At 39.8% G+C, this 72,089-nt stretch overlaps 2 protein-coding genes across 2 annotated transcripts in view; both read right to left on the reverse strand.

Annotated features, from left to right (window-relative positions):
- si:ch211-250m6.7 (patched domain-containing protein 3) overlaps window positions 1-4,166 on the reverse strand; it is a 14,999-nt gene extending 10,833 nt beyond the window's left edge. Inside the window, 1 exon segment of the mRNA XM_059971444.1 lies at window positions 3,959-4,166. Within this exon segment, the coding sequence (XP_059827427.1) occupies window positions 3,959-4,166 (208 nt within the window).
- Window positions 4,167-25,232: 21,066 nt separating this feature from the next.
- On the reverse strand, window positions 25,233-45,443 carry LOC132395145 (uncharacterized). The gene is given in 9 exon segments (XM_059971445.1): window positions 25,233-25,324; window positions 25,327-29,034; window positions 29,037-30,523; window positions 30,634-30,814; window positions 33,943-34,159; window positions 35,904-35,967; window positions 36,596-36,610; window positions 36,612-36,738; window positions 45,386-45,443. Coding segments are annotated over 9 exon segments (5,949 nt in total).
- Between the last annotated feature and the right edge of the window lie 26,646 nt (window positions 45,444-72,089).

The raw sequence follows: 72,089 nt of genomic DNA on the forward strand, positions 1-72,089 counted from the left end.
TTTATTTCAAGGGGAATTGAGTACAAGAGCAAGGATGTCCTGTTGCATTTGTACAGGGCCCTGGTGAGACCATATCTGGAATATTGTGTACAGTTTTGGTCTCCAGGTTTAAGGAAGGACATTCTGGAAATTGAGGAAGTGCAGCGTAGATTCACTAGATTGATTCCTGGGGTGGCAGGGCTGTCTTACGCAGAGAGATTGGAGAGATTTGGCTTGTACACACTGGAATTGAGGAGATTGAGAGGGGATCTGATTGAAACGTTTAAGATAATTAAAGGATTTGATAGGATTGAGGCAGGAAATATGTTCCAGATGTTGGGAGAGTCTAGTACCAGAGGGCATGGATTGAGAATAAGAGGTCAGTTATTTAAAACAGAGTTGAGGAAGAGCTTCTTCTCCCAGAGAGTTGTGGAGGTGTGGAATGCACTGCCTCGGAAGACAGTGGAGGCCAATTCTCTGGATGCTTTCAAGAAGGAGCTAGATAGATATCTGATGTATAGGGGAATCAAGGGATATGGGGACAAGGCAGGGACTGGGTATTGATAGTGAATGATCAGCCATGATCTCAGAATGGTGATGCAGACTCGAGGGGCCGAATGGTCTACTTCTGCACCTATTGTCTATTGTCTATTTCAGTTGAATGCAAGAGCCTTGGTAGTGGAGAGAATGGGGCATAAAGGTCCAATTGAATCTCATACAAACCATCTCAACGTATCCTCTGAGTGAAGCAGGTGTCTAAGAAGTCACCTGTCCAATATCAATTGCCACCACTCAGTTTCTTCACATAACGAGCGCACAATGTACTAATCCTAATCCATTTACCTTTGGAATGGGAGAGGAAAACAGAGCACCCGGAGGAAACTCACACAGTTACAGGAGAACGTACAAACTCCTTATAGACAGAGGGAAGAATTGATCACTGATCACTGGTGCTATGAGGCAATTTGCATCCGATGAACGTGAAGGATGACTGTTACAACATTTTTCTGATCTTTCCTCTGCAATACATGTTTCATTATGTTGGTTTGTCAGTTCATCACTATTCATTTTGACCAAGATGCCAATGGTGGAACTGGCTTTTCGGATCTCTAATTCCAAAGTAATGCCACTTATCAGTACTTCAGTTGCATCAAAAAAGAGCTCTATTGAAATTTTAATATGCTTCTTAAAATTTAAGATATTCAGACAGCTGCCCCTGTATCTTTAATATGTCGTAGAATAACATAACAGTGCTTTAGCATGACTATCATGAATGTTTCTTTGGTAACAATATGCAGTGTTTCCTACACTGTTTCACAGGAGCCTGCATGACTTTGTGTTTATGAGTTGCTCACTTATTTTCTGGAATGCCCAGACAGTAATGCTCAAGGGAGAATACTAAGTTTAACAGCCCAGCCACAGGAAAATCAGGAAAACTGCTTCCTACCTCATCCTGGTAAATGGAGAATCTACAAAAGCCTATGTTTACAAAGATGTGAATGGGGACTCTTTGGCATGTAATGTGAAGAAAATTTGGGACAATTTCATTTCCAAATATATTTCATGAATTAATTTAGGAAAAGCAAACGAGAAACACAAATTTATAACTAATAATTGCATATAATTGATTTCAATTATGTTTTCTCGTAAGGGTTAAAATTCTTTGCTTTCTGAATTCCATAATGAAGGTCTATAAGTGCAGCTTTGAGGTTTTCCTTTTTACTTCTGGAAAGTCTGTGTCAGCAGGTTCTCAGAAGTAATAAGGAAAACTGTGTGTAGTCCGCTCATCAAGGCTCATATGCAAACTCTGATAACATCCACATTACTCAGCTGTGAGAAAGCCACCTTTCGTAAAGAATATATATCTAGGTTCAGTATGATTTGATGTTTAACAATCGTGAGCATTGGGAATTCTGATTAAAGGAACGTCGACTTGAGCAAATGTTGTGCAAGTACTGCTTATACACAACAATCTATCAACAAGAAATAACAGATCTCACACTGTACGAAATTATAAAAAAGTATATTTACCATCTTCAGATTTGTCAAACAGTTAATAGAATAAAAAGTAAAGGGATAAAAATAAAATGGCCCATTACACTTATACCAGTCTAAAGGTACGAACAAACATTGGAGCTCATGTCATATTGCAATGGTCATTACTCACGGTGCTGAATTCTCACAATCAATCACAGGCAGAACTTCACTTCATGGATTCCTTCACCTCACAATCACTCCTTGCATGAGGGTCTCCCCTTTAGATCGAACTCTCTAGCCGTCTTCTCCCATCAAAAGATCATGAACTCGACCACTGTCCATGACAAATCTCTCCCTGCCCAGCTCTCTCTAGAGCCGTCTCCTGACCTCACCACCTGATTGGCTGACACAACATTCCCAAGTTGAGCAACATGGCTCCGTATCTTTAGTCAAAACCAAAACATTCCACCAGCAGGACACACTGCTTTTACAGAAACTGCTAAAATGAAATTCTTACAGTATAACAGCATAAAAAAGGCATTACATTTTTTCCCATAAAATAAATGAAGGTAAAATTTTGGTTGCCGCCACTTCCGTTGTACTCTTTGTACTCTTGGGTACAGACGTGCAGAGTATTCAAGGAGCAGTGGCCATTGCGAGAGGACCCTGTACTGTTGCAGATCTTGCCAAATTCAACAATAAGGTGTAAAAATGTGTCCAGTTCTGGCTGGGCCATGCATAGACTGTCCGTGAACATGATAAGAAGTAGCTTGGTACTTGATATAATCATCCCTCAGAAGCTACTGGGTAAACTGTCCTCAACGGGTCTCAACACCTCTCTCTTTAACTGGATCTTGGATTTCCTTACAGAAAGGTGACAGTCAGTCCGTGTTGGCAGCAACATCACCAGCTCCATCAGGCCGAGCATTTGTACCCTACATCTGACCTCATGGCCCTGCAAAGGATTGAAAAGACGATTAAAATCATTGCAGTCTCTCTTCCACCCATCTGAGGTATCTATCAGGAGTGTGCGTACGCAGGGCCCTTAGCATCTCTTACACCTCCTACCATCAGTCAGGAGGTAGCGTAGCATCAGGCAAGGAAGGTTAAAATGGGAAGCAGCTTTTTCACCAGGCCATGAGACTACTGAACTATCCAGGTCTTACCACTTAGGAAGCACCAGTACGGTTATGCTATTTACTTTTTGGCTCATAAACGCACTTTCTGCTAAATGTCAACCTTCAGGAGCACAGTATGTCTTATTATTTGCTATTTTATTTGTGGTAATATTACTTTAGGCTCAGGTACAGCACCCAGATCAAGGTCCAGCTATACCAGAGCTGTGTTCTGTCCACACTCTTGTTCGGGGCAGAATGTGGACAAAGGACAGAGAACAACCTTGCCAAGCTGTCGTCATTCGTCACCATGATCCTCTGGAAGATCCTCCATATTTTCTGGCCAAGATAGGTCTCCAACCATATCCTAATAGTTCAGTGTCACCAAGAAGACATGGCCACAATCAACATGAGGGAATGCTGAAGATGGATTGAGCACATGATGAGAAGAGAGGCCAACTCCATCATCAAGACAGCACTTCATTGGACCGCTGAAAGGCAAAGGAAATGCGGGAGACCAAAGACTACTTGGTGCTGTTACATGGAAGGAGAAATGATGACCCAAAGCCACACCTGGGCCACAATAGAGAAGATGGCCAAGGACTGATAGAGATGCCCTATCTGCCAGCAGTGGAACATGCCATAAGTAATATTATCATGTGTTGTGTGTGAGTTATATGTACCATGTTGTGCAACTGGGTCCAGAGGAATGTTCCTTGATTAGGTGGAATACCATTCTACTTAAACCTACTTCGAATGATTGCATGATCCTGCTGTACATTAAGAACTTATAGTACTGCAGGTCTACACCATCAGCAACTTGCTCACTGGCAGAGATAATGAAGGAGCTGTGGTAAATGTTGTTGCCTGAGTCGAAAGGGACTTACAGTCAAATAGCAAGTGTCCACCATGATCGCTCTTCTTGTGATTGCGAGACCCCGTTTGGACATTGTTAATCTGGTGTGCTGGAAGTTCGATTCCCTGATTCATTGGATGAGAGCAGGGGCAGATGGAGGGAGCTAGGTGCTCAGTTACAGTGAGGACTAAGCCTGAAGCCATGGTTTTCAGCAGGCTGGAGTGCAGGAATGAAGCCATTGCGCTTCACTAGGTGGCCGTGTGGTGCAGACTCCAGAAGAGGGTCGGAACTGCCGTCACAGGGATACCCGTGGGAGAAAACAAGATCTGTGCATTGCCAACAGCTGATTTTTCTTTTTTGGCTGCGCTCGGTGGAGTCGAGGCCTCAAGTTATGGGGTCACTGCTTTTCAGCCACTGGAGAAAGAGTCGTCTGAGATGGCGCAGTGCAGCTGTGGTGACTGAAGATTTCAGGTGGACTATATACATATATATAGTAGTGTGGTTGTGCATTCACCAATATCTTATATGAGCTTGTGTGTGTGAGGACTGTGCCTCAAAGCTGCAGATTTGCCTAGCAGGGGTTGGGCATGTGGGCGAGGACTGAGCTTCAAGCTGCGATGTCACGTAGTGGGCATTGGGGGCCGGTCGACATATGATATCGGTGGGCTGGGGTTCTGAAATACATGCATATTCTGCCTATTCTGTGGTGCTGTGTTTTTACTGATGTTCTATCAGGGTTTGTTGACTGGTGTGTCCAGGGACTGGGCATCAAGCAACAGCGTTGTGGGGTTGGCTGGCCGCCAGGATCTTATTACGTGACTGTGACCTTGTGTGCGCTTACTGTCTGTGACTGTTGGTAATGTGTCTTTGCACCTTGACCCCATCGTAACACTGTCTCGTTTGGCTGTATTTGTGAGTATTCATGTATGGTTAAGTGATAATTACACTTGAATTGAACTGACGTATTCTGATACACAGCAACAGTGTATTATGCCTTATCAAAAGTTTCCCAGGTATTGTTGTTGTTCAGTCATTAAGTCGATTTAAACTGTTTGTGACCTCACGACCTTCTTGTTGGAAACTGCCTCTCTAAGATCCCCCAAGGTCATACGCATTGTCTGAGTAATATTATCTATCGTAGCCTTTGCGTCCTCTCCTTCCTTTACCTTCCGTTTTACTTAACATGAGTGTCTTCTCCAAGGAATCCTGTCTTCTCATGACGTGGCCAAAATATTTGAGCTTTTGTTTCATAATCAAACCTCCTAGTGGACAGTCTGGCTGTATTTTGTCAAATACTTACTTTTTGGATTTTCTTGCTGTCCAACAAACTCTTACCACTTTCCTCCAGCATCTAAGTTCAAAGGTCTTGATTCTTTTGTATTCAGCCTTACTAGTAGTCCAGCTCTCAAAGCCATACATCATAACTGGAAATACTATAGATTTGACTATATGGATCTTCATTGACAATGTTATGTCTCTGCTCTTCAGTATTTTATCTAAATTTGCCATTGCTGCCCCCCCCCCCAGAAGTAAGTGCCATTTAATTTCTTGACTGCAGTTACCATCAATTGAAACTTTTGAATCGAGGAAGACAAAATCCATCACTGGCCCCACTTCCTTTCCATTTATTACCACTGAGTTAATGAGGTTGGTCTACATAATCTTGGTTTTCTTAATATTCAGCAACAAGCCAGCAGTTGCAATTTCTTCTTTCAATTTGATTAAAAATTTTCTCAGATCCTCCTCACTTTCAGCCATTAGAATAGTATCATCTGAGGGTTTCCGGTGATGTCATCATCGAGAATGGCAGCTTAAGTCACTAGCTCCTCCTGAAAAATGCATATTAAGCCCCGTTAACCCATCAAATATAATAATTTTCAAAAAATATTTGAACTGAAAATAGGGGCGAGAATGGGGAAAAGAAATGGAAATAAAAATAGCGACACAGTGGAGCCTGCATCCAAGAGGAGTGCAGCGAGCGGCTCTCCTACCCGACCATGTGCTAGCGGGGCGGCTGCTGGGCCTCATTTATGCGAAGTGGTGAATATGTTCAAAATCCTGAAAGAGGTAAGGGAGTTTCGGAAAGAAATAGAGCAGCAGCTCCGTGATATTAAGGCAGAACTTGCCAGCGTCAATCAAAAAATAGCGGTGGCAGAGACTTGAATTGACAAGGTGGAAGATCGCGTTCAAAATGTGGAATGGATACTGAGTAAGACAATAAAAGTAATACATCACCAAGAAGGTAAACTGCTTGATCTGGAGGGAAGATCACAGCAGAAAAATATCAGAATCTACAATGTTCCCAAAAGAGCAGAGGGCTCGTCTATGACGGAGTTTGTCAGAAAGTTACTGAGGGACGTGTTGGATCTTCCCCTGGCTATGCAGCTGGAAGTCGAAAGAGCCCACCATGTGTTAGTCCAAAAACCTACCCAGGATAGAAAGCCATGCTCAATAATAATTAAATTCCTTCAGTACAGCACCAAGGTGGAGATTCTACCAAGGGCCTGGGGTAAGAAGAGAGTGTTTTTAGAGGATAAATTTATATATTTCAAACAAGATTACCCACCCCCCCCCCCGCAGTCCTCCAGAAACGCAAAGAATATTCTGAAGTAAAGCGAGTACTAAAGCAAAATAAGATTAGATTTCAAACTCCGTACCCTGTGAAACTTCAAGTGTTTTATGACAATGGGACGCAGTTGTACCAGACAGTGGAAGAGGCAACTACAGACATGAAGGGCAGTATTCGAAATGGGAGATAAAGAGGGCAGATATATTCTGGTAAGGGGGAATATAGGTGGCAATTCAGTTACTCTATTGAATATATACACACCCCCAAGAAGTGATATTGGTTTCTTTCAGAAAATTACTGATATTATGGTAACGCAAACAGAAGGTCTCCTGATATGTGGGGGAGACTTAAATTTACAATTACAACCAAACTTAGACTCTTCCAATAGAAAAAACTATGAAACAAAATCCTTACATAAGAATATTTACATCTTTACACTTTTTGAGGATGTTGGTTTAATTGATATATGGAGGGACTTTTTCCCCATCAGAAGGGATTACACTCATTATTCTGCTCCACATTCTGTATATACAAGAATAGACTATTTCATAACATTTGGAAAAGACAAAGACAAAATAAACACCTGTGGAATTGGGACAATAGATGTAAGTGACCATGCACCTATATATTTATCTGTTGGTTTTGACCTGCAACCAAAGAATACTATTTGGAAACTAAATTCAAGTCTACTCAATGATCCGTACTTTAAGGAACGAATTAAAAAAAGAAATTGGTCTCTACTTAGAATTTAATAATAATGGAGAGGTTTCACCTCCCATTTTATGGGATACTCTGAAGGTGGTCTTAAGAGTGAAAATTATAGCGATATCTTCATATAAGAAAAAAATAAGGAATAAGACATTAGAGGAATTAAAAAATAGGCTGAAGGAACTAGAGAATAAACACAAATTGAATTTGGCACACGATACAGTAGGGGAAATTAAAAGAATTAGGAATTAAATAAATAAATTAGCTATGCAAGAAATCAGGAAAAACTTAATGTTTCTGAAAGAGACATTATGAAAGTGATCGAAATCTATGAAAATACTGGTTTGGAAACTGCAAAAAAAGATAGCAGAAAATACAATTCATAGAATTAGGGAACCAAGAACAAAAATGATTAAAAAATAAGCTAAGTGAAATTCAAGAAGCTTTTGAAGTGTTTTACAAAACTCTATATTCCAAAGTTCCGGGGGGGGGGGGGGGGGAAGCATAACCCAAATTGACACCTTCTTGAATTCTGTAGAGTTACCCACTTTAAGTGAAGAACAAAATAGAAGGATGACTGCTGACATAACTGAAGTTGAATTAAAAGCTGCAATTAGTAGGCTTAAATTAAGCAAGTCACCGGGATCACATGGGTATATGGCAGAGTGGTACAAAGAATTTAAAAATGAGTTAATTCCTGTTTTACTCCCCACACTGAATTGGGCTCTAAAAAAGGCACAAATGCCACCCAGTTGGAAGGAAACGATAATCTCAGCTATACAGAAAGAAGGCAAGGATAAAATGGAATGCGGGTCATTTAGACCAATATCCATTCTTAATGTAGATTATAGGTTATTTACCTCCATCATGGCCAAACGATTAGAGGAGTTTCTACCCATACTGATACGCAATGATCAGATAGGTTTTATACGACAACGCCAGACTCAAGACAATATACAAAGGACACTTCACATTATGGATCATATACAAAAAAATAAAATCGAAGCAGTAGTGATAAGCGTGGATGCTGAAAAAGCATTTGATTCTGTTAATTGGAATTTTCTTTACAGAGTTTTACATAGATTTGGTTTCCAAGACACAATTATTAAAACTATACAGACACTATATGACAATCCTACTGCTAGGATTAAAATCAATGGATATTTAACAAATAGTCTTACCCTAGAAAGGGGCACAAGACAGGGTTGTGCATGGTCACCACTACTCTTCGCGTTATATCTGGAACCAATAGCTCAATACATCAGACAAAATGAAGATATCAGGGGAATTACTGTTCAATGGACAAAGCATAAATTGGCTTGTTATGTGGATGACATTTTGATCTATCTAGGGCAACCAACATACTCTTTACCTAAACTGATCCAATCCTTTGAACAATATGGTCAATTATCAGGAAACAAGATCAACATAGATAAAATTCAATTACTTTCATATTACTATAGCCCACCAACAGAAATTGAAAGTCCATACTCCTGGGCATGGCACACAGAGTCTTTCAAGTATTTGGGCATCATTATGCCAAAAGATTTGGGGAAATTATCAGAATGTAATTATCAGCCTTTATATAAAAAAATTAAGGAAGATGTGGCAAGATGGAACCTGATTCTTTTTTGTCAGTATCAGTTCAAGGATTGAGTCTATTAAAATAAATATACTGCCCAGACTGATATATCTCTTTCAGACCCCACCAAAAGAGATTAATCAAAATCAATTCCATGAATGGAACAAGATGCCATCAAGGTGTATTTGGCAGGGTAAAAGGTCTAGAGTTCATCTCAAAACTTTGCAATTAGCAAAGGAAAAGGGGGGATGGGGCCTACCTTCTCTTAGAGATTATTATCTTGCAGCACAGTTGAGAGCTGTGATATGTTGGTGCAACCCATCATATGACGCTCAATGGAAAAACATTGAGGAGCGGGTACTTCGCATCCCCATACAAGCAATTTTGGCTGATAACAACCTGCAAAGGTACATAAATACTATTGATAACCCATGGGTGAAATTGACTCTTAAAATATGGATAACTACTATAGAAGAATATAATCTAGAGGGAGATGTTGCAATTCTTAAATGGTGTGCATATGACTTGGATTTTACACCAAATAAATTAGATGCTAGATTTAAGGACTGGACAGCTAAAGGAATAACAGTTCTTTGCAACATAATGAAAGAAGGAACACTGTTCAGTTTTGAAATGCTTAAAGAGAAACACTTATTAGAAAAGTAAGATTTTTATTGGCATTTACAGATGCAACAATACGTTAATAAGACGCTTAAAAATATAACCAGGGTAAATACATGCTTGATAGAGCTCTTTAGAAAAGCATATAATTCAGATAATGGTAGTAGAATCATTTCAAGCATATATAAGTGGTTATCAAATCTTAAAACACATTCAACTTCATACATTAAAACAAAATGGGAGAAGGAAAGAGGGATAATTATATCTGAGGAAGAATGGACAACAATATGGAGATATCAATGGAAGTGTACCAGTTCACAGAAATGGAGGGAGTTTGGATGGAAAAACGTGATAAGATATTTTATTACACCCTCTCATATTTTATTATGATAGTAACCTCCCTGTTTGCTGGAGAAATCATGGAAATCAAAATGCAAATCATTATCATATTTTTGGGACTGCCCTGTTATCTAACACTATTGGAGGGGGTTACACAATGCCCTACAAGACATCTTTCAATGTAAAATACCCTTAGAGAGTAAGACCATATATTTTGGATATATACCTCAAGAATGGTTGAAAAGAGATAAATATTTAATGAATATACAGTTGGTGGCTGGTAAAAAGACTCTTACTAGGAAATGGTTATCACAGGAGATCCCAACTTTAAATACATGGATGGAAATTACAATGGACATTTACAAAATGGAGAAGATAACAGCATCTGTTAACCATTAGCTGGAACAATTTGATTCATACTGGGAAAAATGGTTTAACTACATAATGCCTCATAGGCCTGATTTTATTCTCACAAATCAATGAATCTGTTGTAAAAAAAAAGATCACTCCCTACTTGTACATAGTTCTTTCCTTTTGCTTGTTCTTTCTTTCCACTCTTTGCTATAAGTGTATACCTCAGATAAATACTTTGAGGAGATTTGTGATATATATGATTATATGATATATATGTACAATTTCTGAAATACATCTTATGGAAATGTTTGTTTGATGATAAACTTCAATAAAAAATAAGTTACAAAAAAAAGTATCATCTGCATATCTGAGGTTGTTAATAATTCATCCAGCAATTTTGATTCCAGCATTTGAGTCTTGTAGACCAGCACTCTTCATGATGCGTTCAGCATATAGATTAAGCAAGTAGGGTGACAGTGTGCAGCCTTGTCCTACTCCTTTTCCAACTCTGAACCAGCTTATTGCTCTATGTTCAGTTCTAACAGTTGCTTCTATATGTTCATACAAGTTCTACATAAGGCAGATCAGATGTCTAATTATCTCCATTTCTTTAAGGGTTTTCCATAGTTTATTATGGTCCACACTGTCAACGGCTTTAGAGTAATTAATAAAACATAAATAAATACTTTTTTAGAATTCCCTCGATCTCTCCATCATCCAGTAAAGGGTAGAAATTTGGTCTCTGGTGCCTCTGCTTCTTCTCAAACCAGTTTGCACATCTGGAAGTTCTCGTTCCATATGTTGCTGGAGTCTTGCTTGCTTCCCAGATATAGCAATAAAATAAAGTTTATAGATTAGTCTTGAGCTTCCTTGTGATTTGTAAGAGGGTAGAACCCACATCAAATGCAATTCAATAGCTACACCAACAACTCTTATGACCTACTCCCTAAGTTCTATCTCCTATTCCTATGTTAAATTAGTTGATTATTTTTATTTAACTCACTGAGATGAATTTCATTGTTTCTTGATCCATGATTACAGCATGAAGATATTGCTCTTTAAACAATTGGTCAACATCAAACCAGGAATCAAATACCTTCAACTATGTTATTTTGTACCGTTGTGACAGAGATCATGGAAGGATCCCAGGCCAGAGTGATTTTGTCACATAGAATATCAAACATCCATATCATATTTGTGATGTCTTTCAATAATTCTGATATTTGTGTACCTAGAGAGTCAGCCTTCACAGCATTAATTGTGGGCCTCTCTGGTCTCTGTCTTCAAGAAGCTTTTAGGCCATCCATTAAATTACTTAGCTTTAGCAAAGTTGTTTAAATATTGAAAGATATCTTGTCAGTTACATTGTGCTCTCATTGTAAATATGTAACCTAGGGGAACCATTTGCTTACACTCAGAGTAACTGTTTGGCTAGGCATAGATCAAGTATTATCCATAAATTAGTTAATAATGTAAACAATGTTAGAAGAATTTCATATGGTGACAAAAGGGTGTATAGGAGTGAGTTATACAGTTATACAGTTAGATGAGTGGTGTCATAGCACAACCTTTTATGCAACATCAACAAGACCAAAGAGCTGATTGTGGACTTTAGAAAGGGTAGGATGAGGGAAAACAAACCAATCCTCATAGAGAGATTAGGAGTGGAGGGAGTGATCAATTTCAAGTTCCTGGATGTCAATATCTCTGAGGACCTAACTTGGATGCAACATATTGATGTAGTCAAAACAGAGGCAAGATAGTTGTTATACAGTATTTCCTTAAAAGTTTGAGGAGATTTTATTTGTCAACTAAATCACTCAAAACTTCTTCAAACGTACCATGCAGTTCTGACTAACTGCATCGCCATCTGGTATGATGGAGGGGTATAATAGGGCTACTTCCCCTCCGCCAGCCAATTTTTATTGGACATTGAACCCCTGAACACCACCTTACTAATTTTTATTTGCACTATTTATTTTAACTTAACTATTTAATAGACATGCACAGACACTGCAATTCAGTTCTTCTCTGTATTTATTTATCACATATTTCATTGTATTGTTGCTGTAAAGTTAACAAATTTCACGACATATGCTGGTGATATTAAGCCTGATTCTGATCCGGACTCCACAGCTATTGAAATTATATCCTCTTACTTGCTGTTATCTTTGTTCTTAAGAGGATAAAAACAATTTATTTTTAATATGGACAGATTTTACTAAGTTCCTCCTAGGAGAAGGTCTTAAAGCAGGTCTCCTTCAAAATCTATCCATGTCCTGAATAAAGACCTTTTACATTTACCATCTTCAATCTGCAGTGACTAATTTAAGGGGCTGAACAGGTTGTAAATGGTTGAGATCTTTTTTATATATCAGAAATTATGCTTTATTTTTGTCATTCTGATGTCTTTTGAATATATTGCAATAACTTCTCCAATGGAGTTGACAAGGAAACTAAAATACCAACAGGACTATCACACTGTAACAATTCCAAATGGTTGAGTAATAAATCACCTGTTTTATTGATTGAATTATAATTATCTACAGAGTTATGATTTCCTAGATTTTACCATTGTATCAATGACAAAGGTTATCAACACAATTTTGAAATGTTATTTCCTGGAATGAAAATTGCATTCACTGATTATTATAGAGAATTATTCACACTTGGGAGGCTAAAGACTATGGTTCCTTAGTCTTTCAATGACTCAAAATAAATACAACCTTCTTTATTCCAGCCTACTTAATGAGAAATAATTGGTAATTGGTTAATTAAATTGTTTTTATCGTCAAATGTATGAAGGCATAGTATAAAACTTCATTTTGCATTCCATCCATACAGATCAGTTCATCACATCAACAGATTGAGGTAATTACAACTTAAAAACAAGAAGAGAATGTAGGGTATGGAGTTACAGTTACAAAGAAAGTGCAGTTCAGATAGAAAAGTAAAGTGCAGGGGCCAAGATGAGGTAGACTGAGTAATCAAGAATTTATCTTCAGCTCCTTGGTCGTGGCACCTTCATGGCTAGAACAGGATAAGTTATTAATGGTACTTATAACAGGGTACTTGGAGCATTCAGACATCTTCAAATCAACACCATTGATAAATACAGGGCTGCGTACTTTGCCCCACTTCCTGAAATCAATGTTCAGCCTTTTTTTCTACTGACTTTGAAGGATAGGTTGTTGTCTTCACACTATGTCACTAGACTCTCTATCTCATTGCTCTACTCCAGTTCATTGTTATTTGACATTTGGACCACTACGGTGGTGTCATCTGCACCTGGTAAATAGCATTAGAGCAGGATCTTGCCACCCAACTGTAAGCGCATAGGGAGCAAAATAACAGTCTGGGTTGTAGCCTTGAAGGGAATCATTATCCTAACTTTGGATGATGCATCCCAGAATGTCTCTGTGGTGATATCATATGCAATGATGTGTCAGTTCCTGATTGAAGAGCATTGAGAATAGATGGGGTTTTCCAAAATGTAGCATCATGTGGCGGGGGTTAAGATGAGTTTGTTTATTTCTATAAATAGAAGTCCTCTAATTCTTCCAGAATATGATTCTTAATTGTTAACCCATGGTACATTTAAGTAGAAGTAACATAACATGGTGTCAGAAGTGCTTTTGGATATATAATACAGGAGAATGGAGAATCGAAGATAATCGAAAAAAAAGAAGAAAGAAAGATTTGAACGGTAGTTGGTGAAATGGAAGATTTACAACCCCCACAAAAATTGCAGCTGACTGGGAATGTAGCTGATAATCGAAGGATATTCAAGCAACAGTTTGATATATTCATTGGCCATCGGAGCTGATCGAAAAGTGGACAAAACCAAAGTGGCAATCCTACTCCATGTAATCGGAAATGACACAGTAGAGGTATACAATAAATTTGTCTTTGAAGATGGAGATAATTTCAATTTAAAGTTGATAATGGACAGTTTTGAAGTATTTTGTATACCTAAGCATAATTTAATGTATGAGCGATACAAATTCTTCACATGTGCAGTGAGGGCTACTGAAGCAGTTGATCAGTATGTGACTGAGTTAAGAAAGCGTAGTAGAATATGTGAGTTTGGATTGCTCACAGACTCTCTTATTAAAGATAGACTGGTTTGTGGCATTCGGGATAATGCTCTGAGACAAAGGCTTTTGCGTGAGCAAGATTTAAATTTTCAACAAGCTTTCGCACTCTACAAAGCTTTTGAGACCGTAATGTTCCAGGCTGGAGAGCTTTTTGTTGAAAACTGCAATGTAAATGCTGTAAACAAGCACAAATATATCAAGAAATATAATAATACATCAATAAAACCGACAGAGAGCACGACGGCATTTGAAAAAAAGTCGTGATCGCTGTGCACGGGAACACTATCAAATCAGTGTTTCACATATGGCAAAATTTATTCTAACTGTGGTAAGATTAATCTTGTTTCGCACTGTTGTGGAAGTAGAAAGAAGGAAAATGAAATGAAACATATAAATGCAGTGATTGAAGATGAATGTGTAGAATTTTATATTGATGCGCTTTAAAAAAAATGCTGACATGGAGAATATAAAAGCAGTAGCTCCAGTGTCTGTGACGACCAACCAGGAGGCAATTGATGATGTGAAAAAGCAATGTCAGGAGGACGTTTCTTCAATGTAAGCGGTAATGAAAGAGACACAGAGAATATGAGATTCAGTCTAATCACCGTCTAGAGCAGGAATGCTCACAGTGGGCACAGTATAAGCAAGAAGTGAAAGCACAAGTAATGGAATTGAGAAGTTTCATTAAAATGATGAAGTCTCAGTATAAAAAGAGATTACACAGTTAATGAATGACTTAGGTGAAGAAAAGAAGATTCATATTTCTTACAAATGTAAGTGGAAGGAATTAGAAGCATAGAAATGTAGAAATGTAGAAACCTATAGCACAATACAGGCCCTTTGTCCCACAAAGTTGTGACAAACATGTCCCTACCTTAGAAATTACTAGGCTTACCTGTAGTTCTCTATTTTACTAAGTTCCATGCACCTATCTAAAAGCCTCTTAAAATACACTATCGTATCCGCCTCCACCACCATTGCCAACAGCCCATTCCATGCAATCACCACTCTCTGAGTAAAATACTTACCCCTGACATCTCCTCTGTACCTACTCCCCAGCACCTTAAACCTGTGTCTTCTTGTGGCAACCATTTCAGCCCTGGGAAAAAGCCTCTGACTATCCACACGATCAATGCCTCTCATCATCTTGTACACCTCTATCAGGTCACCTCTCATCCTCCATAGCTGCAATGAGAAAAGGCCAAGTTCACTCAACCTATTCTCATAAGGCATGCCCCCTAATCCAGGCAACATACTTATCAATCTCCTCTGCACTCTTTCTATAGTATCTACGTCCTTCCTGTAGTGAGGTGACCAGAACTGAACACAGTACTTCAAGTGGGATCTGACCAATGTCTTACATAGCTGTAACATTATCTCACAGCTCTTGAACTCAATCCCATGGTTGATGAAAGACAACACACCGTATGCCTTCTTAACAACACTATCAACCTACACAGTAGTGTCCTATGACATGGACCCCAAGATCTCTCTGATCCACCATGCTGCCAACAGTCTAACCATTAATACTATATTCTATCTTCAAATTTGACCTAACAAAATGAACCACTTCACACTTACCTGGGTTGAACTCCTCTGCCACTTCTCATCCCAGTTCTCCATCCTATTGATATCCCGCTTTAACGTCTGACAGCCATCCAGACTATCCACAACACCCCCAATCTTTTTGTCATCAGCAAATTTAGTGACCACCTTTCTACTTCTTCATCCAAGTCATTTTTTAAAATCACGAAGAGAAGTCCCAGAACCAATCCCTGAAGAACACCACTGGTCACTGATGTCCATGCAGAATACAAACCATCTACAACCACCCTTTGCCTTCTGTGGGCAAGCCAATTCTGGATCCACAAAGCAAGGGCTCCTCGGATTCCATGCCTCCTTATATTTTGCATAAACCTTGCATGGGAACCTTATATAATGCCTTACTGAAATCCATATACACTACATCTACAGCGCTACCTTCATCAATGCATTTTGTTATATCCTTAAAGAATTCAATCATATGTGTAAAGCATGACCTGCCCTTGACAAAGCCATGCTGACTATCCCTAATGTCTCTCCAAATATTCATAAATCGTGCCTCTCACAATCTCCGGCAACAACTTTCCCACAACTGAAATCAGACTCACTGATCTATAATTTCCTGTGTTATCTCTACTCCTTTTCTTAAACAAAGGAACAACATTTGCAACCCTCCAGTCTTCCGGTACTTCTCCTGTCCCTATTGATGATGCAAAGATCATTGCCAGAGGCTCAGCAATCTCCTCCCTCACCTCCCACAGTAGCCTGGGGTGTATATTGTCCAGTCCTGGTGACTTATCCCACTTGATGCTTTCCAAAAGTTCCAGCACATCCTCTTTCTTAAAGTCTATATGCTCAAGCATTTCAGTCCATTGTAATTTATCTCCACAATTGACAAGGTCCTTTTCCCTGGGAAATGCTGAAGCAAAGTATTCATTAAGTATCTCCTCTGACTCCATGCACACGTTTCCACTATCACACATGATTGGTCATATCCTCACACAGCTCGCCCACTTGCTCTTCACATACTTCTTGAATGCCTTGGGGGTTTCCTTAATCCTGTTCATCAAAGACATCTCATGGGCCCTTCAAGCTCTCCAAATTTCATTCTTAAGCTCCTTTTTGACAACCCTTGTAATTTTCTAGAACTCTATCAGTACCTAGTTTCTTGAACCTTTTCTAAGCTGTTCTTTTCTTCTTAACTAGATTTTCCACATCCTTTGTACATTACAGTTCTTTTACTCGACCATCCTTTCCCTGTTTCAATGGAACATGCTATGCAAAACACTATGCAAATGTTCCCTAAACATTTGCCACATTTCTGCTGTGCATTTCCCTGAGAACATCTGCTCCCAATTTATATTCCCAAGTTCCTGCCTAATAGCATAATATTTCTCCCACCCCAATTAAATGCTTTCCCAAATTGTCTGCTCCTATCCCTCGTCTGTGCTATGGTAAAGGAGAAAGAGTTGTGATCACTACCTCCAAAATGCTCTTCCACCGAGAGATCTGGCACCTGACCATGTTCATTTCCGAATACCAGATCAAGTACAGTCTCTCCTCCAGTTGGCTTATTTATATGTTGCATCAGGAAACACACCCAACAAACTCCACTCCATCTAAACCCTATCCTCAAAGGAGAAAGATTTGATAGTCTATCTACTGAACTTGCAAGTAATATATTTGCAACAATACTTCTTTGTATTCCACAACCACAATCTCCTTTTCCCCCAGAACAATTCAACATTTAATAGAAATTTGGATAGGTACATGGATAGGAGGAGTATAGTAGGTCAGGGTGCAGGTTGAAGGGTCTAAGTAGATTAATAGGTTGGCTGGGACTAGGTGGGCCAAAGGGTATGTATCTGTGTTGTACTGTTCTATGACTGAGTTGAAATATTGGTGTGAATAAGGTCCCATAAAGGGGACATTGCCAGGGATGACAGTAGAGCTGCTGTGGCTGGAGATTCTGGGAGCTCTTTGGAAGGAGCAGGATAAAGTCGTCCCAAGGAAGAAGAAGAATTCTAAATAGGGGATATGGCAACCATGGCTGACAGGGGAAGTCAAATATGGCTTAAAAACAAAAGTGGGGACATAAAATATAGCAAAAGTTCATGGAAAGTCGGAGGATTGGGAAGCTTTTAAAAATGAACAAAAGGCAAATAAAAAAGCAAATAGGAGAGAAAAGATGAAATACTTAAGTTAGCCAATAATATAAAAGATGATATCAAAAGTTTTTTTCAGACATACAAAAAGTAAAAGAAAGGTGAAAGTGGCTACCAGAGTAATGGACAATGATACCAGAGTGAACAGAAGTAACGGGGGAATAAATAATGGCAGGAAAACTCAGTAAGTATTTTCCATCTTTCTTGATATACCAGCTGTATGTCAGAAATTCGAGAGTGCTATGGGGCAGAAGTGAATGTAGTTGCTATTACTAAGGCTTTTCCTAGGATCGCCACCTTGTTGCGGCAGAGATACTTGTGACATCTTGAGAGAAATGCCGTCTGGAGTTTAGCTCCTGGTGGGGTCACCCATGGTGATAAAGTCAAGGGCAAGGTTCCAGACAAAGAGCCATTCAACTGAAACCTCAGCAGTGGTGCTGGTGGAAGATAATGGCACATCAGAACTTCAGAGAAGGCAGAGTAAGGATTCAGCATTGAAGGATCCTCAATCACCTTGCAATGCATGCCACTGGACCCTGACTCTGATCTGCCAAGGACTGTGTGATGGCTGCCCATTGATCAGCCTCTCCACATTAAACAAAGTCATGCACAGGCATTCTCCATTAAGGAAATCCACCCTGGCATCCCAAAGTAAGCACTTGGTGAAGGGTGCAGGATTGTGAGTTCTGGAAGCCTCTAATCATCAGCTGGTTACATTGGGAAGTGGATGTTTCAGTCCCTGGGCTCTTGGACTGAGGCAGATAGAGCATATTGGCAGCTGCCCCCACACAACTGTGCCATCCTATTTAGGACCCACTCTGCTCACCTCATTTGGTGAAGGGGCTGGAAAAGATGCCCTAAAAATAGCCTGCCTTGAAGGAGAATGGTGGTTACACCTCTTCTGAAAAGCTATGGCAGCTGACGAACCCAGGATCCAGAGTGTTGGGTTTAAAATAAAGAACCAGCTTGTCAGTCAATTCTCTGAACTTCCCTGTGGATCAGTGAATGCCTCATGACAATCTGTTTGGTGCTTGCCAGCAACAGTATGGCGACTGTCATAAATGCCTGTCCACCAACTCTGGACTCACATGAGTACGAAAAAGAAGCCTTCTATACTTGCCTAGACACTGTACTTTGGTGTTGAGCACCCCCAAGGACAATAGGCTCCAACATAAATATCCAAAGGATATTTAAGAACATTGAGGATGTTTAAATCATCATCGATAACTGCAAAACATCTTTGAGTACAAGTCTAGAAAACATCAGGATTGGTTTGATGATAATCACATGGAGATATCTCCAAGAAAAGGAAAGCCTTTTGGGCCTGGCAGAATGATTCTGGCAACAAGGACAACCGAGAAGCTTATTCCAGAGCCAAGGCAAAATTTCAGTGCAGGGTGAGGGAACCAAGGAATTCTTGATGGACAGAGCAAGCCCTGGAAATCCAGAGACTGGCAGAATCTGGTGACACGAGAGATTCTTCAATGCCACCAAAGCAGTCTATGGTCTAAATTACTTTGAATTAAACTCCCTGTGTTCAAAGTTTGGGAGGAACTAACTAAAGGATCAGAAGAATATCAACGATTTGGATGACAGAATTGATAGATTTGTGGCCGTGTTTGCAGACAATACAAAGGTAGGTGGAGGGGCAGGTAGTGTTGAGGAAGCAGGGAGGAATTAGACAGATTAGGAGAAAATTAGGCAAGGAAGTGGCAGGTGGAATACAGTGTAAGGTTATGCACTATAATAGAAAGAATGAAGTCGTAGACTTCTTTTAAATGGGGAGAAAACTCAGAAATCAGAGGTGCAAAGGGACTTGGGGGTTCTTGTGCAGGATTCTCTATATGTCAACTTGCTGGTTGAGTCAGTGGTAAGGAAGCCAAATGCAAGGTTATCATTCATTTCAAGAGGACTGGAATATAAAAATAAGGATGCAATGCTGAGGCTTAACAAGCTACTGGTCCAACTGCACCCGGAGTATTGTGACCAGTTTTGGGTCCCTTATTGAAGTAAAGATGTATTGGCATTGCAGAGGTTCACGGGAATGATTCCAGGAATGAAAAGGTTAACGTATGACTCACTGGAGTTTAGAAGATTGAGGGTGGATCTCATTGAACTCATGGAATGGATGTTTCCTACGGTGGATGAGCCGAGGACCAGAGGGCACAGCCTCAGAATGGAGTGAATCTGTGGAATTCATTGCGACAATTATTGGGTATATTTAAAGTGGAGGTCGATAGGTTCTTGATTAGTAAGGTTGTTAAATGTTGTGGGGGAAAGGCAGGAGAATAGGGTTAAGAGGGATGATAAATCAGCATGATGGAATGGCAGAACAGTCTCAATGGTCTGAATGACTTAATTGTGCTCCTGTGTCTAATGGTATTATTACGATTGTCTATCCCCATCATTGTGTCCCAGTGAGGAAATCAGTGCTTGAGATGAACTGGAATGTCGGTGATCAGGGAATGGATTTTCAGTATACAGCAATTTCTTGAAATTCATTCAGAATTAGATTTATCAATCACCCCTCGTAGATTGGTACAGATATTCACAAACATATATGCATCATAATGCTTAAACATTTTGAGCTTGCTTTATAATTAAGAGAACTACTTTTGTAAAATGTTTAACAATAATTTCAGAGCAATGTTTCAACCAATGTGTGACATTTGGTAAAATATTAGGCAATGAGCACTATTTAAAGCATTTTGTAATATTGTGTTATATACAGAATGAACAGTAATAATAACAGAAATATCTGAATAGCATCTCATCATGTGATCATGCTTATATACAAGAAAGAAAATTACCAACTCAGAGATTCTGCAGGTGCTCGAAATCCTGAGCAACACACACAAAGTGGAGAACGAACAGGTCAGGCAGTATCTATGGAGAGGATTAAAGAGTTGACCTTTCAGGCTGAGACCTTTTATCAGGATTGGAAAGGAAGGGAGAGGAAGCCAGAATAAGAAGGTGAGGAGGGGGAAAGGAGTACAAGCTGGAAGATAATAAGTGAAACCATGTGAGGGGGAAGGTAAGTGGATGGGGGAGGGAGATGGTGAGAAGTGGGGGGTGGGATGAAGTGAGAAGGGGGGGAGGTAGTGAGAAGGGGGAGAAGATGGGTGGAAAAGGTAAAGGGCTGAAGAAGGAATTCAAAAGGAGAGGAGTGACAGAATCAGAGGGACAAGAGGGGGAGGTGTTACATTCCTTGTCAGAGAAAATATTACAGTGGTGCTCTGGCAGGATAGATTAGAGGGCTCATCTAGGGAGTCTATTTGGGTGGAATTGAGGAATGGAAAAGGTGTAGTAACACTTACATGTGAGTATTATAGACCACCTAATGGGGAGTGAGATTTGGAGGAGCTAATTTGTAAGGAGATAGCAAATATTTGTAGTAAGCACAAGGCTGTGATTGTGGGAGATTTTAATTTTCCACACATAGACCAGGAAGCCCATACTGTAAAAGGGCTGGATGGCTTGGAGTTTGTAAAATGTGTGCAAGATAATTTTTTGCAGCAATACATAGAGGTACCAACTAGAGAAGGGGTAGTGTTGGATCTCCTGTTAGGGAATGAGATAGGTCAGGTGACGGAGATATGTGTTGGGGAGCACTTTGGGTCCAGTGATCACAATGCCATTAGTTTCAATATAATTATGGAGAAGGATAGGACTGGACCAAGGGTTGAGATTTTTGATTGGAGAAAGGCTAACTTTGAGGAGATCAGAAAGGACTTAGAAGGAGTGGATTGGAAAAAATTGTTTTATGGAAAGGGTGTAATAGAGAAATAGAGGTCATTTAAAGGTGAAATTTTGAGGGTACAGAATCTTTATGTTCCTGTTAAATTGAAAGGGAAGGTTAAAAGTTTGAGAGAGCCATGGTTTTCAAAGGGTATTGGAAACTTGGTTCAGAAAAAGAGAGAGATCTACGATAAATATAGGCAGCATGGAGGAAATGAGGTGCTCAAGGAATATAGAGAATTTAAAAAGAATCTTAAGAAAGAAAGTAGAAAAGCTAAAAGAAGATACAAGGTTGCTTTGGCAAGTAAAGTGAAAATATATCCAAGGGTTTCTATAGTTATATTAATAGCAAAAGGATAGTGAGGGATAAAATTGGTCTCTTAGAGAATCAGAGTGGACAACTATGTGTGGAGCCAAAAGAGATGGGGGAGATTTTGAACAATTTCTTTGGTATTCACTAAAAAGAAGGATATTGAATTGTGTAAGGTAAGGGAAACAAGTAGAGTCATTATGGAAACTATGATGATTAAAGAAGAGGAGGTACTGGAGCTTTTAAAGAATATAAAAGTGGATAAGTCTCCAGGTCCTGACAGGATATTCCCGAGGACTTTGAGGGAAGTTAGTGTAGAAATAGCAGGGGTTCTGACAGAAATATTTCAAATGTCATTAGAAACGGGGATGGTGCCAGAGGATTGGCATATTGTTCATGTTGTTCCATTGTTTAAAAATGGTTGTAAGAGTAAACCTAGCAATTATTGGCCTGTAGGTTTGACGTCAGTGGTGGGTAAATTAATGGAAAGTATTCTTAGAGATGGTACATTAATTATCTGGATAGACAGGGTCTGATTAGGAACAGTCAACATAGATTTGTGCATGGAAGGTCATGTTTGACAAATCTCATTGAATTTTTTGAAGAGGTTACTAGGAAAATTGATGAGGGTAAAGCAGTGGATGTTGTCTATATGGACTTCAGTAAAGCCTTTGACAAGGTTCCGCATGGAAGGTTAGTTAGGAAGGTTCAATCGTTAGGTATTAATATTGAAGTAGTAAAATGGATTCAACAGTGGCTGGTCGGGAGATGCCAGAGAGTAGTGGTGGATAACTGGTTGTCAGGTTGGAGGCTGGTGACTAGTGGTGTGCCTCAGGGATCTGTACTGGGTCCAATGTTGTTTGTCATATACATTAATGATCTGGATGATGGAGTGGTGAATTGGATTAGTAAGTATGCAGATGATACTAAGATAGGTGGCATTGTGGATAATGAAGCAGGTTTTCAAAGCTTGCAGAGAGATTTAGGCCAGTTAGAAGAGTGAACTGAAAAATGGTAGATGAAGTTTAATGATGATAAGTGTGAGGTGCTACATTTTGGTAGGATTAATCAAAATAGGACATACATGGTACATGGTAGGGCATTGAAGAATGGAGTAGAAAAGAGTGATCGAGGAATAATAGTGCATAGTTCCCTGAAGGTGGAATCTCTTGTGGGTAGGGTGGTGAAGAAAGCTTTTGTTATGCTGGCCTTTATAAATCAGAGCATTGAGTATAGGAGTTGGGATGTAATGTTAAAGTTGTACAAGGCATTGGTAAGGCCAAATTTGGAGTATTGTGTACAGTTCTGGTCATCGAATTATAGGAAAGATGTCAACAAAATAGAGAGAGTACAGAGAACATTTACTAGAATGTTACCTGGGTTTCAGCACGTAAGTTACAGAGAAAGGTTGAACAAGTTAGGTCTTTATACTTTGGAGCATAGAAGGTTGAGGGGGGACTTGATAGAGGTATTTAAAATTATGAGGGGGATAGATAAAGTTGTCGTGGATAGGATTTTTCCATTGAGAGTAGGGGAGATTCAAACAAGAGAACATGAGTTGAGAACTAGGGGGAACTTCTTCATTCAGAGTGTGGTAGCTGTGTGGAATGAGCTTCCAGTAGAAGTGGTAGAGGCAGGTTCGATATTGTCCTTTAAAGTAAAATTGGATAGGTATATGGACAGGAAAGGAATGGAGGGTTGTGGACTGAGTGCATGTTGGTGGGACCAGGTGAGAATAAGCATTTGGCACAGACAAGAAGGGCCGAGATGGCCTGTTTCTGCGCTGTAATTGTTACATGGGTATATGAGAGTTGACCATGGGTCATGGAAGGAGAAGGAACATCAGAGGGCAATGATCGAAAACTGAGAAGGGGTAAGATTAGAGCCAGCGAAGGGGGTGGAAAAGTAGAGAGCAGGGAGTGGAGAGAAATTACCAGACATCAGAGAATTTGAAGTTCATTGGTCAGGTTGGAGGCTACTCAGATGGAATCACTTCATTGCCAGTATGTGAAACATAATGAATTGATTGAGATTCGGTGCCAAGCATAAAACACAGGACAATACTATGACAGACAACACAATAGCAACCAACAACTTACAAGACAATAGTGCAAACAGCCATGAGCAATCAACAATTAGCGCAAAAGTCAATAATCAAATTTAAATAAATATGAAAATATAAAAAGACTAAATAATTATCACCAGAACAAGGGAAGCAGGAAAAAACATTTAACAGATGTGCAGGGACAGTTAGGACATTACAGTTGAATGAGAAACTGGACAGTGTTGCTCCTCCAACCTGACAGTGGCCTCATGTAGCAGTAAATGTTGCCATGGACTGACATATCAGAATGGGAATGGGCAGTGGAATTGAAATGGTTGGCCACCAGGAAATCCTCCCTAATCCTCCCAAAAGTGCTCGATGAAGTGGTTGCCCAATCAACTTTGGGTTTCACCAATGTAGAGAAGGCCACATTGGAACCACAGGAAAGTAAATTGTGACTACCTAGCAAATTATATTTACAAGAAACTTATTTATAATTGAAAATGGCACTGCAAAGATAGATAGAAATAGAAAAGCAATCAGTGTTAGGTAATTAACACTCTTGTTTTACCATTTCAATATCTAATATTCAAAGAACGAGGGATGATTGATAAGTCCATGCCCTAAGGTAGAAAGAATCAATTTTAGAAAACCTAGCACATTTATTTTTCAACACAGTCCCCTCCTACATTTACAAACTTAGTACTGCAGTCATGGAGCGTACGGATCTTGGAACTCCAGAAAGTGTCCACAGCAGGGGTGATTGATAAGTTCATGGCCTAAGGTAGAAGATGAGTTATACAGCTCTTGCTACGTGCATATGCAGTTCAACTCTTTGAGTGAAAATGCAGAAAGTTTGAAGTTAATAACTCATCTCCTTCTACCTTAGGCCAGGAACTCATCAATCACCCCTTATCGTTTACCTGGCTCTTAAAGTGCAATTCATTTTGTAAAATGAATGCAACAAGAACTGACAATATCAAAAGTTAATCAAGAACAGCAAATTAATTTTGCACCATCAAATAAACTAAATTATTTGGAATCACAAAACTGTTGCAACATTAGAAGCACATATACTTTATTTGGGGATCATAGAAGACATAGAAAAATATATTATTTCAGGCTCAAATGCAAATATATCATCTTGGTCATCAGTGATTCATTGATAATTGTCTTAATGCTTTAGGTTAACACATTTTTGTTTGTGCATATGAGATTAGTTTCTACACACTCAGACTAGCTAGACCTCTGCTCTTCAAGCATTGTCATGACAATACCTACAGTTGTTTTTTGATCAAGAAATGTCACTAATGGCAAATTAATATTTTTTCCTGATAAATACAATTTTGCACTGTCATACTCAGCATGGAATCAAGACCAAAGCTGAAAAGGTAAGTTTCTTTAGTGAACTCTGTAGGATCAGCATTGCTGACTTCACTCAACAATTCAATAACATACTCCTCGGGAGTCTTTTGTGAATTATTGGGTAATTCTGCCATTGGATTGATCTGTGATTTACTGATTTCATCTTTCACAAGGGAATAAAATCGTGCTTTCATAGCTGGAATTTGAGAAACAACATTAGCATGCAAACCGGAGAAATTAAATTTACAGAGAGCAAGCTGTGGATTGTTTTGTACGAGGGATTGTTCAAGACATTGGTTAGTTTCTGAAATCTCCAAAATCATTATCCCCTTTGATTCCAGAAATCTTTGGATGCTATCCTTATTGAGTAATAGGCCAAGGTTCAGTGCACCTCAGTTGATAGCCTGCCCTACCAGTCCCTGATTTCTCCTGTAATGCACAAAAATGTCAAGAAAAGAGTTAGCTGCAGAATAGTTTGCCTGGGCAGAATTCCCAATGAATGATGCAACTGATGAGTAGCAGACAAAGTAATCCAGTGGGAAGGATTTTGTTGTATTGTGAAGATTCAGAACTCCTGCAATCTTTGGACCCAACACTTTATCGAACAATGATTTATTTAGAGCTGGCATGAGGGCATCATGTAATACAACAGCACTGTGAAACACTCCTTTAATTGGGATCTTTGGGAAGGAATGAAGGAAACGATTGATAGCTAACTCAACATTTGACAAGTCTGAGATATCACAGGTAATGCTAAGTACAGTTGTCCCAAATTATTTCCAGAGTTTTTTAAATTCTTCTTGCTTTTCAGTAGTTGGAATGCTTCGTGACAAAATAATGACATATCCTCCCTCATGTTTGGCAATAAAATTTACTGTCTCAAAGCCAAGTCCTGAAAGTCCCCCTGTCATGATATATGCTGCATCTCTATGAAAAAGTTGTTTGAGACTGTGGTACACGGGTATCTCTGAAATCTTATCATTTGTATTCAGATCCACAACTGAGACAGCTTTGCAGGTGAAGTAGGAGTCTTCCCCACGTTCACCTACAGCACAGGTCACTGAGTGAAAACTAATCCTTGGAAAATCAAGCCGTTTCCTCTGTAACCGCAACGATCTCATCCACTTATAAACATCATCAGCAGATTTTTTCAGATAACACTTTTTCAGTATGTTAGCTACCTTCAAGAAATGAATTTGGACATTTTCCTTTTCATAACCAAGAATGTTCTGACAAGTTTCAAATGCGTGGTTGTTGTCAAAGAGAACAACAACATAGCCAACCCTTGTGACTAGATCTGCTTTAACAGGTGGCAGGAAAAGCAATGCATCGGAATGAGGATATGTTTGTGAAAAGTCACTAGGTTCTGTTTGAACCTGTACTTTCCAGCCCAATGACTCAGCTGTCAGAGACAGCACTTTACTGAGACGAGATTCTGGGCTGGAGGAGAGAATTGTCAAGCACTTGTGATGCTTAGGAGAAGGTAAAATGTTATTGAGTATTTCCCAGGCAAGTATGAAGTATGAAACACAGGGTGTCTGCTTCAGAAATGGAATGTTGCTGCTTTGGAAACAAACAGATCCAGGAAGACTCACTGTTGAAAATGCAGCAACGGGGTAGCACGTAACAACATGATCTCCTACTTTGCAGGACTTCACATCTTTGCTGACTGCTGTGACCGTACCACTGAAGTCCAGAGCAATTAGCTCATGTCCTTTAGTTACAGTTGTGTTCCAGTACAACGTCTGTCCAAAGTTCACAGCAGAGACACTGACTGGAAAATAATCTGAAGAATGAATGCACATTGCATCAATTTTAACATAAACTGTTTGTTTTACAGGTTCCGTCATTTTCCATTCTTGCGGCTTTGCATGAAGATCTACAACTTTGTAAGGATTTGTTGTCTGGAATACTACATTTTCATAACCAGTGTAAGGTACAATGCTGAAAATACTGTTCAAATTTATAGAAGTTGCTCGTTTGACACATGAAACATGTACCTTTCCGAGTCGAATCATTACTTCAGGGTAATTATGAGGCAGGCTGATTACATTAGCTAAAACTGCAATATCTGCCTCATTAGCAGAGCCAATGTCTATCAGCTGAAAAGAAATCTCTTGAAGTTCTACAAGGCATGATCTGGTCATTCCCCATAAGGCAAAACCTGCAGTGATTTGATCCACTGCATTTTCAGATGTCCTGTAGGTGATGGTTCTAACAGACTTTGAGGATTTTTTTCCTTGGACCAGTAGAAGTATTTGCCGATGGAACTCACAGCAACTGCTGACATGGTCCACTACTGCTTTACTGTTCTGGTTAGTTATGTTTTTCATGCCCCACAAGAACAACACTTCATCAAAGCTGTTCAAATCAGTCACATTGTACTGTCGCAAAATCTGTGTGACTTCTCTATCCATCAAGGTCTCTGGATCCTGGTAAGGAACATAAAAGGACTGCTTATGCAGGTGCTTTTGCAGACCTTTAGCAATCCCAATGTTATCAGCAAATACTAATGATCTTGATGTAGAACGAATATCTACTTCTTTGGCATGCTGATCAATTTCCTCCCAGGAGTTTTCATAGGAAATATCATTAAATCCTGTGGAATTGCCTTGCCCAAGAAATGTAATTCTGACGTTTTTTAATTCAGCAATTACTGTACCCTTTCTATCTGTAAATGCCCCAGAAATGTCATAAAATTCCACTGTATTTTTACAGGTCCTCATGTATATTATCATTTCCTGTTGCATTGGTTGACATACCACCAAACTCCCAATGGAAGTTGGAAATCCAGCCCTCAGATTTGACATTTTCATTGCCAGAATAGCAGCCGTTTGCATGTAGTAACCTAAGATAACCGGATGAATGCAAAACTCGTGCATCTGTGGGACAAGTTCATCTGGTACTTTAACATATGTTATAGCTTCTTGTAGTTCATCTGAGCAGAACACATCTCCAAGGTTTCTGAAGACTGAACTATACTGGAAACCTAATTTAGAAATAGATTCATAAATACTTTCTGCCTTAATTCTTATATTGTCTCTTTACAAAATCTGCTCAACTGAAAGAACACTTGCTTCAACCACGTACTCCATGTTTTGTTGAACTTCTCCTTTTGCGTAAGAAACAGCTGATGCCACAACAGAAAATTCAGTCATTTTGTCTTCCCTGTTAAGTTGGACCTTGAGCTCTGTTGAGTTTGGCTGCACAATACAGGGATTCAAGAAAGAAATACTCAATTGGCACAACCTGAGGGGTATCTTTGGTTTAATACTTGCCAAGGTAGATGCTAAGGCAAGCTCAATGCTAAGCTTAGAGCAATCAAACTTATAACACGGATAAAATGTGGGAACTATCTCACATTCCTCAAAGATATTTTGCCAATTAGGATTGTATCCCATTTGGAAAGGCCCTGACAAAACTGAAAGCAGGGTTTCATAATCTCTTTGTGGCTGCACTGCAGGGAAAACCTGAGCCCCATTTCCTACAATGTCTTTGATGTATCTCTGTAAGGCCCTTCGAGATCCTATTTCAATAAACACAGCATCTTTTACCTCCTCAACAGCAGCTCTAATGGCTTGTTCAAAAAGAACAGGTTTTTCTATGTTTCTGGACCAATACTTCCCTGTCACACAGTCATTTCCAGCAACCAACTTTACAGTGTCAGTGGAACTTTTGTATCATGTTTCTGTAAATTACTGATACTCTCTTCCACTTGGTTTAAAATTGGTTTCATCAAATGACTGTGATATGCTGCAGGGACATCCAGAAGGCGAAGGAATACATTTTTGTCACCAAATGAACTGTGTAATTCTGTATGCAGTTTGTCTATTGCATCGGCATCTTCTGACACTGTGCATGACGAGGGACTATTGAATGCAGCAATGCAGAGTCTCCCTGAATAGGAATCAAGCTTATCTGACACTTTTTTCACAGGCAAATTACTGACCACCAACATTTTCCCTCCTGTTACCGTTGATTGTAAAGCACTTCTGTGGTAAAGCACCTTTACAGCATCTTGCAATGAAAGTATTCCAGCACAATATACTGCAGCTATTTCTCCAACTGAGTGTCCAATGACAATGTCAGGCTCAATTCCCCAAAACTTCAGAAGAGTCACTATTGCTACTTGGATGCCAAAGAGTATTGGCTGTGCTACGTCTGGTTTTGTGAAGTCATCACAGTCATTCTCTATTAACTCCATTAAGCTGATGTCTGTGTATTGTTGGAGCATCCTGTCTATCTCATTGATCTGTGCCCTGAACTTCGGTTCTATTTGTAGAAGCTGTTTGCACATACCTTGATATAAAACACCGTTGCCACAAAACACAAATATCAATTTAACATCAGCTTTGCTCTGAGCCACTTCACTATCTACAGCTGATCTAAGCTGCTGTTGGAGATGCCCAAGGGAAGAAGCAATAAATGCTTTCCTGTATCTGTAATTCTTATGGCTTCTTCTACATGCAGATGTGTACGCCAGGTTGTGAAGAATTACATCGTCACTTTCCATTATTTGGTTACTTATATCCTTTATCATCATTCTCACTGAATTCTGGGAGACAGCGGAAAGTACAAATATTTCAAATGGTCTTTGTACAGAGTTTTGACCAGAATCTTGCTTGAAATGCCTTACAACTACATGAGCATTTGTCCCTCCAAATCCAAATGAGTTGATCCCTGCCATCTTCCCTTTCTCCCCGCTTCCTTCCCAGTTCACCACACTAGTTGGAATATGTAGATTCAGATCTTTTGTATTGATGCTCGAGTTCTCCTTGGAGTAGTGGAGTGATGGTACAATCTTTCCATGATGCATCATGAGGAGAACTTTAATTAAACCTGCAGCTCCTGCGGCTGATTCTGTGTGACCAATGTTTCCTTTGACTGACCCCATTGTAAGTGGAGGGAAATCTGAGTGTCTGGATTGTTCAATAACACTTGATATGCTGGCTGCTTCAATCGGATCACCAGCTGGTGTTCCGGTTCCATGAGACTCCACGTACTGAATCTGTGAAGGGTCAACACTTCTGGGGTAAATACCCCTCAGTAACTCTTCTTGCTGCTTTTGGGAGGGTCTGGTGATAGGTGTGACTGCTCTGCCATCCTGGTTGATTGCACTACGGACTATTACACCCCAAATATGGTCGTGGTCCTTCTGAGCCAGTTGATAGGATTAACGAGTATGTCAATATTAAAGAAATAGTTTTCCAATAAACGCCAATATTTAAATACACTTTGTAGACGTAAAAAGAATCTGATTAAATGTGTTACCTTTGCGAGCGGCTTTAACAGCAAAATGCCACAACCTTCACCTCTTCCGTACCCATTGGCTTTGTTGGAAAATGGTTTGCTCATTCCATCTGGAGATATCATTTTTGCTTTGCTGAGTGCTACATTGATTCTCGGCTCAATAATACAGCTCACACCCCCACAAACTGCCATCTCACAATCACCTGAGACACAAATGGGAATTTATACAAAGTGTATGTGAATCCAAATGTACAAGGAAAGGTTCGAATAAAATAATTTGTGATAACAAAATTGTTGAAGCAGTTCAGACGCTTAACCGTGTTGCTGAGCAGAGAGATCATGGGATCCAAGTTCACATCTCCTTGAAAGTGGCTACGCAGATCAACAGGGTGGGTCAAGAAGATGAATGGAATGCTTGCTTTTATTAGTTGAGGCATTGAATTCCAAAGCCAAGAGGTTATGTTGCTTGACTAATCTGTTGGAGTTTTTCGAGGATGTAACCAGGGAGTTAGACAAGGGAGATCCAGTGGATGTAGTGCAACTCGATTTTCAGAAGGCATTTGATAAGGTCCCACATAGGAGATTGGTGGGTAAAATCAGAGTTCATGGTATTGGGGGGAAGATATTGACATGGATAGAAAACTGGTTGGCAGATAGAAAGCAAAGGGTAGCGGTGAATGGGTGTTTCTCGGAATGGCAGGTGGTGACTAGTGGGGTGCCACAGGGCTCCGTAGTGGGACCACAGCTGTTTACGATTTACATCAACGATTTAGATGAAGGCTTTGAGAATAACATCAGCAATTTTGCTGATGATACTAAGCTGGGTGGCAGTGTGACATATGATGAGGATGTTAGGAGAATTCAGTGTGACTTGGATAGGCTGGGTGAGTGGGCAGATACTTGGCAGATGGCGTTTAATGTGAATAATTGTGAGGTTATCCACTTTGGGAGTAAGAACAGGAAGGCAGATTATTATCTGAATGGTGTAGAGTTAGGTAAGGGAGAAATACAAAGAGATCTAGGAATCCTTGTTCATCAGTCACTGCAGGTGAGTGAGCAAGTGCAGCAGGCAGTGAAGAAGGTTAATGGAATGTTGGCCTTTATTACAAAGGGAATTGAGTACAAGAGCAAGGAAATCCTTTTGCATTTGTACAGGGCCCTGGTGAGACCACACCTGGAGTATTGTGTACAGTTTTGGTCTCCAGGGTTAAGGAAGGACATCCTGGCTGTAGAGGAAGTGCAGCGTAGATTCACAAGGTTAATTCCTGGGATGTCTGGACTGTCTTACGCAGAGAGGTTAGAGAGATTGGGCTTGTACACGCTGGAATTAAGGAGATTGAGAGGGGATCTGATTGCAACATATAAGATTATTAAGGGATTGGACAAGATAGAGGCAGGAAATATGTTCCAGATGCTGGGAGAGTCCAGTACCAGAGGGCATGGTTTGAAAATAAGGGGTAGGTCATTTAGGACAGAGTTAAGGAAAAACTTCTTCTCTCAGAGAGTTGTGGGGGTTTGGAATGCACTGCCTCAGAAGGCAGTGGAGGCCAATTCTCTGGATGCTTTCAAGAAGGAGCTAGATAGGTATCTTATGGATAGGGGAATCAAGGGATATGGGGACAAAACAGGAACCGGGTATTGATAGTAGATGATCAGCCATGATCTCAGAATGGCGGTGTAGGCTTGAAGGGCCGAATGGTCTACTTCTGCACCTATTGTCTATTGTCTAAAAGTATAACTCTTGTTAATCCACATCTGGAGTATTGCATAGAGGTCTCGGTGACCCACTGTAGGAAGAATGTTGAGGCTTTGGAGAGGTGCAGAAGAGGTTAACCGGGATGCCGCCTGGTTTAGAACAGGTTGTTTTCTCTGGAGTGCAGAGGGTGAGGTTTTATAAGATTGTAAGAAGCTTAGATAGAGTAATCAGGGAGTATGTGTTTCCTGGTGTTGACAAGTCTAATATCGGAGGGCATGCATTGAAGGTGAGAAGAGGTAGGCTCAGTGGGGATGTGTGTGGCAAGCTTTTTACTCAAATCAGTGGATGCCTGGAATGCGCTGCCTGGTATGGTTGCAGAGGCAAATACATTAGAGGCTTTTAAGAGATTGTTTAGATGGGCACATGTAAATGAGAAAGATTGAGGGATATGGGCATTGTTGAGGTAGGAGATGGTAGTTTTTGTGGGGGTTTGATTTACTTTCTCACTGGTTTGACACACCATTGTAGGCTGTAGGGGCTGTTTCTGTGCTATGCTGTACTGTTCTATGTTCTATGTTCTAAGTTCAAGATGTAGCTTGTAGGAAGATAGAATGTCGTGGCTCAGTTTTGTTACTTCCTTGTGTGGTATTAAATTACAACTAAACATTTCAGAGATTTACCAAGCTAACTAATTATATTTCAGAGTACAACATACCTCCTCTGAGGTATCTCATTCTTAGAATAAGGATCCAGGAGGTGTTGATCCTTTGCCACCATTTCCTTGCTAAATTACTACTTGTGCTTAATTAGCAGTGTGGAAAAGCAGCCCAGGAATTATAGCAGGAGTACCTAAAGATGAGGAGTCAGTTTTGTAAGACTCCATTTCAACTTTCTTCAGATGGAGCTAAGTGAAGCTACAGTATGAACAATCAAATTTAGTTCATGCATTAGAGACCCTCCCAACATAGGAACTACCCTCTCCACATCCATTCTATCAAGACTTTACACCATTCAATAGGTTTCAATGAGGTTAACCTTCATTCTTCTGAATTCTGGTGAATACAAGTCCAGAGACTTTGAACCCTCTTCGTATGAGAAGCCATTCAATCCTGGAATCTTTTTTATGAATCTCCTTTGAACCCTTTCCAGTTCAGCACTTCATTTCTAAGATAAGAGGCCCAAACCTGTTCAGAATACTCCAGGTGAGGCCTCACCAGGGCTTTATAAAGATCAACATTACATCCATGCTTTTCTATTCTAGTCCTATTGAAATGAATGCTGACATTGCATTTGATCTTCCTCAACACAGACTCAATCTGCAAATTAACTTTCAGGGAATCCTGTGCAAGGACTCCCAAGTCCCTTTCAATCTCCAAATGGAGAGAAAATACAAAAAGCTAAAGTGCAAAGCAACTTGAGGTTGGTGGCAGTGGATGGGAGATCCCCAGAGCTAATAAGATCAGTGATGGTGTGGGAGACAATGGCCTGGTGTCAATTGACTGAAGCAGTTTGGTAAGACTCCATTCAACTTTCTTCAGATGGAGCTAAGTGAAGCTACAGTAAGAACAATCAAATTTATTTCATCCATTATGGTAACAAGAGTAAAAGTAACAGAACAAAAAATACCACTTGTACCTTGCTTGATCGCCTGAGCAGCATAATGTAAAGCAACAAGCGATGAGGAGCACGCTGTATCAATAGCCAGTGATGGTCCAGTAAGGTTGAAAGCAAAAGAAATCCTATTTGCCGCAATACTCATTGCTGACCCTGTCCCGTTATAATAGGTGATTTTGTCAGCGTCACTGTTTGAAATCCCCTCAAAATCACGATTCACGAGACCTAAAGAGAAGACCTAAATAGGTTTTACTGTTGAAGCATCAGTGTAGTTCATTATTTTATTGTGTAAATAACACAACGATTTCCTGTGACTGCATGCACACAGTTAGATATGTAAATAAAGCAGCTGTTCTCCAAAAGACACATAAAATCTAAACATTTCAGATTCAAATCCAAAATATACACAAACTAAACCTTCCAGACATAATTAGGCTCTATTTTCACCCATGTAAATACTCCCTTAATCATACTAATTACCACATAACCTCTCTGTTATCAAAATATTGTGCAGGTGTCTTGGAGGATTCTTGAGGGCAGGGCAGTGGCTGTTGTCTTCATGGATTTTAGCAAAGTCTTTGACAGAGGTTCCACATGGAGCAGGAGAGCAGCAGATTGGACACAGAATTTGTTTGGCAGTACAGGCAGAGGATGGTAGTGGAGAATCATTTCCCAGACCATCAGTGGTGTGCCGCAGAGATCAGAGTGTAGTCCTTTATTGCTCATCATTCAGCAAAGATTGCAAGTGGCATGACCACGTTACAGGAAGGCTGTGATTCATCTAGAGTGACTTTCAAAAAGAATTCACAGGAATGTTGACTCAAATTGGAGAGCTTGAGTTAGGTAGGGACAACTTTCCCTGATGGAAAGGGGTGACCTTGGAGAGATCCATTGAAGTATGAGAGGGATTGACAGGGCAAATGATTACAGCTTTCTTCCAGTGCTAGGAGTCTAAAACTAGAGGGCCAGATGTCTATCTTAGTTGTTCCACATAGATGGGGGTGGGTACGTGGAACAAGCTGCCAGAGTACTAGATCCTGGATGTCAACATCTCTGAATCCAGCCGGTGGTGTAGTGACATCCGCACTGGAGTTCGAGGCCAGCAGTCCTGGTCGGCATTTTGCACACTTTCCATGCGTGCTGGGTTGAGCATCGAACCAGAAGCTCAAATTCATTAAAAAAAACAGACAAATGCTAAAGAAATGGCAAGGTGGCCACCCATGCAACACAAGGCACCAAAAGGAACATCAACAACATCTCTGAAGGTCTGCGCTGGGTCAGAAGTCCTGCCAGTTTATATATTTCATGGGGAGTTTGAGATTTGGTTTGTCACTGAGGACTCCAACAAATTTCACCAGATATACCATGGAGAGCATTCTGACTACTCACATAATCATCTGGTATAGAACATTGAACATTGAAATCCACAGCACATTACAAGCCATTCAGCCCACAATGCTGTACCGACCATGTAACCTATTCTAGAAACTGCCTAGAATTTCCCTACTGCATAGCTCCTATGTTTTCTATGCTCCATGTACCTATCTAAGGGTCTCTTAAAACACCCTATAGTATCCTAAGACACAGAAGTAGATTGCCAGACCTTCATTCAGCAGACACTGCTGCTGCCCAGATTGGGACACAGCCAGATTCTGCCTCAAAGTCCAGTGCTGATGCCACTACAGCATTGCCCATAGGATGCACCAATGCATAGAAGGAGAAAAAGCTGCACAGGGTCATAAACTCAAGTCAATTCCATCATGGGAATCACCTCCTCACGAACAAGGACATCTCCAAAAGGCAGCCTCAAGAAGGCATCATTCATCATGAATGTCCTGCACCATCCAGGACATGCCCTCTTCTCATTGCTACTATCAATGAGGAGATTCAGGAGCCTGAAAATTCACACTCAATATTTTTGGAACAGCTTCCTCCCCTTTACTATCAGATTTCTGAAGAGTCCATGAACCCATGAACTCAACTTGAGACTTTTTGCACTGTTGAGAGCTTGAGAGCACTGAGAGCTTGTGATCAAACTCATTGAACCTGTTAGTTAAACAGAAAGTCAGTGTTAACTGCAGGCCAGTGATATTCTGAGGTGCTCACATGCTCACATTCTGTAAATGCATCTGACGATTTCTAAACAAATCATTCAGTTCACTGAAAAAGTAATTTTCCACAGTAATTCTGATTCTTGTGCTAATTTGGATATTCTAGAAAACTTACACTTTCATTCAACAATAATTAATCTGCTTGAAAATTATTTTAATAGATAAATGTAAGGACATGCATTCTTTTGAAAGTTTGATCAATGAGAAGCAATATACTAAGGCTGGCATAATTTGAAGGGGAATGCCAGATCAGAGCTATTTGATTTTAATGTAATTTATAGTCAGGCAGAAAATAACTTAAATTTGTTTCCAGTACAGTTGATTCCCTAACTGTGCTGATTTAACCAAGTTTATCCAATTTGTCATTCACTTTCTTACCTGCAGCTTGTACTTACGACTTTCACCCTTGATTCATATTTAAGTCTTTGAATAGCATTGTGATGGTGATTTATTTATGAATTCAAATAGACCTCAAGATTATCCATTACCCTATACTGATTTGTGATTATTAATATATTGATCATTCAGTTTGGCATTTTATGAAATGCTGTTTCCTTCATTACCCTTCAATTAAACTTGATCATTTTTCCTGCTTTGTTGTCATCAGTGTCATGCCAGAACTTTGTATCGAAGCGATTTGCTGGAATATCATCCACACAGTTTCTTCCCTCAAGAAGGACTTCCCAGAAATTATCAATGCCTTCTCCTGGAATATAAAGAACGAACTTGTAGATAATAACCAGTTTGTAATTCTGCCATTCATGCCTGAGGAAGGTAACACTATCACGTGACTCTATTTATAATCATTCCAGAGATGTGGGCCTTGTGGGCTAAGCCAGCGTATAAAGTGATCAGGCTTTGGTGAGAAAAGGTGCAGTTTAAAGGCGCTTAATCTTTTGGAGTCATTGGGTTGATTGTAGAACTTAAGCTTAAGAAATTACAGCCGGAGTATAACAATTGTAGGCAGGATGGTAGTTAAACCACTGGGTCACTCTTTCTGAATGATGTGAGATTGCAGGGTCGTCAACTGTCTCCTGATGATTACATCTCCAGGAAGTACTTCCAACTGCAGCTCCTGACTGTCAGGGTCAATAAAATCGAGCTAGAGCTGGATGTTCTCAGGACCATTTGATCAGATTTGCAAGAACTGTTGGGGAGGGGTTATAATATTCCGCAGGGGATTGGAACTAGTGTGACAGGACAAAGGATAGGGCAGTTGCCATACAAATAGATGCCATAGGTAATGATGCTGTGAAGCAGGACAGACAGGTGATAGGGTAGAATTGTAGTAGGGGAGTTGATGAATAACACAGAGGCAAAATAGAAAAGGGTGATGAATACAGGACAGGTGTTATATTTGAATACATGCAGTATGTAGAATAAGGTGGATGATATTGTAGTGCATTTATAAATTGATGGAATAACGATGTGGGCATCACTGAGTTGTGGCTGTAAGAAAATCATAGCTGAGAGCTTAACATCTAAGGGTACACATTCTATCAAAAGGGCAGACTGACAGTTGTGATGACTCTGTTGGTTAAAAATAAAATAAAATCCTTAGAAGAGATGATACAGGATTAGGAAATGTAGAATCCATGTCGGTTGAATTAAGAAACTGCAAAGGTAAAGAGATCCCAATCTTGATTCTTCGTGTATTTTGGAGAAATTGTTAGAATTAAATCCTTTTCAGAAAGTTGTAATATCAAATTATGTTTACAATGTTTATATTACATTATGTTTACAATGTAATTACGAAAATACATTCAGAGGCCTTTTATAAGATTAAAAATGATTGGAAAAGAGAACTTAACCTTATTATCCCTATTGAAAATTGGGAAAAAATTCTTCAATTAATTAATTTATCCTCTGTATATGCTAAACATTCATTGATACAGTTTAAAGTTGTGCACAGGGCTCATATCTCCAAGGATAAATTGGCTCGTTTTTATTCCCATATAAATCCTATATGTGACAGATGTCATTCTGAGATAGCTTCTTTAACTCATATGTTTTGGTCATGTCCACTTTTGAAAAATATTGGAAAGATATTGAACATTGATTTACAACCTCATCCTATTACTGCAATTTTTGGTTCACCAATGATAGAGTCAATTCATTTATCTTCTTCTGCTTGTCAGATGATTGCATTTCTTACACTAATGGCTAGAAGATCTATTTTGTTGAATTGGAAAGAAATTAATCCCCCTACCATATTTCATTGGTTTTCTCAAACTATGTTATGTCTAAATTTGGAAAAAATTAGATGTGTTGTATATGACCCTTCTATTAAATTTGAAAAGATTTGGAGGCCATTTATTCAATATTTTCACATGATGTAATTAGACCCTGTTCCAATCCTATTTGTTTTTCCAGTTTTGATTATATATATGTTGAGAGGATCGGGGTTGGGGACACTGATGATTTTGTATCTTTTTATAGATATTATAAACAGCCCTTTTTTTCTTCTTTTTTTTCCTTTTTTTTCTCTTTAATAGTTAGTGATCAGTTTGTTAGATTAGTTTTTCTTAGGGTAATAATATTTTTTCTCTTTTTTTCTTTTCTGTTTTTTTCTCAACATGATATACCTAGTTTTTTTTTGTTTCGTTTATATATTTGTATCATTCATGATTTGGGAAGACTTAACTATATTGTACTTACAGCTTGTGTATCCTTTTATGTTTATTTTAATTTTGTAAGTTTGTAATCCCACTATCTATGTATTAATCTTAACATACTGATATTAATAAAAAGATTGAAAAAGAAAAAGGACAGACAGGTAGGTGGGGCACTGTGGTGACTCTGTTGGTTAAACATAAAATAAAATCCTTAGAAGAGATGATATAAGATTGGGAGATGTAAAATCCATGTGGGTTGATTTGAGAAACTGCAAAGGTAATCGGTATTATATACAAACCTCTGAACAGTATCCAGGATGTGGGATATAAATTACAATGGGAGATAGGAAAAGCTTCTAAAAAGGCCTCCTCTACATTGGTGAGACCCCATCCAAATTGAGAAACCTCTTTGTCAAGCTCCATGCACCTAAAGCAGAATTTCCAGGTGGTGAACCATTTTAATTCCTATCCCCTCTCCTGTTCGAACACGTCAGTCCATGGCCTTCTCCTCTGCCACGCTTAGGCTCCTCCATATTCAGTTTGGGTAGTCTCCAACCTGATAGTATGAGCATTGATTTCTCCTTTCAGAAATTATTTTCCCCTTCCACTTCCCAGTTCCATTCTTCTGTTTTCCATTCTGGCTTCTTCCCTCCACCTCACCTGCCTATCATTTCCAATTGGTACCTCTTCTTTCTCCCTTTCTCCCATGGTCTACATTTGCCTCCTCTCAGATTCCTTCTCCTGCCCTTTACCTTACTCAGACACTTGGCTTCACCTATCAGCTTCTAGTTTGACTCACATCCACATCACCAGCTTTTTATTCTGATGTTTTACCCCTTTCTTTTCAGTCCTGAAGAATGGTCTCAAACTGAAACATCAACTACTTATTCACTTCCACAGATGCTGCCTGACCTGCTGAGTTCATCCAGTGTTTCAACTGTGTTGTTAAAAAGAGCAATGTTATGATAGTCATGGGGGATTTTAATACACAGATTGATTTGGAAAATGAGGTTGGTGCTGAATCCCAAGAGAGGGAATTCATTGAATACAGATGATCTGGCTTTTTAGAGCCGTTTGTGGTTGAGCCCACTGGGCTAGAGACATTTATGGAATGCCAGTTGTGTACTGACTCAGATTTAAGGCAGAGGAACCCTCAGGAGTCAATGACCATAATCTGATAGAATTCACCCCACAGTTTGAGAGGGAGAAGATAAAGTCAGGTGTATCAGAATTACGGTGCAGTACAGGGAGTTACAAAGGCATGAGAGAGGAGCAGCCAATGTTGATTTGAAGGGGACACTAACAGGAATGAAGGCAGAACAGTAATGGCAGGAGAATCTGGGTTCAATTCGGAAAGTGCGCACTCGCTACATTTCAAAGATGAAAAAGTATTCTAAAGAGAGGTGAGGCAGCCATGGTTGACAAGGGCTGTCAAAAGCAGTATAAGAGCTAAAGATAGGGCATACAATATAGCCAAAAGTAGTAGGAAGTAAGAGGTTTGGTAAGCTTTTAAAAACCAACAGAAAGCAACTAAAAAGAGAAAAAAGATGAAATATGAAGGTAAGCTAGCCAATAATATAAATGAGAATACCAAAAGTATATTCAGCTATATAAAGAGTAAAAGATAGACAAGAGTGGATACTGGACTGCTGGAAAATGGCACTGTAGAGGTACTAATAGGGAACAGAGAAACAGCAGACAAATGTAAGAAGAATTTTATAACAACTTTACTGTGGAAGACCCTAACAGCATATCAGAAATTTGAGAGTATCTGGGGCAGAAGTGAGTCTAGAACAAGGCATTGGTGAGAATTGTGTACAGTTGTGATCACTGAATTATTGGAAAGATGTCAACAAAAATAAGTTTCAGCACCTAAGTTACAGAGAAAGTTTGAACAAGTTAGGTCTTTATTCTTTGGAGCGTACAAGGTTGAGGGGGGGGGGGACTTGATAGAGGTATTTGAAATTATGGGGATAGCTAGAGTTGACATGGATAGGCTTTTCCATTGAGAGTAGGGGAGATTCAAACAGGAGGACATGAGTTGAGAGTTAAGGGGCAAAAGTTTAGAGGTAACACAAGGGGGAACTTCTTTTCTCAGAGAGTGGTAGTTATGTAGAATGAGCTTCCAGTAGAAGTGGTAGAGACAGGTTCAATATTGCCATTTTTTAAAAAATTGGATAGGTATATGGACAGGAAAGGAATGGAGGGTTATGGGCTGAGTACAGGTCGGTGGAACTAGGTTAGATTAAGCATTCGGCACGGACTAGAAGGGCCGAGATGGCCTGTTTCAGTGCTGTAATTGTTATATGGTTATATGATTATATGGTTAGGTCTGAAGGTAGGGAATTCACCAGGTACAGATTGACTACACTTTATGGTTCTGAACGACATAGCTAAAGTAACTGTGGAGGCATTAGTAATGATCTTTCAAGAATCACTGGATACTGGAATGGTTCTGGAGTACTGAAAAATTCTGAATATCACTCCACTCTTTAAGAAGGAGGGAGGCAGAATTTTAAAAAAATTATATGCCAGTTAGCCTGACTTCAGTGGTTGGGAAAAAGGTGGAGTCCATTATTAAGGATAAGGTTTCAGGGAACTTCAAGCCACAAGATAAAATAGGCCAGAGTCAGCATGGTTACACTGAGGAGAAATCTTATCTAACAGATCAGTTGGAATTCTCTGAGGAAATAACAGGCAGTATAGTCAAATAGGAGTCAATGGATGTTGTTTACTTTGATTTTCAGGAGGTCTGCGACAAGGTGTCGCACGTGAGGTTGATTAACGAGATGAGAGACCATAGTATTAGAGGAAATATACTAGTATGGGTAGAATATTGACTGAGTGACAGCATGTACAGAGTAGGAATAAAGTGGCCTTTACTGATTGACTGCCAGTGACTAGAGGTGTTCTGCAGGGGTCTGTACTGGGACCACTTCTAATCACATTGTATGTCAATTATGTTGTAATTACATCAATTACATTGTAATTCAATCATGTTTGGATGATGGAATTGAAGACTTTGTGACTATATGTAGGAAGCAGGGAGTCTACAGAAAGACTTAGAGAGATTGGGAGAATAGACAAATAAATGGTAACTGGAATATAGTGTGCAGAAGTGTGTGGTCGTGCACTTTGGTAGAAGAAATAAAGGTGTAGGCTTTCTTCTAAACAGAGAGAAAATTGAGAACTTAGATGTGCAAAGGGACCCGGGAGGCCTTGTGCAGGATTCCCTAAAGGTTCACTTGCAGGTTGAGTTGGTGGTAACGAAGACAAATGCAATATTCATATTGAGAATTAATTTTGAGAGAACTAGAATATAAGACCAAGGATATAATGCCGAGTATTTATCAAGCATTGGTTAGACCACACTTGTATTATAGGCAGTTTTGTGCCCCTTATCTGAGAAAAGATGTGCTGGCATTGGAGAGGGTCCAGAGGAAGTACATAAGAATAAATCCGGAAATAAAATGGTTAACTTATGAGGAATATTTGATGGCTCTGTATCTATACTCCCTGGAATTTATAAGAATGAGGTGGGAACCTATCGAATGTAGAAGGACCTAGATAGAGTGGCTATGCAAAGGATGTTACAATAGTGTAAAAGTCTAGGACCAGAGGCCACAGCCTCAGAATAGAGGCATGCCCATGATGAAACGACAGAGCAGACTTGATGGGCTGAATGGCCTCATTCTGCTCTGACATCCTATGGTCTTACAATTCTGTCAGGGAGAGTCTAGTCAGTAGCATTGTTCTGTATCTATCTGTCTGGGCAATAAACACTGAGAACCCTTTCATTACTGATTTATCACACTTGGACTTAGAATTCCATGACATTTCTGTGATTCTTATGTTTAAACCTAATGCACTCTCTACTCTCTAAACTTGCATGATTTTCTCAATCATAAATGCTAGTCAGTGTGAAACCTTCTGTGAGAAAGCTTTCTAAAACTTGTAAACTTGGACAGCTAAGTGCAGGCATAATACAGCCAGCTGTGAATGTTGGGTAGTTTTCTGGGCCTGCCCACTTGCAGCCCTTACCACACAGAGCCCCGCCCACGTGCAGATCCATTCTGAATTACAGGACCAAATCCAAACAGGTACTTGACATGTATGTCTTGTTGCTGGCAGTGTGTTCTGCCTCATTCACTTTGAACTAACAGCAAAGCAGCAATGAAATAGGAATGTTCATTTTTATGGGACCACAGGCACCTCAGGGTGATAAGGGAGACAAATGTGTCACTTAACCTCTCACTTAAAGTCAGCAAAACCATAGAGTGAATTGTTGACCAGAGAAGGAAGCATGAGGTCCATGAACCCGTCCTCATTAGGGAATGGAGTTGGAGAGGGGCAGAGGCTATAAATTCCTTGGCATTAGCATATCAGAGGATCAGTTGTGGGACCAACATTGAAATGTCTTCACAAAGAAGGCATGGTAGCACCTCTACTATTTTAGAAGTTTGTGCAGATTCAGCATGTCATCTACACATTTAAAAACTTCTATAGATGCACTGAGAACAGTATCCTGTCTGGTTGCATCATGGCCTGGTATGGAACAGAAATGACAGCAGAAAGTGGTTGTCACAGCTCAGTCCATCACAGACAAAGCCCACCCTACAATTGAATATATTTTCAAGCAGTGCTGTCCCAGATCACAGTGAAGATCATTGAAGACCCGCACTATCCAGTCCATGCCCTCTTCCCACTGCTACCATCAAGCTAGATGTACAGAAGCCTTAGGGCCTACATCGACAGTTATTACCCTACAACTATCAGGCTCATGAAATAGCACAGATAACTTCAATCACCACCACTCTGAACCTACGATCTCATTTTCAAAACTCTTCACAACTCATGTTCGCAGTATTTTTTATTTGCACAGTTTCTCTTCTTTTGCACATTGGCTCTTTGTCAGTCTTTGTTTTTTCCCATGTTAATGCATGCAAGGAAATGAATCTCAAGGTAATATATGGTAATCTGGACATAATAATAAATTTACTTTGAACTTTGTACATTGAAACGTAAGCAGGGTGTTCATTGATAGTGGTCTGGTCTTTGCCTGAAGATTTCAGCTTTTGGTTTCACTTCAGGTGATTGAGGACAAAGGTCTCAGCTAACATTCCACTGGAATAATGTTCTCAGCTGGCATTTCCAGGAAATGTCACGGCACTGGGAATATTGTTTTGGGATGTGATGCTAAACTCTCTCAATCAGCCAGAAAATATCATGTTATTTAAGAATAGTGTAATTAACCCGTGTCCTCCCTTAACATTACCCTTTATACAGATGATTTGATCACTTCATCCTACTAGTTGTGAGTATATTGTGTACAAATTTATTACTCTATTCCATACATTACAAACGCTTATTTATTTCCAAATATATTTTGTTGGCTGCAAATCTTTAATTTCCTTTTAAAAAAACACTTGTGTGTCTTTCAAGATCCTATTATGAACTCAATCAGCTTCCACCTGGAAGCAAATCCACTTCCTGAATGTACAGCAGCACACACAAAATGCTGGAGGAAAAGCATAAACAGTCGAGTACTGATGAAGGGTCTCGGTCTGAAAAGTCAACTGTTCACTCTTTTCCTTAGATGTTGTCTGACTGGCTGAGTTTCTCCAGCATCTTGTGGGTGTTGCTTTGGATTTCCAGCATCTACAGAATTTCTTGAGCTCCTGAATGTACAGATTATGTGTGACAAAATATGGATCTTGCATGTGAATATGGAGGTGCTGCTGCTTGCCACTATGTATTATGATTTAAAACCCAGCTGTCCATGACCTCATAAATAAAAGAATGAAAATTGCTTCAACATATGTTCATGTAAAAATGGCAAACCACCAGCTTTATTGATAATAGCCCAACCAAGAGTTTTCCAGTGGAAGCGGGGATCGATATGGTAACTGCTCTGCCCAAGGACACAAGAGAGTTGTGGACACAGCTCAGTAGATCACGAAAAACAATCTCCCCTCCATGGATGCTGTCTAAACTTATTCGCTATCCTACAAAAGCTAACAGAATAAACGATCCTTCCCACCTCAAACATTCTCTCCTCTCCCCTTCCAATGGGCAAAAGATATAAAAGTCTGACAATACATCCCACCAGCCTGAAGGACACATGTACCACTGGTATAAGATTATTGAACGGACCTTTTGTATGAGGTCCCCATCTACCCCATCACCTCACTGTCTCCCTGCACAGTACTGTCTCTGTGACTGTAACATTTAATTCTGCATTCTATTATTGCTTTTCTGGCCCCTGTGCATGTTCTCCCAGTGATTGTGTGGGTTTTATCAACATGCTTCAGTTTTCGTCCCAAGTGTGTGGGGTAGTCAGTTCATTAGCTGTTATAAATTGCCCCTGGCTTAAGTGGGAGAATATGGATTAATGGAGGAATGGGTCTGCTCTAACTCCTAACATGGATTTGACAGGCCAAATGGCCTCCTTCTATGTGAGGAAATATTAGAAAATTCTGGTGCCTATCCTACTTTCAACATATAGAGAGGCCCAGACTTGGATGTAGCAGGGGCGATGGGCAGAGCAATAAACTAAAACGACAGTAAATAGACATCTCATTGTCAATACATAATTTATATTTGATTTTTCTTTACAGTTTTCTGTGAGTGGATTAATCTTTTGTGTTCAAACATAATAAAGAGGAAAGATAACCTTATTTGTCATTCTTGTACAGACATTTTGCTGAGAGTTTAATTTTCAATCTTTATTGGTCTTACCTCCAGGGAAGTTACATCCTATTCCAACAATAGCTATATCTTCATCGTTGTTCCTCATTTTTAGCATTCAAGCCTGTTATTAAAATGAGAATGTAACAAAATGATAGTTATTTCATGTTTGTTTATCAGCTTCAGATACTGCTCTTAGTTTTTTGGAAACAAATAACATTGTCAGAGAGATAACATATCCTTTTTTTAATCATTACTTTATCAAAGGCAGAATTATAAATGCAAATGATTGTTTATACACTACCTGGTTATGTCAAAAATCCGTTGACAGCTCCATTAATGATGAGAGAAAAAAATCTGTTGTCCTTTTGTAATGATTTCAGATAAAAATCCCAGCCAGTTCTTTTGTCAGTGGAAATCAATCATTTAACATTTTTATATTTCTGTCATAAGCAATCATTATTTACATGACCAATAGACATCTAAAATGGAAAGTATTTGAAAGACTGAGGTAAATTAAAAAATATTAAATTCTTAATTTCTATTCACGTCAAAAAATAAACAACATTAGCGCATTTCCTATTGTGTACTTGTGAAGTGTTTGCAATTTATTAATTGAAACAACTTGGGTATTAGTTTCAAAATTGTGTTACATACAAGAAATTGAAACAACTTATAAGTCAAGAATCGCCTAGAAGAAATACTGGTTTTTACTGGTCATTTTTAAAAGCAAAACACGCTCTTATGTAAAGTCACTTGGTCAGACTAAAGATGAACATACAGAATAAGATACGAAATATTATTTTTTTCTTCACTTGACAATAACCTGGAGTAACAGACAATTGCAGAAGCCAACTGATTTATAGAATCCAAAATCCACTGTTTAACAAGATCTGTGACAACTGAAGCTGATCAACAATGGTTCGATTCATCATACAGCTCAATGTATAAAACAACTCACACTTCCAGTAAAGGATTCACTGTAATTCATACCTTGTCAGCTATAAAATAGTGCAAACTGTATTGAGCCAGAAGTCACAATAACCTAAGCAGGTTGGTGTAAATGCACTGGAATGGATGTAATTGTCTCAGTTGGTGATTCATCATCTCAGGTTTAAACCTTCATAATTTGTTAGATATAAAATCATTAAAATTAATACAACTTTTATTTGAAGTTATGAAAATGAAGCAATTTTATTTACTCTGCATCCATGAGAAAAACCACTCAGGCAGATCATTGCTCATCTGACAAAGCTGAAAATTCAATCATTCAGTCACCAATAACCTCAAACAAGTTCTTTCAAAATTAGTTAATATAAATTTGATGAAGCAATCTTTACAGAGACTTCTGTTGGAAATACTTTCAAATAATAAAATAAGGAATGTTTTACCTTTAAGTGAAAATTGTTACTTATCACATTTTTATCTCTTGTTTCTCTCATTCATTTTGAGAAAATTTTGGGATTTCCCTCATTATATCAGAATTTAATCAATTTAGCATGAGAAAGTAAATCATTTTACTTTGAATTAAATCACTTTGTGCCTGTTATCAACAGGGAACAATGGAATGGTTTAATTCATCATTTAGATTAATAATTAAAGCTGCTACAAAATATTGCAAGGTTGCTTATAGCCAAAAGTCACAATAACCTTATTGGATTGGTTTAAATGTGCCTCAATTTATGTGACTGTGGGAGGTTTAACATGAGTTTAAAGTCAAAGTCAAAATCATATTTATTGTCATAAGCAAAAATGTTTATATGCTGAGGCATAAGGAAAACCTTAACTACAACAACATCAAAGGAGCATAGCATTAAATATGCAGCAGTCACAAGAAAATGTAAACATAAATTATAATTTTTACAGGAGAGGACAAAATTAAAACTGTCATGAATTGATGGATAAATTTTAAATTAAGGTGACTTACATTTCCAGCCACAAGAAATATATGATTCTTATTCACTATGTGTAATGGAGAAAAAAAATCAAAATAGTTTTAACACTCAGTTTGGAAAAGATCCACTAATTTGCTGAAATTTGCCACTTTACTTTTTTGTTTGAAGATAACATTTGGAAATCTTGAATACTTAGCCCTCACTCTACATCATTCACTTTTAAATAGTAAAACTTTGTGCTAAACTGACATGATGGTTTAGGCAACTGATACAAGGAAAAGAATTCTGAATTATGAAAATTTAAAACACATAAGCCATAATTATAAATCACTGGCCAAGCCAAAGGTCAAAATACACTAAACTTACTTTTTACTCTTGACAAGATAGGCAACAGTCTATAACAGGATTGTCCATGTCAAGCCTGCTAATTCTTAGACAATAGACAACAGGTGCAGAGGTAGACCATTCGGCCCTTCGAGCCTGCACCGCCATTTTGAGATCATGGCTGATCATTTACTATCAATACCCGGATCCTGCCTTGTCTCCATATCCCTTGATTCCCCTATCCATAAGATACCTATCTAGCTCCTTCTTGAAAGCATCCAGAGAATTGGCCTCCACTGCCATCCAAGGCAGTGCATTCCAGACCCCCACAATTCTCTGGGAGAAGAAGTTTTTCTTTAACTCTGTCCTAACTGACTCACCCCTTATTCTCAAACCATGCCCTCTGGTTCTGGACTCTCCCAGCATCTGGACCATATTTCCTGCCTCTATCTTGTCCAATCCCTTCATAATCTTATATGTTGCAATCAGATCCCCTCTCAATCTCCTTAATTCCAGCGTGTACAACCCCAGTCTCTCTAACCTCTCTGCGTAAAACAGTCTGGACATCCCAGGAATTAACCTTGTGAATCTACGCTGCACTTCCTCTACAGCCAGGATGTCCTTCCTTAACCCTGGAGACCAAAACTGTACACAATACTCCAGGAGTGGTCTCACCAGGGCCCTGTACAAATGCAAGAGGATTTCCTTGCTCTTGTGCTCAATTCCCTTTGTAATAAAGGCCAACATTCCATTAACCTTCTTCACTGCCTGCTGCACTTGCTCATTCACCTTCAGTGACTGATGAACAAGGACTCTGCTACGTACCTGTGACGTGACAGTGGTGTACTTGTCACGTGACAGGTGTTGAAGCTAAACTGGACTTGAGGTAATGGTCTTGTGATGGTGGAGTGACGTCATTTTCCCGCCAGTAAAGGTCATGTGACAGGTTTTTTTTTACAGGGTATAAAAGGACCTCCCTGGGAGGAGGGGCAGTTTGTGGCTAGATTGCCATGTTGACTTCATGCCACTGCGTGATTTAACATTATGAAGTAGTTTAGTTGAAAGATGAAGTTTTATCTAATGCCTAAAGTTTAAAAGGTCATTGCCAGCAGTTTCTTTATAATACTGCTAGTTGAGAATCAGTGGAGAGTAAAGACCAGCATTTGGGAGTTAAAAGATCGAGGAGAATCGATTTTGACAGTGAAACAGGTTCGACCTTGTTTGATCCTCATTCTGAAGGAATTCGTTGACTGTGCTCGTGTTAATCCCTGTGAATAATAGCAGAAAGGATTGGGAACAGTTTTGTAAAGGAAAGGTCAGTGCCTTTAAGCCGTTACATATCATCTTTGTAAAATTCTTCGTGGGATAAGTAGTTCGATTGGGAATTGCAACAACACGACGTGAAAGAGAATTTAAATCGTCTTAAAATTTTCTTCCTTAAATGGACTGTAAGAATTTTGAACTTTTGCAATACTACTTTGTAGAACTGTTTTTGCAACATCGCTTTATGAACTGTTTAAGTTGCCGCACAGCAGTGAATTTCCGGTTACGTTAGAAATTTGTTTACTTTTGGGGGGTTTGTTTTCAGTGTTTAATAAACGTGTTATTTGTTATAAAAACCCCTGCCTAACTCATATATTTATTGTTGCTTGAATCCGTAACAACTCCTAGATCCCTTTGTATTTCTCCCTTACCTAACTTTACATCATTCAGATAATAATCTGCCTTCCTGTTCTTACTCCCAAAGTTGGTAACCTCACACTTACTCACATTAAACGTCATCTGCCAAGTATCTGCCCACTCACCCAGCCTATCCAAGTCACCCTGAATTCTCCTAACATCCTCATCACATGTCACACTGCCACCCAGCTTAGTATCATCAGCAAACTTGCTGATGTTATTCTTAATGCCTTCACCTAAATCGTTGACGTAAATTGCAAACAGCTGTGGTCCCAATACCGAGCCCTGTGGCACCCCACTAGTCACCACCTGCCATTCCAAGAAACACCTATTCACCGCTACCCTTTGTTTTCTATCTGCCAACCAGTTTTCTATCCATGTCAATGTCTTCCCCCCAATGCCATGAGCTTTGATTTTACCTACCAATCTCCTGTGTGTGTGGGACCTTATCAACTGCCTTCTGAAAATCAAGGTACACTACATCCACTGGATCTCCCTTGTCTAACTTCCTGGTTACATCCTCAAAAAGTAACTTAGTCTATTGAAATCAGTGTACAGGAAATTGAGTATTTTATTAAAATATGCTTTGGTAGATTAGTATCCAATTGGTAAAGGTGGAAACATATTCCTTTCTTTCACACAACTCTAATTTAGAGATTTTTATTAATTTAATAATTTGGAAATGAAATGCCTTCATAATAAAAGCATAGAAATTAACTTACGGAAACTAGGAACTGGCTAATTTCAAATTTGAAATAATAACTCTACTGACAGCAAATTCAATCAGAAATTGTGGTTCTTACCATATATTTTATTCCATCCCCGCTTCCTGCAGTTCATATTGAGAGACTCGAATGAAACCCGTGGAGTTTCATATATTATCTGACAAGAAGACGAAAGTATATTGTAATATATTAGCCAGGGAAGTTCTAAGTGTTTGGTATGATCATCAATTCAGTTTAATAATTAATGGATAATATAATTCCCATAATAAAATCATGCTACTGAAGCCAGTCAATGAACTTCATACTGTCACGAGGCCCAAGAAAGAATTGAGAATATTACAGTAAATCAAAAACAGAAAGGAATCAAAACACTGGGCAGGTGAAGTAGAAGCTATTGAATAATAAGTGGAATTAATGTTTTAAGTAAAGATCTCTCATTAGAACCCCATAAAAAGTGGTTTTCAACTAAAACTCACAGTTTACAAAATCACGACTTTTGCGTATTGTCAGAAGCCATGTAACAGTGAATTGGTCCCAGTATTTCCTTTATTTAATCAGTAATTAATATGTATTGCTACCAGTCTTTCCATAATCAGCATGTAGAAGTGCCAATCAGATACTTAATCTGCTATTTGAAACTTAAACTGGCTAGGTGTCAAAAGTTTATGAAATGAACATTTTGCTTTAGTTATCAGAATACCATTAGTTTCAACGTAAATATGCAAATAGGTCTGGTCTACGGGCTGAAATTCTAAATTGGAGGAAGTCCAATTTTGATGGTATCAGAATTGACCTGGCAAGTCTGGATTGGAACAGGCTGCTTTCTGGCAAAGGTTTACTTGGAAAGCGAGAGGCCTTCATAAATGAAATTTTGAGAGTACAAAGCATATATGTGTCTGTCAGAATAAAATGTAAAGATAACAAGTATAGGGAACTTTGGTTTTAAACAGTGAGGCCCTGGTTAAGGAGAAAACGAAGGTGCATAGCAGGTTTGGACTAGTGGGAACAAATGGGATGCTTATGGAGTATAAAGCCTGACTAGAAGGGTTCTCCAGTCTGTCGTGACTGAGCACTGCCTTGATATATTCCCTGACTAGTAACACTACCCTTCCCCCTTTAATCCCTCCCGCACTGTCCGTCTAAAACAATGGAACTCTGGAACATTGAGCTGCCAGTCCTGCCCTTCCTGCGAACAAGTCTCACTAATGGCTACAATATCATAATTCCTTGTGATGATCCATGCTCCAAGTTCATCTGCCTTTCCTGCCATCTTTCTTGCATTGAAACAGACACAGCTCAGGAGATTGTTCACACCATGCTCAACCTTTCAGTTCCTGACCTTGTTTGTGGTCCTACAACATCTCCATTAGCTGTTCTGGCACTCTGGTTCCATACACACACAACCCTCATTTAAACCACCCTCCCCAGCCCTTCTGTAGCACGAGTAACCCTTCCCATTCAGCTCAGGTGCAAACCGTCTCTTCTGTGCAGGTCCCACCTTCCCTGGAAGAGAGCCCAATGATCCCAAAAATCTGACTCTCTCCCCGCACCCCACTACACCACCTCCTTAGTCATGTGTTAAACTGAAGGAACTTCGTATTTCTGGCCTCGCTAACACATGACATAGGTAGCGATCGTGAGATCACAACCCAGAAGATCATGCCCTCTTACTTAGCACTTAACTCGGTGAACTCATTTTGCAGAACCTCCTCACCCTTCCTACCTAGCACCTGAGAGGCAACATACCATCCAAGAATTTTGGTGTCATCTACAGAACCTCCTTACTGTTGCCCTAAGTAATGAATCCCTTGCCACCTCAGCTCGCCTCTTCTCTCCACTTCCTTTCTTAGTCACAGAGCCAGAGATCTGATGGCTATGACTTTCCTCTGCTAGGTTTATACCCTTTCCCCCCTGCAGCAGTACCCTAAGTGGTATACCTGTTGTTGGGGGAGATGGCCACATTGGTACTCTTCACAGGCTGCTTAATCCCCTTTCCCATTCCTGAGTATCACCCAGTCTCCTGTGTCCTCCACCTTGTGTACATACCTCTCTATGTGTCCTAGCTATCACCACCTCAGCCTTCCAAATGATCAAGAGTTCATTCAGTTCCAGCTCCAAGTTGCTCTGCTCGCTCCTGCCTTATTTTAATTTGCATATTCCAATGAATCAATGCCTTCTATACTCAGTCTGTGAACCTGAGTGAGCTATGTCTTCTTATACTTCGATTTGCTGACTGGCCACTACTCAAAAATGGATTTAATATAGAAAAATAAACCTACTGTTCACTGCAATAGACATCCTCATACAGTCACAAATGTAGCAGCATTCAAAAGATAAGCACATGTTTGAAGGATTTTTGTATTCTTGTAAAGTACTTTGAATTTAGTCATTTGCTACACACTTTGGCCTTGCCTGATGTGTACAGGTTGATTTGTTATGGAATTATATGCATTCACTAAAATCTTCAGCAGAACTCCAGGGCTCCAAACATGGAAGCTTTGCTGACATTTTTCCAAGAGTGCAGAAGGAACAAGAGAATGCAGAAATGGTGCACAAGGCTGGCAATCTACCAGCCAAAGGAGGAAACAGAGAAAAGATCCCATCAGGAAGGTACATCCAAATCATTCAGGAAGCTGCTCATCCACATGCACCTCAGTGGGGACGAATGTATGAGCAATCTGTGGCTTGTGGAACACGTGTGTTCTGACTGCATTTAATCTACCACTCTATAATCACCAAATATTTCAGGGTGCTGCATCATTAGAGTTTTTGCTGCAGTCAAGCCCAATTTTTTAATTATATAGATCATGCCTCTCAATTTTTTGGTGTATGTTCATGGTTACTCCAGAGTAGAACCTCAGTTCTTTCAGGTCTTCAAAATTGGTGATGAAGTGTGCAAGGGTTTGGATCATCCACCTCTCTAAAGCCATGCTCTAGCAACACAGCCTCAGAGCATTTAGAGTCCTTGCCTCCATGAGTGCAGGTCTGGTGGAAGCAAGTACAGATATTCTACCAAGAAAACATACATTAGTAGCAGTTTGTACCATTTACTCCTTCCAGACCCATGACCTCTTCCAGCCAGAAAGATAGGTCAGTATAAGCCTGTAGAACCATCACTGGAAGCTGCCCTCTAAGTCAAACGTCACCCTAACTTTGAAATATATCTTGGAAATCTCTCTGTAACAGTATTTTGGGTCTGCTCACACCTCAAGGACCTCAGCATTTCAAGAAGACAACTCATGATTCTGTTCTCAAGTGCAACTAGGGCAATTAGATGCTCCTCTGCCTCCAAAGATCATACCAATTGAATGAATATATAAAAAAGTGAATAAATTGTATTCCTCTCACCAGCTTTCAATAATTATCTTTCTTTCAAAGCTTTGGGAATATATTATGAGCTGTCCTAAAAAGTAGAGGAGTATGATTTTCCCCAGCAGAATAAGCTTCCTCACCTTGATTACTCAAAACATTGTTATACGCAGTAGATATACTTTGAAATTATGTGGAGTAAAAATTGTACACCACAATAACTCAAATGATAGAAATCAAGGGACACATAAGACCACAGATGTTGGAATCAGGACCAAAAACCAAACTACTGAAGGAGCTCACAGGTCAGACAGCATCTGCAGAGATAATTGGGCAGTAAGTGTTTTGAGTTAAGACCCTTCATCTGGAAGGATTGAGGCCAAAAGCTCTCTTCTCTTTCCCAATTTTAGCCTCTCCAAAATCCATTTCCTTTCCAAATCTGAAACAAAGAATCCTAGTGCCATGGAGAGCTTTGGTGAAAATATACTCCTTAACTCATTCTAAGAAATCACCTGGCATATTTCCCCTTTTCTAACCTCATTGAGTTTACCAGACACAACAATTTCTTTCTCACAAACAGGAGAAAATCTTCAGAGAAAATGTTCAACTGATGTTGAACAGTCCTCAAATGGCAAAAGTAATTAAACAAACAAAAATATGAGAGAATTACATTGGATGTGTACATTTTTAAAAATCATTTCTTCACTTCTCTTGATGTTTGAAGCCTTGCTGGCAAAACTTGCATTCAATGCTTGTCCCTAATGTTCCTTGGGTAGATGGTTGCAGGTTTGAACAGCAGCAATCCTTCTGCTCAGATAGTGCTTGAAATTATCCAAACCAAGCTATAATAATCAGTAAAGAACCAAGGAGTATTAGGTCAGGCAGATGTCATCAGAGAGGGAATCTCTGGGCCTGCTCAGAAGAGATAATAAATGTGATTGAACCTACTAGTGGGTTTATGCATTATAACAAGTACAATCTAGTGAATTAAGGATTAGCACCAGGGTTGCGATTGTTGTTCTATCACAGGGAAAATGCCACGTTATCACATCAGCTAAATGGTGTCATAAGAATGGCCAGGAATGAGGTAACTTGTGGCCTCAGGAGGCCCACCACCGTGGTATACAAGGAATCAACAATACCAATGGTAGGAAATTTTACTGTACAGCAGAATGATTCAGGTAGGTCTTTGAGGAGATTCATCAGGACTGAGGTGTCACAAACTCCTCACCTCCATGCAGATTAGAGAGCACTGCAGAAGGAAGGTGGGAAGGTGGTTCATGAATGCTTTGAGAACACAACAACAATTCATAAGCATGGCACCGAAGGAGATGATATTCTCAAAAGATAGAATTGATGAAAAAGGTGTGAGTTTGGGGACTGAATGATCATGTTGCTCTGTGGATTAAGATTTTTTTTTACTTTTTTAGAGATACAATGTGGAACGGGCCCTTCTAGCCCACTGAGGCACACCACACAGCAACCCACCGATTAACCCTAGCCTAGTAACAGGACAACTTACAATGACCAGTGAAGTATAACAGTTAAAGAACGGTTTATCACCTTTTCATTTTCCATTGGCTAAGTGTTCACAAATGACACACATGCTATGACTCTTTGTCTTTTAATTGGACCTTTGCTCATCTGAGGAATTTGCCTTAACTCAGTATAAAAGTGTCAGCCTCTGCAAAACAATCTCCGTCTTGTCTTTGTCTTTTCCTGAGTTTCAGTTTTGTATGCTCTGTATCTGTTCCTTTGTTCAAACTTCAAATAAACAATCACAAACCAACAAGTTTTCACTTATTCTGGTACTCCTAAAAGAATCTGTTTATCAAAAAGTCACCAGATCCCATGTTTACATAATGCATTACTGGTTATCTGTAAAAGTATGTAAATTGCATGTGTCATCACACCACCATGTGATATATGCATATCTCGCTTAAAGTAAAAACAAAGTTAGACTTGCGTTCCCAGCTCTCTTGTTTTCCTTTCAATTAGTTTTTTATGTTTTGGATTTACAAAACATAACAGTGGTGATGATGTTTTTTTTCTTCTCTCACCTGTGACCTCGCACAGCTTTCTCCTTTCTTCTCTTGTTCTTTGTCTTCTTCCCCCACCCCCTTTCCATAACAAACCTCCGTCCAGGTTCCCTCATCAACTTCCATGTATCTTTAAAATGAACCCGAGATGATTACCTGTGCAGCCTGTGCTCTTCAGAAAAGGAGACAGGCATGGTTGATGCAAAAAATGCAAGAAGTCAGAATAAACAGTGATAATAATTATTTTAAAAAGAGCAGGCATGGCTGGCTATATACCAGCCTTCTTCCTTTGATTACACACGGGTATCTGGATATTGTATGTGGAGTGAATTGGACAGTATTTTAAAGCAACAGAAATAGCCAATGAGAAGAGTGCCAATTTTGCTGAGTGCATTGCATTGAAGGCATACAGCTTTTTTAAAAATTTGACTGCTCCAACCAAACCAGCTGAAGTGAGCTTTGCTGATACCATGAAAGTAATGCAGGAACATTTAGAACCAAATGCTTTAGATTTCAGAAGTAGAATTGAAACGAGGAGAGTTATTTTTAGTGTTCGTGGCTGAATTGAAGGGACTGTCAGAGCATTGTCAGTTAAGTGATAGGCTTTACGATGCATTGAAAGATCATTCTGTTTTGTGGAATCTTACATGAAAGCATTCAAAAACAATTCCTCATTGGAGCACAATTTACATTTTAAAGAGCAGTTGAAATTGCTGTATCAATGAAAACAGCAGACAAAAACGCATTTGAGTTGCGATCAGGAATGAAAACAAGCATGAACAAGATTAGAGCGTTGAAACAGAAACCTGCCTGGCTGAAGAAATTGTGTTGCCATTGTGGCAGGGGCTCACCTACACAGACTAATGCAGGTTTAGGAGTGGAATTTTCAGCAAATTTTCATAGTAGGACACATGCAAAGGGCATGCCGGGCAGACAAAAATAAATGGACTGCCCAGAGAAGAGAAAAAGAGCATCAAGTTGCAGTTTCAAAAAGAAACTGTCTGTTGTTGATGAAAAATCTGATAATTCAAATATTCAAAGTACATTTATTATCGATGTATGCAGTATACAGCCTTGAGATTTGTCTTCGCCACAGACAGTCATGAAACAAAGAACAATGGAACCATCTCATTCAAGGGAAAACATCTAACATAAAACTCCCCCCTCATGTACCACATGCAGAACAATCACAGAAACTGCAACAAAATAATAACACAGAATATGAAACAGAAAATCAAAAGACATACTTCAATGCAGTTCAGCTCAATGTTCATTATCTGTGGGCTGCCCGGATTCAAAAATCATCAAAAAGTAGTAACAAAAAAGAGTGACCAGAAATAGAACTAGAAACTAGAACACATCATAAACCTGAATTTGAGACTAAATATACAATCCCTATTGATTATACCTTGCTCTGGGGCCAACTACAGACATGATCAAGAGACAGAGAGATCATTCGAAAGCAAGAACCTACAGTTGGGAGCAAGGAGTGAGATGGGGTGAGAGAATGCCATATGCAGACACTTTCTCTGGCATCAGTGAGCAAGAGACTGGTAGACGGTGCTGAATAGTTGTTTACCTTCTGCACCCACTTTGATGATTTCCTCGAGACTTTAATTGCAGGAGTCAGAATCAGGTTTATTATCACTGGCATGTGACGTGAAAATTGTTAACTTAGCAGCAGTTCAATGTAATACATAATCTAGCAGAGAAAGATAAGTAATAATAATAAATTAAACATTATAATAAATAAACAAGTAAATCAATTATGTATATTGAATAGATTTTTTTTAATGTGCAAAAACAAAAATACTGTATATTAAAAAAGTGAGATAGTGTTTAAACTTTCAATGTCCATTTAAGAATTAGATGGCAGAGGGGAAGAAGCTGTTCCTGAATCGCTGAGTGTGTGCCTTCAGGCTTCTATATCTCCTACCTGATGGTAACAGTGAGAAAAGGGCATGCCCTGGGTGCTGGAGCTCCTTAATAATGGATGCAGCCTTTCTGAGACACCGCTTCCTAAAGATGTCCTGGGTACTTTGTAGGCTAGTGCCCAAGATGGAGCTGACTAGATTTATAACCTTCTACAAATTCTTTTGGTCCTATGCAGTTACCCCTCTATACCAGACAGTGATGCAGCCTGTCAGAATGCTCTCTACAGTACAACTATAGAAGTTTTTGACCGTATTTGTTGACATGCCAAATCTCTTCAAACACCTAATAAAGTATAGCTGCTGTCTTGCCTTCTTTATGACTACATCAATATGTTGGGACCAGGTTAGATCCTCAGAGATCTTGACACTCAGGAATTTGAAGCTGCTCACTCTCTCCACTTTGATGGAATCAATCTTGGGCCCATGCTCCATCTCCCGACTTGACGCTTACCATGTTAAAACTAACAATAGACAAACAATATGGCTTACACCAGAAGTGAATGATAAATTAATTAAAATGAAACTGAACACTGTTTCAACTGTTTCATCCATTCGTCAAAATGTGTTTGAATGGCAGTTGAAAGATATTAAATTGAAGATATCCAAATAAGAACTTCTACTGGAGAAAAGATAACTTCATAAAGTCCATAAGATGTAGGAGCAGAATTAGACCATTTCACCCATTGAATCTGCTCCACTATTTCATCATGGCTGATCTCTTTTTCCTCTCAGCCCCAATCTCACCGTATTCCTTCTTGTCCTGACTAATCAAGAATCTATCAAGCACTGCCTTAAATATTTATAAAGATTTGGTCTCCACAGCTGGCTGTGGTAACAAATTCTACAGTTTCACCACTATTCAGAGGCTGTGTCCACTGGTCTTAGACTCTCCTACTATAGGGAACATCCTTTCCACATGCGAGGAAATCTGCAGATGCTGGAAATGTGAACAACACACACAAAATGCTGGTGAAACACAGCAGTCTAGGCAGCATCTATTGGGTACAGCGCTGTCGACGTTTCGGGCTGAGACCCTTCAAGGTTCTCGGCCCGAAATGTCAACAGCGCTTCTCCCTAGAGATGCTGCCTGGACTGCTGTGTTCCACCAGCACTTTGTTTGTGTTGATCCTTTCCACATCCACACTTTCAAGGCTTTTCAACATTCGATAGGTTTCAATTAGGTTAACCCTCATTCTTCTGAATTCTAGAGAATACAGGACCAGAGCCATCAAATGTTCTTCATATGGCGAAACATTCCATCTTGGGATTTTTTTTTGTGAAAATCCTTTGAACTCTGTCGAGTTTCAACACATCCTTTCTAAGATAACGGGCCTAAAAGTGCTCACAATATTCCAAGAGAGTCCTCACCAGTACTTTGTAATTGCTCAACTTTGCCTTCCTCACCACAGACTCAACCTGCAAACTAACCTTTCAGGATCTTGCACAAGGATCCCAAGCTGCTTTCTGTCTCAGCTTTATGTATATTCTCCCCATTTAGAAAATGGTCCACCCTTTAATTTCTTCCAACAAAATGTATGACCATACACTTCCTGACACTGTATTCCATTTGACGCTTCTTTGACCATTCTCCTAATCTGTCTAAGTTCTGTGGCCTCTTTACTTCCTCAAAACTACTTGCCTCTCCACCTAACTTTGTTTCCTCTGCAAACTTTGCAATAAAGCCATCAATTCCATCATCCAGATCATTGACATATAATGTAAAAAGAATCGGTCCCAACACAGACCCCCGTGGAACACCACTAGTCACTGGCAGCCAATCAGAATGGGGTCCCTTTATTCCCACACATCACCTCCTGCCAATCTACCACTGCTTTATCCATGCTAGTATCTTTCCTGTAATACCATGGACTCGTAAATTGTTGAGCAGCCACATGTGTGGCACCTTGTCAAAGGCATTCTGAAAATCCAAGTTCACAATATCCACTGATTCTCCTCTGTCTATCCTGTTTTTTTTATTTCTTAAAAAAATTCCAACAGGTTTGTCAGGCAAGATTTTCTATTAAGGATACCATGCTGACCATGGCTTATTTTGTCACGACTCCTGTGGGAATGATATTTGTAACAATGAAATACAACAACAAAAAAAGGCACATTGGGCTTGTATGTAGTACAAACAGGATGGCCAGCATTGCGATGTTGTGAGTGACTGAGACAACTATAACATGATTGGAGATCCAACCACCATTTGCATGTCACATCCCCTGCAATAATGTCAACTGAAAGCGAGTTAAGAAAGGTAATGGATAATGCCACAGCAGTGTTCAAGGAAGCATTGTAAAATTAAAATTCAAGGTAAAATGCTCTTAAAGGAAAATGCCACACCCAAGCAGTCATGCCACCTTACACATGATGGCTAAAAGAATTATTTCCAAGATTGAATGGAGTCCATGGGTGATGCCAATGGTCTCAATAGTGAAGAAGAATAGTTTTGTCAGGATCTGTGTTTATTTTAATGTCACCATCAAACCAGTACTGAAAGTTGATCAATACCTTCTGCCCAGGTTAGCGGATAGCTTTGCAAACCTTCCTGGAGGCCATTTCCAATAAATAAACAGGTCTGGGATAAATATGATTCAGGTAAACATAAAAATTTAAAAGTTCCTTTTAGGGAAAATAAGGCTATCACTTGTATGAAAACTGACACACTCATGAAAATTAGTGTTCACCAGGAAGCAGTAATTAAACTCATGCTAGTATGAACTTAGATTGAAATTTGTATTGACAAACTGTAACAAACAAAATAAAGAAAAGGGCCCTTCAGATTATATATATTAGTCCATAGCGTGCATATAAAGTTGGTGCTTATGTCACATGATCAATCCAGTTTGTTTCACTTCATTTACTCACAGTACCGAAAGCATTCTATTGCTGAAAAAACAGTCTGAGTGAAATGTAATAAATATCCATGCTCCGTCCAAGACCAAGGCAATGTACTTTCTCAAAGGTCATGTGTTAAATAGTTAACTATAAGTTATCTGCACATTCTCTATGAGACCAAGTTGGCATAAGGATTTTCTGACATCTGTATCTGTCCTTTCCAAATTTTTTCAAAGCATTTCATCATGTTCTTCCCTAATGCTTGTTACCTGTCTCCATTCTTCCATCTTTCTCCATTTTTCTCAAAACTTCTTCAATCCTGCACTCTCTGTAGAAAAAAAGATGGCCTTTTTTTTAATCTAGGGCATCTTATTGGCCAAAATGTTAATGACAAATACCATTGGTGAATTCAAATAAGTCTGACTCACTAATCAAATGAAAAAAATAAAATACATGATTGTATAATGTAATTAAAGGAAGACTTCATTTTCATACAGATTTGCACTTTGAAAGTATCTGCAGAAAATAAAATGCCCACCAGTGTAACTATATTAATAAAATAAAGCATGATCTTCACAAAATGGCGTAAAATGGCATTATATGACATTACAAAAGCAACACACACAAAAAGCTGGAGGATCTCAGCAGGTCAGGAAATTGCATCAGATATCACCTGGAGAAAACATAATGATCAATTAAGGAGAGCAAAGGCAATTGTTAAAGAAGAAAGATGGCCAGAGCTGTCAGATCCACTTGCTCTAGTCCCAGAATCAACTCCAACAATCGCCACAGAGGCCCCAGAAACTCAGATTGTTCCACAGCCGCAAGTCTCAACTGCTGAGCAGAGTGATCCCCCATGTCGGGAAAGCCTCCACAACAATTAAATCTTTAGGTCTGAATGGGACAATTTTTTAAAAATTACTATTCTGTGGATGTCTTTGTATTATATAGTTTACTTTGTATATACTATACATATATATAGAAGAAGAAGAAGAAAAAGAAATCTCTTAACTCTGAGTGGAGTCATCAGGACACTGATGTGATGGCATTTTTTTAGCAGGCTTTCCTGTTTTTACGAGGCCGAGTTGCTAGCCTGATGCTCAACACAGCACAGATGGAAAGCATGCAAGGAACCTGGCTGGATTCGAACTTGGGAGCCTTTGTTCCAAAGTCCAGTGCTAATGCCACGACGCCACCAGCCGACTATATATACATATATATATTATAGTACTTAAGTATTTACATTATGCATTGCAGGTGATCTGTAAAAGTACGTAGGTGGCATGAATCATCACTCTATCATGTGAAATGTGCACACCTTGCTTAAAGTAAACATGAAGTTAGACTCAAATTCCCGGCTCTCTTATTTTCCATTCAGTTAACTACAAATGTTGTAATCGGAAATGAAATAATATTTTGGAAATATTCAGCAGATCAGGCAGCATCTGTGGAGAAAGAAAGACACTGAACATTATAAGTCAATGACCCTCAGAATATAGAGTGACATACTTGCAACTTATGAAGATTCTTAACAATACTTAATTCTTGATATTTATATGTATTCAAAATACATGTTAGTCTCTACCAGAATGTGGTGAACAGTTTCATGCTGCTCCCTGCTGGTCCGCTCTTCATTTTTTCTGAGGATCTTATCTTAGAAAAGTATCAATTAGATACAAGCTTATGGGAAAACAGGCTGTTCTGACTTGATTTCTGTCTTTAAGACCCAGGAAAATGTTGCTATAGATCTTATTGAACAAATTTCTGTTAAATCTTTCGAAGTTTCTATACTTACTTTATAATGATGAACATACTGATGGGCGTGGGGATTTTGCCCTGGCTTCGCTTTTCATTCTCTTTAACCTCACATTGAGATTGCCACAAATGTGATAATAAGTCAGAAATGTCTACATAACTACGATGCCATGAACAGCACCAAAAATATGACAAGGAACATAATCTTAAAAAGTGTTCTGAATATGTTACCTACTGCCACAGCAATAATAATACAACAATACAGCAATGCCTAATATTGCTGGAAATGCCCCAACACTCCTAAGAGGATGAATCACACTAAAGGGACATTTCTGAATTCAATCAGCATGATTTTCTGATTAACGAATCACTGGCAATCACAATTTGAATGAAAACCCTTAATTCTCTATTGTTCATTTTATCTTGTTAGATCTCAATTTCCTGTTGAAAAGAAGGAACAAAGTTAAATAATTTAGTTAAGTTTCCATGAATGTGCTTTTCTTTTTTTATATCTGCATATATCTTTTTGAAAAGTCAATCTGTGTTCAAAACCAGGATTCTGACAACTGACAGTCTACATAGAAATTGTTTTCTTTTCTGACCATGGAAATTTCTTTTACATCCTGATTGTAGAACTTGAATAAGCTACCAGAAACCAAAGGCTGAGGTTTGAGACAATGGGCCACTTGAAGATCCTATTATGGAACATCTGCAGATGCTAGGAATCAAGGTAATACACACAAAATTTTTGAGGAACTCAGTAGACCAGGCTGCATTTATGGAAAAAAGTACAATCGATGTTTTGGTCTGAGACCCTTTGATAGGACAAGGTTTAGCACGTCCGCTTCACAACATAGAGCCCAGTGGTAACAAACTGTGGTGGAGGCCAAGTCTGTGCATACATTTAAAGCAGAAGTTGATCAACCATCAAACTAAATGCTATGTTTGACATAAGCCAAACACGGTACATCATGAAAAACACACCATCCTTACCACGAAGCATGGCGATAGCTACATCATGGTGTGAGCAGGCTTTTCTGTAGCAGGCCCTGGAAGGCTTGTGAAGGTAGAGAGTAAAAGAAATGCAGCAAAATGCAGGAAAATCCTGGAGGAAAACGTAATGTAGCCTGCAAGAGAACTTTGACTTGGGGAAGTTTTGTTTTCCAATAGACAATGACCCTAAGCATAAAGTCCAAAATGTCCAAGTGGTTGTTTGAGTAATTTCACTAACAGTGGCTCGAAAGAGAAAGGGGAATAAGACCATAAGATATAGGAGCAGGATTAGGCCCATTGATCCATCAAGTCCGCTCCACCATTTCATCATCGTTGATCCAATTTCCCTCTCAACCCCAATCTCCTGCCTTCTCCCCATATCCCTTCATGCCCTGACCAATCTAAATGCAAGCTGTGATGAAAGGGGATTTGTTAGTTAGGGAAACAGTAAAGAGGTTCTGTGGGTGAGAATGAGATTCCCAGATGCTATGTTGCCTCCCCCCCACAGAGTGCCAGGGAACAGGACGTCTCGGATTGAGTCCTCAGCATTCTCAAGTGGGAGGGTGAACAGCCAGAGGTCAGGATCCATGTAGGTACCAATGACATGAGTAGGACAATGATAAGATTCTGCATAGGGAGTTCTGTGTGATGGAAGCTAAGTTATTGGGCAGGACGTTCAGGGTTGTGAATTCTGGATTGCTACCCGAGACACGTGCTAGTGAAGGCAGAAAAAGGAGGTTTATACAGTTTAACTCATAGCTAAGAAGTTGATGTATAAGAGAGGGAATAAGATTGTTGGCTCATTGGGCTTCCTTCCAGGGAGGGTGGGACCTGTACGAAAGAGACAATTTGCACCTTATCTGGGCAGGGTCTATTATTTGATTGGGAAGGTTTGTTAGTGCTACATGGTGGGGTTCAAACTAGAGAAACAGGATGGGAACCACAGTGTCAGAGCAATTAGTGGAGAGGCTGTGGAGGCAGATCTTGTTCATCCCTCGGACAAAGTCAAGAATCAAAAGGTTAAGCATGGTGCAACTGGTGTCCTGAGCTGAGTATATTGCTTTGGAAATGCAAGAACCTGATCTCCGTACACAGGGAGAAGAATAGTTCTATATGGCATAGTTATTGTCAGAAATGTTCAGCTATATCACTTTTTAATCAAGTGATACAGTATCTTTAAACAAGCTTGGAGACAGTGCGAAAGGCAGGATAGGCAGATGACAGAGAAGGGACACACTCAGATTGATGGTTTGAGATGTGTCTATTTTAATACAAGGAGTACTACGAACAAAGCAGATGAGCTTAGAGTGTGGATCAGCACTTGGAGCTACAATGTCATGACCATTACAGAGACTTGGATGGTGCAGGACCAGGAATGGCTACTTCAAGTGCCAGGCTTTAGATGTTTCAGAAAGGACAGGAGGGAGGTAGAAGAGGTGGGGGTGTGGCACTGTTGATCAGGGATAGTAACACGATTGCAGAAAAGGAGGAAGTCATAGAGGGGTTGTCTACGGAGACTCTGTGGGGCGGAAGTTAGGAATAGGAAAGGTCAATAACTCTACTAGGTGTTTTTTATAGACCACCCAATAGTAACAGGGACATCAAGGAGCAGGTAGGGAGGCAGATTCTGCAAAGCTGTACTAATAACAGGGTTGTTGCGGTATTGATTGGCATCTCCCTAGAGTCAAGGGTTTAGGTGGGGTGGAGTTTGTTAGGTGTGTTCAGGAAGGTTTCTTGACACAATATGTAGATAAGCCTACAAGAGGAGAGGCTGTACTTGATCTGGTATTGTAAAATGAACCTGGTCAGGTGTCAGGTCTCTCAGTGGGAGAGCATTCTGGAGACAGTGATCACAATTCTATCTCCTTTACCATAGCATTGGAGAGGGATAGGAACAGACAAGTTAGTGAAACGTTTAATTGGAGTAAAGGGAAATATGAGGCTATCAGGCAGGAACTTGGAAGCATAAATTGGAAACAGATGTTCTCAGGGAAAAATATAGAAGAAATGTGGCAAATGTTCGGGGGATATTTGCGTGGGGTTCTGCATAGGTACATTCCAGTGAGACAGAGAAAAGATGGTAGGGTACAGGAAATGTGGTGTATAAATGCTGTTGTAAATCTAGTCAAGAAAAGAAGAGCTTATGAAAGGTTCAAAAAATTAGGTAATGATAGAGATCTAGAAGATTATAAGAGATCTAGAAGGTTATATAGTTAGCAGGAAGGAACTTATGAATAAAATTAGGGGAGCCAGAAAGGGCCATGAGGAGGACTTTACAGACAGGATTATGAAAACCCCAAGGCATTCTACAAGTACGTGAAAAGCAAAAGGATAAGGAATGAGAGAATAGGACCAATCAAGTGTGACAGTGGAAAAGTGGGTACAGAACTGGAAGAGAAAGCAGAGGTACTTAATGAATATTTGCTTCAGTATTCACTACGGAAAAGGATCTTGGCGATTGTAGGGATGACTTGCAGTGGACTGAAAAGCTTAAGCACGTAGATATTAAGGAAGAGGATGTGCTGGAGCTTTTGGAAAGCATCAATTTGGATAAGTCTCCAGGACCTGATGGAGTGTACCCCAGGCTACTGTGGGAAGCAAGGGAGGAGATTGCTGAGCCTCTGGTGACGATCTGTGCATCGTCAATGAGGACGGGAGAGATCCCAGAGGATTGGAGGGTTGTGGATGTTGTTCCCTTACTCAAGAAAGGGAGTAGAGATAGCCCAGGAAATTATAGACCAGTGAGCCTTACTTCAGTGGTTGGTAAGTTGATGGAGAAGATCCTGAGGGGCAGGACTTATGAACATTTGGAGAGGCATAATAGGATTAGGAATAGTCAGCATGGCTTTGTCAAAGGCAGGTCGTGCCTTGTGAGCCTGATTGAATTTTTTGAGGATGTGACTAAATACATTGATGAAGGTAGAGGCGTAGATGTAATGTATATTGATTTCAGCAAGGCATTTGATAAGGTACCCATGCAAGGCTTATTGAGAAAGGAAGGAGGCATGGGATCCAAGGGGACATTGCTTTGCAGATCCAGAAATGGCTTGACCACAGAAGGCAAAGAGTGATTGTAGACAGGTCATATTCTGCATGGAGATTGGTTACCCGAGGTGTGCCACAGGGATCTGTTCTGGGACCCTTATTCTTGGTGATTTTTACAAATGACCTGGACGAGAAAGCAGAGGGATGGGTTAGTAAATTTGCTGATGACACGAAGGTTGGGGGTGTTGTGGATAGTGTGGAGGGCTGTCAGAGTTTACAGCAGGACATTGATAGGATGCAAAACTGTGCTGAGAAGTGGCAGATGGAGTTCAACCCATTTAAGTATAAGGTGGTTCATTTTGGTAGGTCAAATATGACAGCAGAATACAGCATTAATGGTAAGGCTCTTGGCAGTGTGGAGGATCAGAAGGATCTTGGGGTCCGAGTCCATAGGACACTCAAAACTGCTACGCAGGTTGACTCTGTGTTAAGAAGGCATATGGTGCATTGGCCTTCATCAATCGTGGGATTGAGTTTAAGAGCCGAGAGGTAATGCTGCAGCTATACAGGACCCTGGTCAGACCCCACTTGGAGTACTGTGCTGAGTTCTGGTCACCTCACTATAGGAAGGATGTGGAAACCATAGAAAGAGTGCAGAGGAGATTTACGAGGATGTCGCCTGGATTGGGATGCATGCCTTATGAGAATAGGTTAAGTGAACTCAGCCTTTTCTCCTTGGAGCAACGGAGGATGAGAGGTGACCTGACAGAGGTGTACAAGACAATGATAGGCATTGATTGTGTAGATAGACAGAGGCTTTTCCCCAGGGCTGATGGCTAGCATGAGAGGACACAGTTTTAAGGTGCTTGGAAGTAGATACAGGGGAGATGTCAGTAGTAAGTTTTTTTTACACAGAGAGTGGTGAGTGCGTGGAATGGGCTTAGAAAAATAGAGGACTATGTGACAGACTAGATATTTCAAAGGTAAGGACGTGTTCAGCACAGCTTTGTGGGCCAAAGGGCCTGTATTGTGCTGTAAATTTTCTGTGTTTTCTTCTCTGTTGTTCTACATCTATGGTAAGGATGTTGTTACCTTTTGATACAGCAATAAAGGAAGCACATGTGTAAAGCCTCTGTACAAAGAACGGTTCAGAATCATTGGTTGGAAAATGTTGCTTAATAAAATCTCTCGGACTTTGCTGGCCCATCGATAGGTGTAAGTTGCTCTTCCAAATCGTTGGCTTCAAGTACCGGTAAAAAATAAAAACCTGCGCCCAGTCCTGCAGAAATAAGTAGAGGAACTGTGAAGAACCACCAGGGACTTTTATCCACAAGATATCCAAGCTTCTTGAAACACTGAGAGAGGGGTTTCTGAATGCAGCCGGTCCTCCTGCAAGGCATGATGATGGTCAGGGACAACCCAATACCTTCACCTTTTTCAGCACGAAAGTTGATGTTCAGGAAGAACAAAGGCTTACTGATAACTGGACTGTTAAACTGAAGCTGGATTTAAGAACATTGGGTCCATTTCAGTGCACAATTTGAATGCAGCACTTGAGTGTATATGGCTAGTTGCTGTGGAAACTGTTTCTACCCTATTCTGCTGGAGTCAATTTGGCCTCATTTGTTATGCCAGTAATTTATGTCCTTCTCTATGACTTCACTTTAACTATTTATATGAGAGTCATTAAAAGGTGAACAGGAAGTTCCAACACAGGGCTAGAGATTCAGGAACTATAGCAGAATATGATGTAGTTCATATTAATCATTAAGCACTGAATCACTACTTCTCAGAAAGCAGGGAGCACCTGAATAAGGCTGGCCACCAATTTTTTTAAAGTGTTGCTTCCAATTGCACTTACATCCACAATGATGAAATGTTTAGAGAGGTTGTTGATGAAATTTCTCTTCCTGAGAAATGACTTGGATCCCCTCCAATTTGCCTTTTGGAGGAACAGGTCCACAGCAGATGCCATATCATTGACTCTTCACTCAACCCTGGGACATCTGGACAGAAAAATTTATACATCAGAATGCTCTTTGTTAACTACAGCTCAGCACTCAGTACCATCATCCCCTCTAAAATAATCAATAAGGTCCAAAAACTTGGCTTCAATATCTCCTCATGCAATTGGATCTTGGATTTGGTCACTTGCAGACCCCAGTCAGTTTGGATTGGCAACAATATCTCTTCCACAATTTCCAACAGCACAGGTATGCCACAAGGCTGTTTACTTAGCCCCTGCTCTACTTGCTTTACACTTAAGATTGTGTGGCTAGTCATAAGTTTGCTAATAACACCACTGTCAAGGCCAAATCTAAGGAAATGATGAATCAGCATACAGGAGAGAGATTGAAAATCTGGCAGAGTGGTGTCATAACAACAACCTCTTTCTCAATGCCAGCAAGACTCAGGAGGAGAAACCCAGAGGTCCATGAGCCAGTCCTCATTGCAGGATCAGAGGTTGAGAGGGTTAGCAACTTTAAATTCCTAGCAGTTACTGTTTCAGAGAACCAGTCCTGGGCCCAGCAAAGTACTGTAGCCCCTTTACTTCCTTAGGAGTTTGCAGAGATTCAGCATGACATCAAAATCTTTGACAAGCTTCTATACATATGTGGTGGAGAATATATTGACTGGTTGCTTCACAGCCTGGTATGGAAACACCAATGCCCTTGAATGGAAAATCCTACAAAAAGTAGTGGATCCAGCTTAGGTTATCACGGGTAAGGCCCTCCCAACCATTGAGCACATCTACATGAAACACTGTTGGAGGAAAGTAGCATCCATTTTCAGTGATCCTCACCACCCAGGACATGCTTTTTTCTCGCTGTAACCATCAGGGAGAAGGTACAAGAGCCTCAGGACACACACCACCATGTTCAGGAACAGTTACTACCCCAGCCCAGCCATCAGGATCTTGAACAGAAGGGGATAACTTCACTTGCCCCATCATTGATATGATTCCTCAACCAATATACTCACTTTCAAGGACTCTTCATCTCATATTCTTGATATTTATTGCTTATTTATTTTCACTATTATTTCTTATTTTTGTATTTGCAGCTTGTTGTCTTCTGTACTCTGGTTGAATGCACTATTTGGGCAGTCTTTCATTGATTATGTTATTATTATGTAGATTTGTTTGGTGTGTCAACAAGAAAATGAAATTGGGGTTGTTTATGCTGACATTTATAGACCATGTTAATAAAATTTACTTTGAACTTTGAATTGCTATGCTCTCATGATGTCATTGAATCAAAAATATTTTCTTAGCCATTGGTTTCAGCAATATTTTCTTGAAAATTACAGTACTTCTGAGTCCAAGTTGCATAATTTAATATTACTTGGGAAGTAATATTTGATGAAGATAAAGATTTGGAATCCTTTTTCATCTGACTCACCTTGAAGGAGTGTTGATCTGGAAATATAAAAGGAAAATGCTTGTTAAATGGGCAGTTTTGTTTTGGAGTTACATGGAAAGTTAAGGATTAACATCTACAAAAATGCAATAAAACCTATTTTTATTTCAAAACAGTTTGATGTATATTGATGCTAGATCAACCTAGGACATGAAGAGAAATATTTGAAGATACTGACAGAGGCATTAATGGCGTTTGTTCTCCCATTGTATATCTGGAGTACGTGGCAACTTTTCTTTTGTATCTATATGTGTCTCTGACACTTAATTGTCCATCATAATTACAGTTGAAACAGGGCAGAGTGACCAATATTGGTTTGAATGGGGTCACATATAAACTAAACCAGGTAGGGGCAGCAAGCATCCTTCCTTGAAGAACATTAACGAACTTAATGGATTTTTGTAGTCTTCCCATTGTTATCTACAGGAAGTGGCTATATATCCAAGGTATTATGAGATTGGTCAATGTAGATTGTTACGGATTCAGCAACAATAAATATATAAGTGAGGCAGGGTTTTTTATAACAAATAAAACATTTATTAAACACTGAAAAACAAACCCCCAAAAGTAAACAAACAACTAACGTAACCAGAAATCAGCTGATGTGCGGCAGCTTAAACAGTTCTTAAAGCAATGAAGCTTAAACAGTTCTTAAAGCGATGTTGCAAAAACAGTTCTTCAAAGTAGTACTGCAAAAGTTCAAAATGCTTACAGTCCATTAAAGGAGAGACTTTTTAGATGATTTAAATTCTCTTTCATGTCGTGTTGTTGCGGTTCCCAGTCGAACTGTACTTTTCCCGGAGAATTTACGAAGATGAAAATGAAACAGCTTAAAAGCACCGACCTTTCCTTTCCACAACTGTACCCAACCCTTTCTGCTATTATTCACAGGGGTTACCAGGGGGACAGCCAATTAATTCTTTCTAAATGAGGATCAAACAAGGTCGAAACTGTTTCACCATCGAAATCGACTTCCCTCGATCTTTTAGCTCCTGAACTCCGATCTTCACTCTCCACTGATTTTTAACTGGCAGTATTATAAAGAAACTGCCGGCAATGACCTTTTAAACTTTAGGCATTAAATAAAACTCCACCTTTCAACCAAACTGCATCATAATGTTGGACCATGCTGTGGCACGGAGACAAAATGGCAAATTCAGCCACGAACTGCCCCTTCTCACAGGGAGAGGACCTCCTTTTATACCCTGTATAACAACTACCCAACAGCTTGTATATGTCTAGGGGTTCTTATCAATAGGATGAGCCTGCAGGGCACCCTTGGGTATGGTGTAGCAACTGCTTAGTCCCCCAACCAGGGTCACATGAAGCTACGGGAGCAAGTAGTGGATGGTCATATGAGCAGCTGGTGCATATCACAGGTCCTGGTTATGAGACTACTGACGCCAGACAGACAATTTCTGAAGATAATCAAGAATGGCTGGGATCACCTGTCTTGTAAAGATACTGCCCAGAAATCTTTTTAGGAGATCCAGCCACTCACCAACCCCACCTCCCGTACACGCAGGGGCTGTGGGAATCAAGGTTATGCCGCGAGTACACACACAATATCAAACTCACACCAGATACCGTTACGGAATACACCTTAAAGAGTTTACTAAAACTAAAAGAGTACTAAACAATACAATATACATGAAAGAAAAGCAACAGGTGCCAAACTTATCAAAGTCCAAACCACTTCATGCACAACCGTTGGAGCTCAATTATTGAAGTCTTCTGGCCACCATTCGACCCCCTCCAAACTCCTCGACTCGCAGCTCAGGATCATCCAAAGTGGTCAACCAAACACATCTATCTTCGTCTCCTCTCCTCAGGGTACCTCCTGACCTTGGACGCCCGCTTGAGGTCCGTTCCTCGCTCAGTTTACAGTATCATGTCCTCTCTCTCTCACCCCCTCATGCCAATCTCCCTAAAAGCCCACCCAACACTGGCTTACAAACCCACAAGAAAGAATAACCTCTTACCCAATTGGTTAACAAACAAATACAGTTCTCGTTATCAGTAACTATGACCCAAACAAGCTTCGAGAGAAAGCACTCTCTCACCAGTTAGCATAACAAAGAAGCATTTTTACTTTTAACAAACAAAGAAGCCATTTTGATTAACACATGCAGTAACATAAAAAAAGAAACCCCCTTGCACAAAGAAGAAAGCCCCTTACACTCTCCCCCCACCAAACAAAAGTCATGTCCTCATGGCATTACCTGAGTTCCCCAAAGCTTCTTGCAACACACAAAACCCAAACCAGGTGCAGAAAGCAGTGTCATAACTACCCAGAGCAGTAGAAATCTCAGTTCTCCCGGTACCACATATGTCAAACGTTCTGGGGGGGGGGGGGGCGCCTACTTCTCTGAGATCTCCGTACCCCTTCTGCCGACCCTTCCACCTCACTGGGCTCCCTCTTCACCTGCAGACCCACTGTCTCGGACACCCCCAAGTCTACCTGACTGACCCTCACCCCCTCCCTCACGGGGTTCCTCCTCACCTGAGAACCCTCCTGCTCACGCTCGGGTTCCACCCTCTCTCCCCTCAACGCTGGCTGCATCTCCATCTGACCCTCACTACCTTCCCTCCTCTCACCCAACTCAGTATGGGAAGGGGCAGAAGCCTCCTCTTCTGGTACTGGAGCACCAGCGAATGGGAACAGGGGCCACTCATCTGAGTCGTCATCTTCCGAATTGGTATTCATTCCCGGGTTAAGGACCCGTCTCGGCTCTTCAGCAGTGGCCTCTTCCCTCGCTCCACGCCCTCGCAGAGTCCTTGTACTAGGGGCAACCTCCCACTCTGGCTCCTTGTCCACTTGCACCGCTTGGCCCAGGGGCAGCAGGTGATTCCGATGGA

Source organism: Hypanus sabinus, chromosome 6 (assembly GCF_030144855.1).
Source record: "Hypanus sabinus isolate sHypSab1 chromosome 6, sHypSab1.hap1, whole genome shotgun sequence".
In the NCBI taxonomy this organism is placed as follows: domain Eukaryota; kingdom Metazoa; phylum Chordata; class Chondrichthyes; order Myliobatiformes; family Dasyatidae; genus Hypanus; species Hypanus sabinus.